The sequence below is a fragment of the Zea mays genome, chromosome 1 (genome assembly GCF_902167145.1).
Source record: "Zea mays cultivar B73 chromosome 1, Zm-B73-REFERENCE-NAM-5.0, whole genome shotgun sequence".
Lineage (NCBI taxonomy): Eukaryota > Viridiplantae > Streptophyta > Magnoliopsida > Poales > Poaceae > Zea > Zea mays.
Window position 1 is genome coordinate 191,837,009 of NC_050096.1, and position 71,937 is coordinate 191,908,945.

Here is a 71,937-nt window from a genome sequence, read left to right on the forward strand (position 1 = left end):
TCTTCATATATCTGAGGCTGGTAAATTTTGGGAGTCCACAAATCTGCATAAGTTTTACAGATATATTAATTCTCTATGCAGAATGACCCTCATTCCCAAAGGGGGTAATCAGATGAACATCCTGGGAGAGAGAGCAAAGTCTTGCTCTCATTTATGAAGCCCAATAGCTCGGAAAGCATCAACGTTTTTGACATGATTTGGCAAGAAGTTATTCATGCTGCCTGCTTCCCTCTTAAGGGATGTCTCCACGCCCCCTTCATCATGAAAATGATTGAAGTGGTGACTCAATTTCGCTATGAGAAAGGCACAAGACATCTATCTTACACCCCTTCTGGATTGATCCAAACAATCCAGCAGGGCGTCTGAGGAAAGCACCCTCCAGCTCTCATGGACCTGCTGCTGCCGGACCCTCGCATCCATCTCCTGGTCGCGGATCTCCCACACCACGTGGTCGTGGTCATGGGATGGGTGCTCGTCTGGCCCATGGCATTGCAACATTCTTTTCCATGTGCAGAAATATATCTTCAGATGTACATGAGCTGGCTCGGCGGCAGCGGGAGACTGACGACAATCTTCGTCGTCAAGCTTCCTCTATGGGTATGCCATTTGCTCCCCGTTCGCCTGATGTGCCTCTCCATCCTCCTCCACCGGAAATCAATGAGTGGCACCAGCAGGCATATGGGGTGCCTTTCATGTCTCCAGAAGATGAAGAATACTTTGATGATCGTGAGCAATTTGCCCCGCCTCCCCACCAGGGGGATCCGGGTCAATCCTCTTCTCATCCTCCACCCCAGGATCCTTCAGGAAGCTATCCTCCCCCAGCTCAGTCTGGGGAAGAACACTTTGCAACTCACCTGGCGCATCAATTCTTTGGTCCGCATCATCCTCCTCAGTGGTGATTTATGGCTTGGTGGCTCTCTCCTTTTTTTGGTTCTTGTTGCCAAAAAGGGGGAGAAGGATTCTCATCTTGGCAGCACCTTTAATTTATGTAATGAACACCTGGTTTGTAATAATTATTATTCATCTGACTTGTGATGCATGTGGTGATGGCTTAGAGCCACGAACTTTTTAATGATGTGATGTGATGATCTTATTGTAATAGCAAGTAGTAACATTTCATATCTTATGCTATGCAATGATGGACTTGTTTGTGTAATACTATTCTTTTTATCATCACATCCTATATAGTTGTGTTGCATCCCTCAGTTTTTGTGTATTGTGTTGGTTGTTCACTCTCTCTAAATATGTTGCAAATTGACGTATCAAGTCAATATGAATGTCACAAAACTCATGCACATATTTAGGGGGAGCTGCACATACACAAGTACTTATATATCGCCAGTGTTCTTATTTTTTTTAATTTTTATCTCTACTCTAGTTTGTTTTGGCATCAATCACCAAAAAGGGGGAGATTGTAAGTGCAATCAACCCTAATTGAGGGTTTTCGTGATTAAATGACAAAACAAACAGAGATTCTAACAAGTTTGCTCCTAGCATGTACACAGTTATTCTACAGACAGGAGAAGCACAGATCTTATGAGTATAAAAATGAAAAGCACAGCGGATTTAAATTCTACATCATACGGCGTGCTCCAAGTGCTTGGAAACAACGGCAGTGTTCATTTGATAATTCTTGAGTTATAAGAATCATCGTTCAGTTAAGAGGGATCCACAATGGTTAAGTAAGTTGTGCAATGAGCTAAGTTCAAAATCCTTCAAATCATCTTAGAGAACACTTTTCTAGATCATGAATGCCTTTGTGAAAAACCACTTTTACTTCCCACAAGAGTTCCACCTTTGTTCACTTCAAAATGTTCAAAACTTGCTCTTCAGCCTTTGAAACCGGTTCAACCGGACCTGAAACTGGTTCAACCGGTTTCTGGATTGTTTCTCTGCCACCCCTGCTCTGACCTGTCTGACAGTCAGAGCTGTCAGGAAAATCGTTGCAGATATTTTTGTGAAACCGGTTCAACCGGAATTTTTCCCAGCTCAACCGGTTTTGGATCCGGTCGAGTCTCCGGCTGAGTAGATCAGTGAACCGAGATCTTCCTGGTGGAAACCGGTTCAACCGGTTTTTGGCACTTTTCTCCCAACGGCTGTCAGCTTTTGGGGGATCCTTTAAATACCCCCCACACTCTATCTCTTCATTACTTCTGCTCTCTCCATGATTTTTCTGCTAACCAAACCCAAAACAAAGGCATTCAATTCACATCTCACACCCGAAATCACATCTCCTTCAATCGCTTGAAGGATCCTTGGTGTGAGGTGAAGTTGATCTAACGCGCTGTCAATTTCATCTTGATTCTACCATTCTCTTTGTTCTTGAGCTCATTGAAAACTTAACCTTGTGCGGATTTGTTACTCTTGGAGCCTTGTGTTCCTTGACGGTTAGAGGTTGCTTGGGAGTCTCCAAATTTGTGGACGACCCCAAGAAGTTTGTATTACCCGCTCTTTGAACAAATTTGAGAAGAGATTGCCTTGACCTTTGTGGTCATCTTGTGGAGGATTAGGGTTGGAAAAGACCCGGCCCTTTGTGGGCTCCTCAACGAGGAGTAGGACACCTTTGTGGTGGTTGCCGAACCTCGGGATAAATCGTGTGTTCTTGTGCTTTCTTGTTAAGTGTCTTAAATTGTTGGTTGGTTCATATTCATCTATTTGAGTGGATTTTCTGTAGGGCAAGTCATTAGCAATATCTTTCACTACTTCGTAATATTTGTTTAACTGATTATTTAATCTAAGTTGAGCAGGTTCAAACTTGTTCAGTTGTGAACAAAATCAACTGAACCGGTTTGCACCAGTGCAACTTTAATTTGACCTATCTCGAAGTTTTTATTGAAAAATTTCAGGTGTAGCCTATTCACCCCCCCCCCCTCTAGGCTACTTTCAGGACCTAGCCCCACGGCAAGTACCAAACCAATAAGGGCTCCGCAACGCTCCCCCAGCTGGGAAGGACCCTTCAAGGTGACGGGAATACGCCGACCCAGGGGTGACCATCTTGCTATGACTGAAGGAGTACCTCTTCCTAACCACTGAAGCATCTCTGTAAGTTCTATCTATAGAAGCAAATTTGAGGGGTCGAATTTTTCTCCCTTTTGTAACTAAGTAACGCATATGTGTACGCCAACCCGGTGAGGTCCGCCCTCATAAGCCCGGACTGTTGGACTGCACCCATGCACGACAGGTTATAATGAAAAGATTTACCCCCTCAGATGTGCCTCTATGATAGTTTACCCTACTGCTCCATGATCTTACCTTGCAGTTTTCCAGATATTATTTTATCTAACCCACCCAAACAGTTCCCTTTCCATCAGACATAATGACATCCAAATTGAACAGCCAGGCTTGTAGTTTAGGACCTCTCTACGAAAGCAGGAGGGCCCGACAGCCTAGGGGCCGGTTCTAAAGAACGGGAGCCTGTTTCATGGGGTGGTCCGGAGCCTGTGTGGCCGCTTAGCCTGGTTCCGTACTCGAAAGCATGCACACTCCACCACTCCGTGACGGGTACCCTAGTATTTGGAGCTATAAGTCCTGTGGGTCCGACAACCTGGGGTCCGGAACTAGAGAATGGACACTTGTCTCCTGGGGTGGTCCGGAGCCCGTGTAGCCGCTCAGCCTGGTTCCGTACCGTGGGCCTGCACGCTCCGCCACTCTGCGACGAGTGTCCTAGTACCTAGAACCGCCATCCAGGGGGTCCGAACGCACAACTTGGCCTCCCAGACTAGACCCTGTAGGTCCCGAGCATGTATCAAAGGATGGCTAGTGTCATATGGTGGGTCCTGTGGGTGTACTACTAATGCTCCCTAGCCGAAGCTGTGTGCAGGCCCAGGTCCCAGTCGAGGCTACCTCCTGGGGGCCATTACCAAATCTTTCTTAGGTATGCTGGTCTGCAGCCTCGACAAATCGAGCCTACATCCCAGGGGGCCAGGTACCAAGGAGGAATCGGTTACACCACACACAACAGTGGCAAGTAGTACACAGATAAGTGATAATACTGCTTGATAAATAGTACTCAAAAGTACCTTACAAAAAGCAAAAGTATTACATCCGCTTTCAAGCAGAGCCCTAGCTCCATTTCTATTCTGCAGGAATGGACTACTCCACACCAGTGGGGCCACGTGGGTAGCTATCTCCGAGCGGCTCGCCAGCGGAGGCGACCACCTCTGCACCAACGGCAGCAACCACCTCTGCACCGATGGCTCACCAGCGGCGACGACTACCTCAGCTCCGAGCGGCTCGCCAGCAGAGGCGACCACCTCTGCAACGGGCAGCCTCACCAGCGGCGATGACCACCTCTGCGCCGGGCAGCCTCCCCAGCAGTGGCGACCACCTCAGCGTGCGCGCCATGACAAAGAGGTCCTCGCCTCCGTCCCCCTATGGGGGCAAGGACAAGACCATCCAAGCCATGGAGCTGGGAACACGGCGGAAGGCGGTGCTTGCGGTCTGGCCGGGACCGCGTAGCCGAAGTTCGCCTCCTTCGCAAGGCTGGTGATCATCCTTTTCCTCTAAATGCCGGAGGAAGAGGCGGTGAAAGGGAATTAGGCTTACACCTAGTTTCTAAATGATTTTGGTGGTTGAATTGCCCAACACAAATAATTGGACTAACTAGTTTGCTCTAGTGTATAAGTTATACAGGTGTCAAAGGTTCACACTTAGCCAATAAAAAGACCAAGTATGGGGTTCAACAAAAAGAGCAAGGGATAACCGAAGGCACCTCTGGTCTGGCGCACCGGACTGTCCGGTGCACCACCGGACAGTGTCCGGTGCACCAGAGGACTCCAAGTCAAACTCATCACCTTCGGGAAAATCCAGAGGCGCTCCGCTATAATTCACCGGACTGTCCGGTGTACACCGGACAGTGTCCGGTGCCCCAGGAAAGAACGGCTCTGGAACTCGCCAGCCTCGGGAAATTGCTCTGCTATAATTCACCGGACTGTCCGGTGAACCAGCAGAGCAACGGCTACTTCGTGCCAACGGTGCACCATACGACAGTCAGCCACCACCAAACGTCTAGTTTGGTGGTTGGGGCTATAAATACCCCCAACCACCCCACATTCAAGTGATCCAAGTTTTCCCACTTCAACTACTTACAAGAGCTCTAGCATTCAATTCTAAGACACACCCAAGTGATCAAATCCTCTCCAAACTCCACACAACGTCCTAGTGATTAGTGAGAGAGATTTGCTTGTGTTCTTTTGAGCTCTTGCGCTTGGATTGCCTTCTTCTTTCTTTGATTCCTCATTGCGATCAAACTCACTTGTAATTGAGGCAAGAGACACCAATCTTGTGGTGGTCCTTGTGGGAACTTTGTGTTCCAAGCATTTGAGAAGAGACAGCTCACTCGGTCCGAGGGACCGTTTGAGAGAGGGAAGGGTTGAAAGAGACACGGTCTTTGTGACCACCTCAACGGGGAGTAGGTTTGCGAGAACCGAACCTCGGTAAAACAAATCCGTGTGTCACACTCCTTATTTGCTTGCGATTTGTTTTCCACCCTCTCTCGCGTACTCAATTATATTTCTAACGCTAACCCAGCTTGTAGTTGTGATTATTTTTTAGAATTTCAGTTTCGCCCTATTCACCCCCCCCCCTCTAGGCGACTTTCAATTGGTATCAGAACCCGGTGCTTCATTAGAGCCTAACCGCTCGAAGTGTTGTCGGGAGATCACGCCAAGAAGAAGATGGAGATCGGCGAAAAGCCCACTACAAGCAACGAGAAAGCCCTATCGGGAGAGTCCCGCAACAAGGAGAAGAGGAAGGAAAATAAGAAGGAGAAGAAGACTTCTTCTCACAAGTCGCATCGGAGTGGCGACAAAATAAAGAAGATGAGGAAGGTGGTCTACTACGAGACCGACACTTCATCACCTTCTACCTCCGGCTCCGATGCGCCCTCCATAACTTCTAAGCGCCATGAGCGCAAGAAGTTTAGTAAGATTCCCTTACATTATCCTCGCACTTCTAGACATACTCCATTACTTTCCGTTCCATTAGGCAAACCGCCAACCTTTGACGGTGAAGATTATGCTAGGTGGAGTGATTTAATGAAATTTCATCTAACCTCACTCCACAAAAGTATATGGAATGTTGTTGAGTTTGGAGCATAGGTACCATCCGTAGGGTATGAGGATTATGATGAGGACGAAGTGGCCCAAATCGAGCACTTCAACTCCCAAGCCACAACCATACTCCTCGCCTCTCTAAGTAGGGAGGAGTACAACAAGGTGCAAGGACTAAAAAGCGCAAGGAAGTTTGGGACGTGCTCAAGACCACGCACGAAGGTGATGAACTCACCAAAATCACCAAGCGGGAAACGATCGAGGGGGAGCTCGGTCGCTTCCGTCTTCGCCAAGGGGAGGAGCCACAAGATATGTACAGCCGGCTCAAGACCTTGGTGAATCAAGTGCGCAACCTCGGGAGCAAGAAATGGGATGACCACGAGGTGGTTAAGGTTATTTTAAGAGCACTTATATTCCTTAACCCTACTCAAGTACAATTAATTCGTGATAATCCAAGATATACACTAACGACTCCCGAGGAAGTAATCGGAAATTTTGTGAGCTTTGAATTTATGATCAAGGGCTCATGGAAGATCAACGAGCTTGATGGTCCCTCCACGTCCGAAGCTCAACTAGTTGCATTCAAGGCAACAGAGGAGAAGGAGGAATCTACACCAAGTAGACAACCAATCGACGCCTCCAAGATCGACAATGAGGAAATGGCGCTTGTCATCAAAAGCTTTCGCCAAATCCTCAAACAAAGGAGGGGGAAATATTACAAGCCCCGCTCCAAGAAGGTTTGCTACAAATGTGGTAAGCCCGGTCACTTTATAGCTAAATGTCCTATTTCTAGTGACAGTGACAGGGGTGACGACAAGGAGGGGAGAAGAAAGGAGAAGAAGAGGTACTACAAGAAGAAGGGCGGCGATGCCCATGTTTGTCGTGAGTGGGACTACGACGAAAGCTCTAGCGACTCCTCCTCCGACGAGGACGCCGCCAACATCGCCGTCACCAAGGGACTTCTCTTCCCCAACGTCGGCCACAAGTGCCTCATGGCAAAGGACGGCAAAAAGAAGAAGGTTAAATCTAAATCCTCCACTAGATATGAATCCTCTAGTGATGAAAATGCTAGTGATGAGGAAGATAACTTGCGCACTCTTTTTGCCAACCTCAACATGCAACAAAAGGAGAAACTTAATGAATTGATTAGTGCCATTCATGAAAAGGATGATCTCTTGGACACCCAAGAGGACTTCCTTATTAAAGAGAATAAGAAGCATGTTAAGGTCAAAAATGCTTACGCTCTAGAAGTAGAAAAATATGAAAAACTTTCTAGTGAGCTAAGCTCTTGCCATGAAACTATTGACAACCTTAGAAATGAAAATGCTAATTTGTTAGCTAAGGTTGATTCAAATGCTTGTAATATTTCAATTCCCAATCTTAGAAATAATAATGATGATTTACTTGCTAAGATTGAAGAATTAAACATATCTCTTGCTAGCCTTAGGATTGAGAATGAAAAATTGCTTGCTAAGGCTAAAAAATTTGATGTTTGCAATGCTACTATTTCCGACCTTAGAACTAAGAATGATATATTACATGCTAAGGTTGTAGAATTAAAATCTTGCAAACCCTCTACATCTACCGTTGAGCACACTTCTATTTGTACTAGATGTAGAGATATTGATGTTAATGCTATTCATGATCACATGGCTTTAATTAAACAACAAAATGATCATATAGCAAAACTAGATGCTAAAATTGCCGAGCATAACTTAGAAAACGAAAAATTTAAATTTGCCAGAAGTATGCTCTATAGTGGGAGACGCCCTGGCATTAAGGATGGCATTGGCTTCCAACAGGGAGGCAATGTCAAAATTAATGCCCCTCCTAAGAAGTTATCTAATTTTGTTAAGGGCAAGGCTCCCATGCCTCAGGATAACGAGGGTTACATTTTGTACCCTGCCGGCTACCCTGCGAGCAAAATTAGGAGAATTCATTCTAGGAAGTCTCACTCTGGCCCTAACCATGCTTTCATGTATAAGGGTGAGACATCTAGCTCTAGGTAACCAACCCGTGCTAAGTTGCCTAAGAAGAAAACTCCTAGTGCATCAAATGAACATAGTTTTTCATTTAAAACCTTTGATGCATCATATGTTTTGACTAACAAATCCGGCAAGGTAGTTGCCAAATATGTCGGGGGCAAGCACAAGGGGTCAAAGACTTGTGTTTGGGTACCCAAAGTTCTTGTTTCTAATGCCAAAGGACCCAAAACCATTTGGGTACCTAAAGTCAAGAACTAAACTTGTTTTGTAGGTTTATGCATCCGGGGGTTCAAGTTGGATTATCGACAGCGGGTGCACAAACCACATGACAGGGGAGAAGAAGATGTTCTCCTCCTACGAGAAAAACCAAGATCTCCAACGAGCTATCACATTCGGGGATGGAAATCAAGGTTTGGTCAAAGGATTGGGTAAAATTGCTATATCTCCTGACCATTCTATTTCCAATTTTTTTCTTGTAGATTCTTTATATTACAATTTGCTTTCCGTGTCTCAATTATGCAAAATGGGCTACAACTGTCTATTTACTGATGTAGGTGTCACTGTCTTTAGAAGAAGTGATGATTCAGTAGCATTTAAGGGAGTGTTAGAGGGTCAGCTATACTTGGTAGATTTTGATAGAGCTGAACTCGACACTTGCTTAATTGCTAAGACTAACATGGGCTGGCTCTGGCATCGCCGACTAGCACATGTTGGGATGAAGAATCTTCATAAGCTTCTAAAGGGAGAGCACATTTTAGGATTAACCAATGTTCATTTTGAGAAAGATAGGGTTTGTAGCGCATGCCAAGCAGGAAAGCAAGTTGGTGCCCATCATCCACACAAGAACATCATGACGACCGACAGGCCACTGGAGCTCCTACACATGGATCTATTCGGCCCGATCGCTTACATAAGCATCGGTGGGAGTAAGTACTGTCTAGTTATTGTGGATGATTATTCTCGCTTCACTTGGGTGTTCTTTTTGCAGGAAAAATCTCACACCCAAGAGACCTTAAAGGGATTCTTGAGACGGGCTCAAAATGAGTTCGGCTTGAGGATTAAGAAAATTAGAAGCGACAATGGGACGGAGTTCAAGAACTCTCAAATTGAAGGCTTCCTTGAGGAGGAGGGCATCAAGCATGAGTTCTCTTCTCCCTACACCCACAACAAAATGGTGTAGTGGAGAGGAAGAATAGAACTCTATTGGACATGGCAAGAACCATGCTTGATGAGTACAAGACTTCGGATCGGTTTTGGGCCGAGGCGGTCAACACTGCCTGCTACGCCATCAACCGGCTATATCTACACCGAATCCTCAAGAAGACATCTTATGAACTCCTAACCGGTAAAAAGCCCAACATTTCATATTTTAGAGTCTTTGGTAGCAAATGCTTTATACTTATTAAAAGAGGTAGAAAATCTAAATTTGCTCCTAAGACTGTAGAAGGCTTTTTACTAGGATATGATTCAAACACAAGGGCATATAGAGTCTTTAACAAGTCCTCTGGACAAGTTGAAGTTTCTTGTGACGTTGTGTTTGATGAGACTAACGGCTCTCAAGTAGAGCAAGTTGATCTTGATGAGATAGGTGATGAAGAGGCTCCGTGCATCGCGCTAAGGAGCATGTCCATTGGGGATGTGTGTCCTAAGGAATCAGAAAAGCCTCCAAATGCACAAGATCAACCATCCTCCTCCACGCTAGCATCTCCACCAACTCAAAATGAGGATGAGACTCAAGTTGATAAAGAAGAAGATCAAACAAATGAGCCACCTCAAGATGACGGCAATGATCAAGGGGGAGATGCAAATGATCAAGACAAGGAGGATGAAGGACAAAGACCGCCACACCCAAGAGTCCACCAAGCAATCCAACGAGATCACCCCGTCAACAATATCCTCGGCGACATTCATAAGGGGGTAACCACTAGATCTCGTGTTGCACATTTTTGTGAGCATTACTCTTTTGTTTCCTCTATTGAGCCATACAGGATAGAGGAAGCACTTCAGGATTCGGATTGGGTGGTGGCGATGCAAGAGGAGCTCAACAACTTCACTAGGAATGAGGTATGGCATTTAGTTCCACGTCCTAATCAAAATGTTGTAGGAACCAAGTGGGTCTTCCGCAACAAGCAAGATGAGCATGGTGTGGTGACAAGGAACAAAGCCCGACTTGTGGGCAAGGGATATTCCCAAGTCGAAGGTTTGGATTTCGGTGAAACCTATGCACCCGTAGCTAGGCTTGAGTCAATTCGAATATTATTGGCCTATGCTACTTACCATGGCTTCAAGCTTTATCAAATGGACGTGAAGAGTGCCTTCCTCAATGGACCAATCAAGGAAGAGGTCTATGTTGAGCAACCTCCTGGATTTGAAGATAGTGAGTACCCTAACCATGTTTATAAGCTCTCTAAGGCGCTTTATGGGCTCAAGCAAGCCCCAAGAGCATGGTATGAATACCTTAGGGATTTCCTTATCACTAATGGATTCAAAGTCGGAAAGGCCGATCCTACTTTATTCACTAAAACTCTTGAAAATGACTTGTTTGTATGCCAAATTTATGTTGATGATATTATATTTGGGTCTACTAACGAGTCTACATGTGAAGAATTTAGTAGGATCATGACACAAAAATTCGAGATGTCTATGATGGGGGAGTTGAAGTATTTCTTAGGATTTCAAGTAAAGCAACTCCAAGAGGGCACCTTCCTAAGCCAAACGAAGTATACTCAAGATATTCTAAGCAAGTTTGGAATGAAGGATGCCAAACCCATCAAAACACCCATGGGAACCAATGGGCATCTCGACCTCGACGAAGGAGGTAAATCCGTCGATCAAAAGGTATATCGGTCGATGATAGGTTCTTTACTCTACTTATGTGCATCTCGACCGGATATTATGCTTTCCGTATGCATGTGTGCAAGATTCCAAGCCGACCCTAAGGAAGCTCACCTTACGGCCGTAAAACGAATCTTGAGATATTTGGTTTATACTCCTAAGTTTGGGCTTTGGTATCCTAGGGGATCCACTTTTGATTTGATTGGTTATTCGGATGCCGATTGGGGGGGTGTAAAATCAATAGAAAGAGCACATCGGGGACTTGCCAGTTCTTGGGAAGATCCTTGGTGTCTTGGGCTTCAAAGAAGCAAAATTCCGTTGCTCTTTCTACCGCCGAAGTCGAGTACATTGCCGCACGACATTGTTGCGCGCAACTACTTTGGATGAGGCAAATCCTTAGGGACTATGGTTACAAATTAACCAAAGTTCCTCTTCTATGTGATAATGAGAGTGCAATTCGCATGGCGGATAATCTCGTTGAGCATAGCCGCACTAAACACATAGCCATCCGGTATCACTTTTTAAGGGATCACCAACAAAAGGGAGATATCGAGATTTCTTACATTAATACTAAAGATCAATTAGCCGATATCTTTACCAAGCCACTTGATGAACAAACTTTTAACAAACTTAGGCATGAGCTAAATATTCTTGATTCTAGGAACTTCTTTTGTTGATTTGCACACATAGCTCATTCATATACCTTTGATCATGTCTCTTTCATATGCTATGACTAATGTATCTTCAAGTCTATTTCAAATCAAGTCATAGATCTATTGAAAGGGAATTGGAGTCTTCGGCGTAGACAAAGGCTTCCACTCTGTAACTCATCCTTCGTCGTCGCTCCGAGCAACTCTCCATCTTTGAGGGAGATATCACTCTTCTACTTTGGTATAATCTTCACTCATTTCTTTATGACCAAAGGGGAAGAAAGTAATTCTAAGGGCTCTAATGACTCCGTTTTTGGCGATTCATGCCAAAGGGGGAGAAAGTATTAGCCCAAAGCAAAAGGACCGCACCACCACCTAATTTTAAAAAGAGTTTTTTTCAATTGGTATGATTCTCAATTGGTAAATTTCAAATTAGTATCTTATTGTGTTCAAAAGGGGGAGAAAAGTAGTATTTCAAAATTGATATATCAAAACCCTCTTGAACACTAAGAGGAGGATTTCATTTAGGGGGAGTTTTGTTTAGTCAAAGGAAAAGCATTTGAAACAGGGGGAGAAAAATTCAAATCTTGAAAATGCTTCACAAAATCTTATTCATTTACCTTTGACTATTTGCAAAAGGACTTTGAAAAGGATTTACAAAAGAAATTGCAAAAACAAAGCATGTGGTGCAAGCGTGGTCCAAAATTGAAGAAACAATCCATGCATATCTTATAAGTATTTATATTGGCTCAATTCCAAGCAACCTTTGCACTTACATTATGCAAGCTAGTTCAATTATGCACTTCTATATTTGCTTTGGTTTGTGTTGGCATCAATCACCAAAAAGGGGGAGATTGAAAGGGAATTAGGCTTACACCTAGTTCCTAAATGATTTTGGTGGTTGAATTACCCAACACAAATAATTGGACTAACTAGTTTGCTCTAGTGTATAAGTTATACAGGTGTCAAAGGTTCACACTTAGCCAATAAAAAGACCAAGTATGGGGTTCAACAAAAAGAGCAAGGGATAACCGAAGGCACCTCTGGTCTGGCGCACCGGACTGTCCGGTGTGCCACCGGACAGTGTCCGGTGCACCAGAGGACTCCAAGTCAAACTCATCACCTTCGGGAAAATCCAGAGGCGCTCCGCTATAATTCACCGGACTGTCCGGTGTACACCGGACTGTCCGGTGTACACCGGACAGTGTCCGGTGCCCCAGGAAAGAACGACTCTGGAACTCGCCAGCCTCGGGAAATTGCTCCGCTATAATTCAACGGACTGTCCGGTGTACACCGGACTGTCCGGTGAACCAGCAGAGCAACGGCTACTTCGCGCCAACGGTGCACCATACGACAGTCAACCACCACCAAACGGCTAGTTTGGTGGTTGGGGCTATAAATACCCCCAACCACCCCACATTCAAGTGATCCAAGTTTTCCCACTTCAACTACTTACAAGAGCTCTAGAATTCAATTCTAAGACACACCCAAGTGATCAAATCCTCTCCAAACTCCACACAACGTCCTAGTGATTAGTGAGAGAGATTTGCTTGTGTTCTTTTGAGCTCTTACGCTTGGATTGCCTTCTTCTTTCTTTGATTCCTCATTGCGATCAAACTCACTTGTAATTGAGGCAAGAGACACCAATCTTATGGTGGTCCTTGTGGGAACTTTGTGTTCCAAGCATTTGAGAAGAGACAGCTCACTCGGTCCGAGGGACCGTTTGAGAGAGGGAAAGGGTTGAAAGAGACTCGGTCTTTGTGACCACCTCAACGGGGAGTAGGTTTGCGAGAACCGAACCTCGGTAAAACAAATCCGTGTGTCACACTCCTTATTCGCTTGTGATTTGTTTTCCACCCTCTCTCGCGTACTCAATTATATTTCTAACGCTAACCCGGCTTGTAGTTGTGATTATTTTTGAGAATTTCAGTTTCGCCCTATTCACCCCCCCTCTAGGCGACTTTCAGGTAGGGGTGAAAATGGGACGGATACGGACGGATACTAGGTCATCTCATATCCTACCCTAATACAATTTTTTCGGATACAGGATCGGATACGGATAGTTAAAATCCGGGACGGGTTCGAGTAATAATTAGGGATACAGGACGGGTTCGAGTAATAATTAGGGCGGGTAAGAAACGGATATCGGATATTACCCGGATAGATAACGGATATTAGTCGGATAGTTCGTCCTGATGATATTAGGTTCCCAATCATCCAACAGACAAATAAAATAAGAAATACACAATCATGTATATGATAGCTCAAATATAGAAAAAATATTGACAAAATGGACACATACAATTCAAAGTTACTAATCACAAGTTCATTATGTACTTACAGTGATTTCACGTACAATTCACGCAATAAGTGGAAGTGAAGTGGAAGAAATGTTGTATTATTATTTCAGAAGCAAATCACATAAAAAGATTTATTATTTAAGAAACAAATCACATAAAAAATTATTGTTTATGAAGCAAATCACATAGTATATCGCACACGTTCTAATCAGTTGACCATCCTACAAAGTTCAAAATCCAAATAGATTATTATTTAAAAACAAATCACATAAAAAGGGAAATAATATAAAAACAAAAAAGTAAAAGGTACGCTATGTTTGTTGTGTCTTGTGTTTGAGTCAAATGGCCCAACTAGCTTCTAACCGGTTGGCTCTGATGGCCCACGGGTTTCAGCGCAACCTACTCTCTCCTCTGCAGCCACTTTTAATCCCACCTTGCCTAGTCGATTTCGTTGGGGATGACTTGGCTCTATAAAGGGAACACGAGACCTCAAAGCAAGACTGTATGTGTGTGCGACCTCCATGTCGTATTTTAAAAAAATATAAATAAAATTTGATCGGATATTTATCGAATCATGTTCGGATTCGGATGTATTCGAAAAATGTATCGGATATTTGGTATCCGATGTCGGATAATATTTGTTCAAATTACACCCCTGCGCACGCAGGAACTGAACCGGGTACCCGCTAACCGGGTACCTGTATCCTACCCGTACTTCTCGGGTATTTGCCGGGTAGTGGTCATCCTGTATCCTACCCGTATCCGATGTATATCCGGGTAGTATCCGTATCCGACCCGTATACAAAATTACCCGTATCCGGTACCTGAAAAACTGGGTATTTTAAGTACCCGTATCCGGTATCCGCCGGGTAATCTCGTCCCGTTTTCACCCCTACTTTCAGGCGGGCACCAGCCTATGTGGGAGGCAAAGCCGCGGCTCAGCTCGCTCCCCACCACCGCAATCCCCACCACCGCAAGGTTGATGAACATCCTTGAAGCCAAGCACCAGTGGAAGAGCGCCGCTCCCACAAGGCCGCGCACCTCCAGCAGAGGGAAGACAAGACCGGTAGCACCGGCCCGCTAGGGAAAACAAAAGGCACGAACTCTCTAGCGGCAAGCTCATAGGAGTGGATGACGCCGGCGCAAATCTTTCCACCAAGCGTCGGCGCATCCCATCCAAGCAGGCGGTATACCATTTCGAGCACTCACTCAGTCTGGGCGTGCTCGGGATGAAGTCACAAGGCCATGGTAAACTATGGCGACACAAAGCAGAAACCTTGAAGACAAAGGGCGCAGAGAGCTCGAAGGCGAAAGGGCACCGCGAGTGGGAGAGAAGCAAGACATGGCTGCTACTCGAGGGATGAACCCCTTTTTAAAGGCAGATTTCCCCACTCGCGCCCCAAAGCGTCACGGGCAAAGTCTCCCCCGATGCGCACTAGGGTTCCCATCCTATGACACGGGGGCCAGGCCCCACATGTCATACAAGCTGGCCCGAAGCGCGAAGAAGGCAAACTGCCGCACAAGGAGCGTACAACCGCCCCGCGGTTATGTGCCCCTTCATCTTCGCCGCAACCAGCGGTCAGGAAGGCGAACCGCCGCACAAGGAGCGTGCAACCGCCCCGCGGTTATACGCCCCTTCATCTTCGCCGCAACCAGCGGTCAAGAAGGCGAACCGCCGCGCAAGGAGCGTATAACCGCCCCGCGGTTGTATGCCCCCTCGGCTTCGCTGCAGCCAGCGGTCCGACATGGGGGCCTAGGCCCACATGTCATGCACTCGGCGCGCCGGATACTAGGTGCGGAAAGGTCGCACCGCCGCTCGCGCCAATACCGCGTCCCCTCGGGGCCGTCGCAGAAGATTGAGAAGATAAATTTTCAAAAACCAATACAGCGACTCGAGGCACCCCGCGCATGGCCCAACAAAGGTATTAAGTGCGAAGGTCACGTGTCAGTCAGCCGCGGAGACAGGCGTGACCATGGGCGGACCGACAGTAATTGCATCAACGGGCACGCAGGGGCAGCGAGCCAATCGCCAATCAGACTTTGGCCCCACCTGCAGGCTCATATCCTCCCCTGAGGCAGGCCCGGGGGCCACTGTCGGTACCCTGAATCAGGGGTACCCCCTACTACAGTATGAAGACGTGGTGCTCGTACGGCGTCCCCTGGCCGCACGGTAAACAGCACCCGACCCCGCCACATGGGAAGTTCAAGGGGCACCACGTGACGAGAAAAGATGATGCACCCCACGATGTGTCATTTGGACCGGACCTCCACGAAGGAGCACCGGACCCCTATACGCACAACCCGGACCCCCGATTACGGCTCGGGACTCCCAAGAAGGCACGCCGGGTCCCTCAGATGGGCCCTAGATCCCTCTGAGTAAGGTCCGGGCCACAATGAGGTACCAGGATAGGAGAGACCCTGGCATAAGCAAGGGTCCGGTGCTGACACGTGTCCAGGCCTTATCCGGTGCGCTCACCGCTCAGGCGGAGACCCGCTGCTACCACGTGGCTTGTAACCTGTGACATAAGCCAGCAGGCGGAGCCTGACGTAAGGCCTCTAAAGTCGTGCGACCTCTGCATTTATTGCGGAGAGGACGCGCCGCCTGCCCATCTTGCTGACAGGTGATGTGCCCCCTCAGCATTTAATGTGTCCTGTCCACTCCGCTGGCAGGCGGCGCCAGGGCCATCCTGCAGACGGCACACCTATCCAGTCCACTATCAAACAGCGCGCCCGTGCCGCACGACGCACTGTGCTCATCATCCCTTATGCGAGAAGCTTCCCCTGCACGCCGATACTACGCAGATCTCGGATGTCAGGGCACAAGAAGATTGCTCCAGCAGCGAACAAGTACTACATCTGATATGTTCCTGAGCCCACATGTCGGGGCTCAGTACCTTTGTGCATACCCCCCTTAGCTATAAAAGGGGAGGCATGCAACGTTACAAGACAGGTTTTAGACACGGACTAGGACCCAACTCAGACTTTCAAGCTTCCACAGCAATCTAACACACAGTGAGTAGGGTATTACGCTCCGGCGGCCCGAACCACTCTAAACTCTCGCGTGTTCATGTGCTCGGTGATCGCTTAAGCCAGACAAACAAAACGCTTAAGCCCCTTCCTCATCTTAGGATTAAGTGCGGGTGCAATCCGCCAACCGGCCGGAGAATTCCCTCTCCGACAGTTTTTTTCTTGAAATGATAGCTAAATTCACCTTTACAAAATGATCGGGCTAGTCTCTTATAGTTGCTCTTCAAACCTGATGGCTATATTTTAGGGGTGAACACTTATCAACCTTTTATCTCACCATCTCTTACGTGTCTATATGTTATATTTTTATCTACTATAGACGGAGAAAAAACATTAACGTTTGGCAATATATTTTATAACGTGTCATCAGCACTTATTGGATTACTGACACCGAATCAGCATATCGGCCTGCAACATGTATCTTGGCATGCAAATTTGCAATTCATTCTACTGGACCGAATCTGTGATGGGTTCCCCAAAAAGCTCAGCCCAAGGCCTACTCTGGTCCGAGCCTAATTTGGGTTCGAGCCAACCACGTGGGCCGGATAATCTGTTTGCTTCCTTCCGCGTTGCAGCCCACATTTATTTATTTCCTTCTTTTTTTTGCTGCTAGCTCATCAGCGTTCTCTATCGGTCATCGCTCCACACTCCACTCGACCTCGCATCACATCATCGCACCGCATTGGATTTGGTTTGGTTTTGGTTGGAGGTAGTTCGTTTTGGCGGGTAGCGTAGCGTTGCAGTGACAGGCGAGCCGCGAGCGTACAGCCATTGGAGTTTTAGAGAAGCAGCACAGAGGAGGGGAGACCGGAGATGGTGCCCTGCGCCCAGCAGCCGCAGCTGCCCACAGCTCCTCCTTTCCACACTTTCCGTCAAGCGGGCAGGAGGGTTATTCCGCTTCCTCGTTTACATCGCCGCAGCCGCCGTACCATCGCCACCATGGCCTCCGCCTCCGGCTCCCCCAACCCAGTCGTGGTACGGTGCTGACTCCCTTCCCTTCCCATAATATTAGGTTCGTCTTCCTCTTTCTCTGTCTCAGTTTCAGTCTCAGGCCCTCAGCTCCTCCTGCTCGTCTCCTGTTTGCCATGTGCTGCTGCAGCTAGGGTGCGGCGGCATCTCCGTCGACTACCTGGCCGCGGTGGCATCCTTCCCCAACCCCGACGATAAGATCCGCAGCCTCGCCCTCAAGGTGCAGGGGGGCGGCAACACTGGCAACGCGCTCACTGCAGCTGCACGCCTCGGCCTCCGTCCCAGGATCATTTCCAAGGTCCATTCTTGATCTCCACCCCCCCCCCCCCCTTTGACTAGACACAGGTAGTCAACGCATAACCTTGCTCTAATGCATACAAGAATCCATCCATCCCGTCTGGATCAGGTAGCCAACGATGCTCAAGGAAGAAGCATCCTCAGCGAACTCCAAACTGATGGCGTGGACACATCCTACATCCTGGTGCGAATCACTATCCCTCAACGATTCAGTGACAGTCACTCCGGTGCTAAAATCGTTGTCCTCAAGAATGCTGCATCCATCCATTTTTTTTCTCAGGTCGCAGAGAACGGGAACTCACCCTTCACCTACATAATAGTTGATGAACAGACGTGAGTTTACTTGCCACGCTCACTCTCATGTGAACGTCCTCTAGTTTTTATCCTGGAACTGGGATGGTCCTTTATTTAGCCCAATTATCTTACTGAATTATTATATTCAAACATCCCCTTTTGACTTCCAGGAAAACTCGTACATGTATACACACTCCTGGTTCTCCTCCCATGGTGCCAGAAGAGCTCACAAAGGCAAACTTGTCGTCCGCTTTAGATGGCGTGGACATCGTCTACTTCGATGTACGATTGCATGACATTGCTTTGCTTGTTGCTGAAGAGGTAATTGCTTTCAGGCACAATCATCTAAAGTGCACAAGAACAAAACAAAACAAAACAAAGTATTGTCCCGCGCAGTTTTGTTTGCAAATAGCTTATAAATCATAGACTAGGCTCTGAATAGGAAATTTGTTTTAATTTTGTCCATGTTGTCAGCCTACACCTTCTGTTGCATTAAAGCCACACATTAGCATTTCTATGGTTAATTTTCTCCTTTTTGCACTGTCACTGAGACTGACCTTTGTTTATGGAACAATCCAGTGCAGGCAAGTCAAAGAAAAATCCCTATTTTGATTGATGCCGAAAGAAAGAGGGAGGGACTGGACGAGCTTCTCAACTTTGCATCTTACGTTGTATGCTCTGCAAAGTTTCCTCAGGTAGGCTGTTGGATTGCAAAAGAGCAAAACGGCATAACTGCATAGTCCTACCCAAGACACACCCAGTTTACTGTTCTCAAGTTTTACTATAAAAACGTTGCCTTTTATCAACTTCTCCTTGTAGCAATATAAACCTCTTACATTTCTTATGACTGAGGCAAAAACAAATTCTTATATACTTCTCATAGTGTAAGGCCCGCAATCATATTATTTATGATGCAAACTTGTGCTGGCTTTGCTTTACCGTAATCTAGCTTAGAGTTGGATTAGCATAATCAAATCAGGCGCTTAGCAACAGAATTTCCTTGTGCTGGATATTTTGCTTAGCAAGTAGCAACAGAATTTCCTTGTGCTGGATATTTTAGGCTTTTAGAACACTAAAGGCTTTGTCCTTCTGCATATGTTTTGCACTTTCAGTTCTGTGGTTCTTGTTGATTAGTGATATATTCTTTCCAACTGATCTAAATTTGTAGGCTTGGACAGGAGCCTCATCAATACCTGTTGCTTTAGTATCCATGCTTTCAAGGTTACCAAACATCAAATTTGTTATTGTAACTCTGGGGGAGAAAGGTTGCTTGATGCTTGAGAGAAGCAGTACAGGTTAGTCTTCCGTTGCTCTGTGTGTTAATGTTAGCTAAGTATTTGAGATAAGACATGGATATAGGGGATTATGTATTCAGTCGACAAAGGATCCAGTGATATATTTCTTTCTTTCTTTTTTTTTGGAAAAAAACACGTTGCAGATGCTTCTGAGGCAGGGGAAATAGATGCAGAGGCTTTATTCGAATCACTAGAGAAGAGCATTGATCAGAGTTCTACTATACCAAAATGTGTTGCTTCCAAGGTATGATGCCTTATAATGCACATGGGCTGGGTGTATTTTTTTCCACACATAGGTATATTCCTCTATCAACTTGAACTATATGTACAGATATAATCGCACTGTAGGAGCTGCAATACACGTTTTTTTTTGTTTGAAAATTAAAATTGAAATATGGAGCAGCACACACATCAAAATCTCTGCTTCTAGACTAACACATTTTTTTGGAGTATAGCAGCGGCAATATGTATGATATTCATGGCTCATGCTCGCAATTTTGAATATTATTTTTCTAACCCATTTCTTTAAGCTTCTGTTTGTTTTCAGTCAAACTTGAGAATAAGCGCGGATGGAGTAAGCTCGATAAGTGGCAGGTTACTTCTAGGTACGGCCGAAGTTATACCACCTGGTGAACTCGTAGATACAACTGGCGCTGGAGATGCATTCATTGGAGCAGTTCTATATGGTCAGTGTGCAATGTTTCCTTTTCCACGCCACATATTGCTGCAAAAACTGGTTCTTCCATTTATTAGTGCTTCTATTTTGTTGGTGAAGCTAGTCAACTTCCTTTTTTTCTGAAATCAGTTGTGGCAAGCTAAGCAATTACTTTCCTGTGTTATATCGATAATGGTCCGTACCTAAGTTGTTGAAGTTCCTCTTACATAACGCTCTTTACATTATCATAGTAACCAGTGCAGAACATTACGATACCGAAAACAAACACATCGCATCACCTGCTTGTATCCTACTGTTGTTTCTTTGTGGTGATGTGGTCTCAACCAGGAGTACTTTGTTTAGTTGCAAATGTGATTCCTGAGTCAGTTTTGAGATCTTTACTACTTGGCCATAAATTTTGTTCTTTTGGACTAGGTTTATGCACCAGCATGCCACCGGAGAGGATGCTACCTTTTGCTGCACGAGTGGTAAGGCACCTTTCATAAATGTACTCTGTTGCAACTTGCAAAATACTTAGAGGAAGATGCCACGTGTAATTGCACATCAGAATGCATGGGTTGCTCGCCTTGTTCTCTTATAGATGGAAGTGTTTGTGTGCAATACGCAGGCTGGTTGTGGTTGCAGAGGTCTGGGGGCTCGAACCAGCCTTCCCCATCGCGCAGACCCACGCCTGGCTGGCTATTGATCCGAATTCAGAAGGGCTGCATCCTCCATGACCACCTGCCTGCACCCCGTCCAATGGTTGTGAATATTCCAGTCCCGATCAGATCAAATAAGTCATCAACTATTAGCAGCACATGAAGACTATCATTGTGATAGCTATTATTTTGCGATGATTATGCAACTATATGGTTCCAACTTGCTAGCTCCAGGCATACCAGGCCTGTGCACCTTTTACGGGTGTAGAAAGTTATACAAATTCCGATTGTCACGAGGTGTGGTGTGCCCTAATCAAAGCTAAAGGTGAAATTATCAAAACGATACAAAATCGATTGTAAAGAGGTCTTGAAGTTTAAGACCCATTAAATTTTCTATCAATAAATGTAGTCTAATGTATCTATCATTCACACAAATCTTCTTTTGCGACCCATGTCGAGACTCTATGCTTTTATGTTGTGTGTCTATCTAATATAATTATAAAGCTCACTATCTAAAAATCTAATACAATAAAGTATTCCCAAATTAGAATTCGTTGTAGTCTTTTAGTGGATTTATACAATAATTCATGTATTTTATACAATAATTGATTTATACAATAATTGATGTATTTTGTATATGCTTTTATGTTCGCTAATTTGGTTTAGCGCCTATTTTTGGATCCCAGTTGCTAAAATCAGCACTATGTCTAGATGCCAATTAGAAGGTGACATTTAAGCCACATACAGCCCACGGGCCACGGGGACCGAGCAATGGGCGCATGAATGGGCTAGCACACCATCCGGCCCATGTAGCCACGTCGTTCTGTGGGCAGCTCATATAAAATGCAACCCCAGTATCCGGTAGGGTTTTCCTCTCGCGCCGCCGCGGAACACAACACCGCACCACACTACCCAGCGGAATCCGCCCACCCGCACCCGGAGCAGAGGAGATATGTCGCAGGGGAAGGGAGGAGCGTCGAGGAAGGAGGAGGTGGTCACCAGGGAGTACACCATCAACCTCCACAAGCGCCTCCACGGCTGGTACTTCTCCCTCTGGCCACCTTGCTGCGGGGGCTGCACACTGTTCTCGCTGCGAGATCTGGCTCGCTTGCGAGATTCTTCGTCTCGCTGCTGATAGTATTTAGGCGCGGTAGCGGATGGTTTTTTCTATTCGATACTACTCGTAGACGAGATCTGGCTCAACTAGTGTATGTTCTGTGTGATCAGTTATATACTATTCGTACTCTGCTTAGGAGCACGAGGAGATGAAACAGTACGATGACCTTGCCTGCTTGTGGTTTGTAGTATTTGTAGCGGCACTGGTTTGGTATTTTCCTCATTTCATTTGCTAATTAGTTTGTCGAAAGGTAAATGTAATAGGCATCTAGCTCCGCCCTTTATTACCATTTGGAATTGCAAAATTTGCTGCCAGTTAGGAATTGATGAACCTATATTGAGAAGGCAGATATAGCCTGTATATGCTCAATTAACATTCTTATCAGGTAAAATTCTAGTGACTGTTAGAGTTTGCTTTTAACAAACCATGCAAGGCTTAGAAACCTCATGAATCATGACTAATGAGATAGTGTGCATTTCATTGATTTTGGCTTTGTCTATGTATGAGTATACTCAAATTGTTAAGCATGACTAGAAGGTTGGCTGCTTTGATCCAATGTGTTTTTTTCAGTTGCTGAATGCTTATCCAAGTGTCTTCTGTTATCTGCATGACCTCTCGTTCCTGCTTGACATTGTACTGTTACTGTAATTGAAGGTTACTGAATGCCGCGATCCCACTTCTTACCAACATTTTCTCATGTCTGGCAGCACATTCAAGAAGAAGGCACCCAACGCCATCAAGGAGATCAGGAAGTTTGCGCAGAAGGCCATGGGCACCACGGACATTAGGATTGATGTGAAGCTCAACAAGCACATCTGGAGCAGCGGGATCAGGAGCGTGCCGCGGAGGGTTCGTGTGAGGATCGCCCGCAAGAGGAACGACGAGGAGGATGCCAAGGAGGAGCTCTACTCCCTTGTCACCGTCGCGGAGATCCCCGCCGAGGGCTTGAAAGGGCTGGGGACCAAGGTCGTTGACGATACCGATTAAGCTGTCGCGTTATCTACATCTTTAGAGAGTTCCTAGTTTGTATTTGCAACAGCAAAACCTTTTGTATTCACAAAGTTGTCTATTTCCGCAACAGAATTGCATGGCTAGTTTTCTTTTCATTGCTGCTGCATCCTTTTCTTCATTATCGCCCCCTGGGAAGTCGCTGCTCATGGGACAAGTTTGGAAATCTCCATGTGTGGTGTTTACGTTATCAAGTTGTGTTCCTTGGATAACTTGTCAGTATGGTTTTAGCAACTTCGCCCTGTGATGGCTTGGAATCCCCCATTTCAATGGCAGGGTGAATTCTCTCTTTAGTGTTAGGGCTAATTTGTTAACCTATTTTTCCAAAGGATTTCTATTTTTTCAAGGGAAATTAGTTCATTTTCACTTGGGAAATGGAAATCCTTTGGAAAATGGGGGCCAGACTAGCCCTTAGCTGGAACATATATCCGACAGGCTTCGCTAAATTGTTTAGGTGTGCTGTGAGGACCTTTTGTTCACTAGTACAGTAGTACTCTATTGTGATGGGAATCCTAATTGATCAGCCATCACTCTCCTGGTGGCAGCTGGCTGCAAATGTTGTGGGGTTTTGGTTGGGGGGAGAAGACACCTTCAGCGAACTTGATCAGGGCACATCAAGCTGCATTGAACTTGATAGATGGGCGCAATCCAGAGTAGCCTTAGCAGATGGGGTGCCACCGTCGGTGCAAAGCAGCATTAGCAGCTGGGGAGTCACCGTCGGCGGCCGCCATCCGACTGCGACTGGTTTCCGTTGGCCCATCACCATACACACACATACACTGATATGTTAAGAATAGTGGCGACAGCTCAAAGGTAAGCGTCTCAAGTGCCCATCAGATTGGTAGGTGAAGAGAATGTCATATCATTATAGAATTTTAACTCAATACTGTATCTGTATCTTTGCCGACACCCTCTTTTGCTGCTATATACTACAAAAGAGCTAAGATACATAGGATCGTGGGAATGTACAGTACAAGGAAGTGTTGCATTTTTACTGTAGAGATTGCTGAAGACCCCACACAAATAGGCCTTCTTGTGCTCTCATTTGGGTGGCAGTAGAAGAGATTTTAGGTTTTACAGGCTCGTCATCATCCATCACCGTTGCTCCAGCCCCCATACTTCTCTTAGGAGCGTGTATCTTGTATTCTCCATGGAAACTCCTCTCCCAGCACTGAAGTGTGCCAAACCGTTCGACGGAGAAGGTGGGGCGCTCCTGTCGATTAGGGATGCGAGGGGAGAATCCAGGTCGTCAAGGTCGTCGTCACTGGTGTACCCTCTCCTCTGCACCATTGAGGCTTTCCTGTCCAGCTTCGCGCCACCTCCTATGTCTGCCGCTCTCTCTGCCGCGTCCAACGTTGAAGGTGTGCGGTACACTATAGGGGCAGCGGTGCACGGAAACACACTGGTCACGTCTTTGTTGGCGTGACGCTCCAGCAAGCTCTGCATAGCATATGTATATCAGTGCATTTGAGTGACATTGTCAGCAAGATGTAGTGTGCAAGGCTGGAGTAGAGAGAACGAGTGGAACAAACCTCGGAATTCAGCTCTTCTAAGACCGTGCTTGGAACCGGATCAGGGCAAAACTCATCTGGGGTGAAGTTGCACAGGATCCTAGTCACTAACTGAAGGCCAATTGAGGGACAAACCTAAGAAAGACATCAGAATGTTTAACTGCGACAGAAATTGATGGTTACGTAACAAGAGGAAGCAGTGTGGTAGTTTGTCAGCTGCTATGCACAAACACTGACCTCTTTCCTGATAGATTTTTCAAGGAGCATGTCCTTTGGGAGCATCAGGAGATCACTTAGCTCATTGAGAAGTTGAAACGATTTCGTTTCAGCTGCGGCTCTTCTTTCGTCTTCAACATCTCCTATGTCCTCAGAATCATCATGATCTATGCCAAGCTTATCTGTCAGCCATCTGGACCAGTTTCCAATCTGCAGTCATTTTATTTCATATAAATTCATTGTTTGGGGTGAGGTGTAATAGCAAGACCCAACTGTATTTGTATCTAATTTTGTTCCTTAGCAAGCTACATCCTAACAAACAGCCACATAACAATTACAACAGAAAAAAGGAACAGGTAGTAATGCATAAAAAACGAGTAAATTAGGCACGTACAGAGTTCTTCAGCTGCGCGCCTGACCCAAAGCTTAGATCACCAGCTGGAATTGGTAGGACTTTTGGGTCAACAATTGGGTCAGATATAGGGTCTGTTGGTATCTCACTTGCTGATTCACGTAGGATGGCATTGAACATGGCAACATCCAAACGGGCTACACACTGCTCCATCACCTAATAATGAAGAACTCGCAAAGTTCAGAAATATACTTGCAGTAACAAAAAGAACTGCTTATTCTTTGAAACTAAGGATGTTAAAAAATACCAGTTTTGCTAATACTGGTAAACAGCCACACTCATGTCTGCCAGCACTGAGGGGGCACATTCTGCTGAATGCGTCCTGAAACGCAGCCTTCCACAGGTTAACAGAAAAGGTGCCCTGCTGCTGATCACCCAAAGCAGGACCTAGCACTCTACCAGCCTTTGGAGTTGATGATCCTTCTGCCCGTTTTTGCATGTGAGGAGTTAGTGCCTGGAAGAGAAACATCCATAAGAAAACTGACAACATGAAGAATCAGAACATATTCAGACAACAAGTAGCCATAAGACCGCAAGACAGATCCTGTGCCGAAGACTCCCAGAGTCTGAGAAAGGGATCAAACTGAGGCAAGCCTCCCCCGCAAATGTGAAGAGGCTGCTTTGAAACGCATGACCTTGTGACTCAGTGAGACAGCTCTCACCACTACATCAGGTCTGCCCTTCTAAGTAGGCCATAAGAGACATTGACTTTCTTTTAAAAAAAGAAAAACACCAGGCTAGGACAGGGTGTTCCCAGCTTCATTGAAGTGTCAGTCAGAATTTGTCTAAGACAGACATTTACCTGCCACCATACTGTCTCAACAATGCGAGAAAATATCCAAGACTCAATCTTCTCTAATGCAGCCAAAAGTGTACTTGTTTCCTGCCAATCATCTGGCATCAGCCTCGCAGCAAAGTTGGCTTGCGTGCCATTGTAGTTGTTTCTCCACAGCATTGTCATAGATTTCCCACCAAGTTTTTTGGCACCACCATTCATGCTCATATTCGTCATGGATGGAGTAAATTGATGTGAGATGCCAAAAGTTTGTACAATTATCTCCCTGAGGACAACTGTGTTGGACAGCCAGAATGTCAGCCTATAACAATAGTAGTTTGTTAGTTCGAGGGGGTTTTTTGAGTAATGTTATGATGGAGCTAAAAATTTCAGATTAAATGCAGCTAAGTTATACCTCGAAGCATCATTGCTACTGGACTTTGCAACAAGAACAAGACCAGAAGCAATGCTTTTTGCTACCGAAGCTCTCTTATCTTCAGACCAAGACTTGGATGCATGGATATATAACCTAGACAGACGCCGAGCTGGGGTGTGCAACTTATGTGCTGAACTTCCATGCTCGGGCACTACAGAGTACAGGGAAACTTCAAGAGCAGCAACTTCACGAAGTTCTTGTTCCAACTTGTCGATTTTCAGCACTAATTCCTCATTGCCTTGATCTACAACTGATTTTCCATGATCAACTACCTTGTCTTCAATATCAGGAATTTCATCATCAGTACCAGTACTCTGATCACAGCGTGGAGCTTCATCTAACACATTGATCTCCTTGGCCTCCTCAGTGCCTCTATCATCAACAGTTCCAGCATCACTGATTATATCGTCTGTTTCCTCAGACAATTCTGATGGAGGGCGGGAAGGAATTCTTGTAATATCTGGTTTTCTAACGTCAACAGCCTTAGCAGCACTAACTGTTTTCTTTTGTTTCTGAGGCTTGTTCTGTACATTGTTTAATCCTTTATGTTGCAGCTTGTTTTGAGCTTGACGGCTGGCGCTGCTTTTGGTCGTTCGGGGGCTATTATCTTTTGACTCCTTTTTACCGAGCCTCTTTGGAACCCGAGACTCACCTTGTGATGAAAAGGAGTCTCTAGCAGGTACATAATCTGATCCAGTCCCCCTCTTCTCATCTCTCCCCTCCCCGTTATCTCTTGCGCCCATTTCGGGATACTTCAAATTGTTAGAAACTTGATGCCTGGAGAAATAATAAGCACAGATGGTTAAGTTGTTCTAGCAACTTCTGCAAAAATGATCAGGCTTCCAAAAGCAAGCATGTTAAAATAAATACAACACTGATGACACTCGGATCAGGATTCAGAAGAAACAGGAGGCCCAGAAAAGTGCTCATGCTAAAAGGAGAAACCTTCATTAAATAAAAATGTGACCAACTTCCAACCCAATCAGTTAAGAAGATTGGCGATGGGCACACTAAAAAGTAAAGAAGTGAAATGCACACATTAAAAGTGTGGTTATTAATCGTGAAGGTAACCTATCTGAACTCAGATCAAGCTTGCTCTCGCTTCCATTAGAACCTTTAGGGCCCTGTATGGATCCAACCCAGCTAAACTTTAGCCAGCTAATTTGGCCAGCTGAACTCTATGATGTGAATTCCAAACAGGACCTAACTCTGTGATGTGAAATTGAAATCAAAGTGCCGACTGCCAATGGACAGGACCGGTAAAGAGTTTTATTGGGATCCCATCTATTTTAGGTAGTTGATCAAGGTTAAGCTGCACTTTGGTGATCCAAACAGCCCTACTAAATTTGGTGGTAGTTAATGAATGGCAAGATCGTTGAACTCAAAAGCTTATCTCAGACATGACAACTCAAAAGCTTACCTTGAACACGAGTACCAATCAGAATCGGTACAAGACGGTTACCTAGAGAGAACTATAAAACGACTAAATTACCACATAAATAGGGAAACGCACCACCGAACTGCACTCTACTCAAGGTAAAGACAGTAGCAGCATCATGGAAAGGTTGCCAAACATGCATCAGGAGCCACTCGCGAACCAAAAACCTTTTCCCCACTCCATGACACAAATCAAGAAACGGTAACAGCTGCCGGAAATGGCCAATCACAAAACCCAGAGCGGGGGTAGGCTGGCCGCCTGGCCCAGGGCCTCCCTCCCGTAGTGGCCAGGAACAGGCAATTCAATACTCCGAGCACACGAACAGCTTAAAAGGGGGAGAACATTCCTTCATAAATGCGGACCAATCCAACCAAACCGCCGCCACGAAACTCTAATAATAAATCCGCAACCACCTCGCCGGTCGTGCGGGAGCGGATCCGGAGAAGGGAATAGCAGGGCAACGAATCCGGAAGCAGTAACCAAGCACCGACGCACCTGGCCTGCCCATGACAACGGCTAGGCGCCGGGATTCAGAAATGCGGATCGCGGACTAGCTAGCGCCCGCCAGGCGTGATCCTGTCCCCACGCGCCTGCCCGATTCCCTCACGAAATCTCATGAATGGGGGGAACAAAATTAAAACTTGGTAGACAAGCAGAACAATGCTGCCGTCACGGAGCATACAAAGGCCCCAAACTCAGGTGGAGCGGCGGAGGTCCCGGCCCGGCAGACAGAACCGCTCCCCGGAATCGAGAGCCGAAGCCAGAGAAAGCTTAGAAACAAGTTCAAATCCAGCGGGCGTTAGTAATCCGCGGCCTAGCAGAGAGAGAGAGAGAGAGAGAGAGAGAGAGAGAGAGAGAGAGAGAGAGAGAGAGAGATCCGGCGGAAGCTTCCGTTCCGCGGCGCAGGGCTCCAGGCTCCTCCACACATAACATAACACGAGATAGAGAGAGAGAAGGCAAGGGAGTGGCGAGAAGCGAAGAGCAGCGGCTCACCGTCTCCGCGTGGGCCGGCTTCAGTCACCAGCAGCAGACCACACCGAGTCGCCAACCGCAGCGCGATCCAATGCGGGAGCGAGCAGCAGGGCGGCGGCGCGGGAGGCGACGACGACGCCCGCGACCGGCCGGCGTGCTCCGGGTCGCGGCCTGCCTTTGGCTGGGGGTCTGCAACGCCCCGTGCGGCGTGCGGAGGGGAGGGAGATCGTGGTGGGCGAGCGGGCGAGTGGTTGCTCTCCTCTGCGCTCTGCTTAAATCCAACCGACGTCAGGAAGGCGAGTGTGCGTCTACTGCTGTCTGGGTGTATGTGTGTGCGCGCTTTTCTTTTCTTCTTTTTGGGCTCGGGAATTGGCCGGATCCGGTCACCGCGTGGTGAGGTGCACGCCGGCAAGTGGGCCTTCCTGTTTGTTTGTTTTTTTGTTTGACCCTTTTGATTGGCATTGTCCGAAATTCATTTCTATATATGCATTCTTTTTAGTTTGGGAACGTATCATATGCTTATAGAGCTCTTGTGCTCATATGAGCACTTTAAATCTTGTACCTTCATTTCTTATCAAGTGTGAATAAACATTTCTTAGTTTCTTCTGTGTGCCACCCTTGTTGTGCCGCGTTGACTGTCTCTTCTGTGTGCCACTGCTGCCCTCACCTCCTAGATGAGAAATAAATGCATCAGATTTAAAGTGTTCATATGAGTACAAGAGCTCTATGAACACAGGATGCGTTCCCTTTTGGTTTGTAACGGTAATTTGTACCTGACAATAGAAACTACAAAGCAAAACCCGACCCATAAAACCCATCGCAAAACCATCCTCTCTCCACGTTCGAGGGGTGGTAATAGATTAAATGTTACTTCACCATTTGTTTGAGTCTTTAATTAATTTTAGTTAAAAAACAAATAGAAATATAGTCCGTTTGTAATCAGATCTGATTTTTATTATATAAAAATCTACAGCTCATTACCCCTCCGTCTTACTGGACGTACGGTATTTTTTTAAAAAAACCAATCTAGATACGATGACTACGTGATAATCAATAAAACCACAAAGGAACAAAGAAGCCGTCCTTCGTCAATATCAGCGGCCTCCTTTAATTTGTCACCACCTCTGCTCTGATCCCCCTCCTCTTTTAAATGTTCCATTGAGGCTTTATTCCCGCTTCCAGTCGGGGGAGGGACAAGCACTTTCTTCGTGGATCCTTCCTCCAAAGTCCAAACACACATCGCCATGCACCAGCTGGTCTGGATGTAGATCACGGACCCCTTTTAACCTTTTTTGTTCACGCGAGTAAAAAAAAAAAAATTGTAATGTTCGGTTGATGCACAGCCAGTCATAGCACAAGCGGCAGCAGAAGACATTCGTTCCCTCCAATCACTCGGCATGGCGTCTCCGGCCTCCACATGCCAATTGGCATGGCCCCTGTCTCCCTCCCTAGGTGTATATATGATAGCACACTACTGTTATCATCACTCAACTCAATCCATGGCTCCATGCTATGCATGCTCTACCCTCGTCCTCGTGCACCAAATGTGCGTGCTCCATCGGCAGTCACCCCCTCCTCTATCAAGAACCTGGAGAGATCGCCAGCCCCAATCATGTCGCCGAAAGATGCAAGGCCATATTCTCACTTGTGCGGTGCTGCTGCCGTGCAGATTGGGAGAGAGAAAAAAAACAAGAAAACAAGACGGAATAAAAAAGCGACCCGTCCCCTTTTCTTCTCCAAGCATCTTTTGTTTTATTTATATATATATTAATATGTATACACATTACAGAGAGAGAGAGAGAGAGGGGGTGACCTGACTCCGATGCGACGCGACCAAAGTGGCAAAGTGCCCAGCCGGATGCGACCGGCAGAAGCTGTCGGTGGCGGTACAAGCCACCGGCCAGCTCCGGTAGCCGGGGGCCACCGGCAGTGCTGCTCAGAATCGACCGTGATGTATGACAGGCCCGCCATTTCTGTGTGCTTCGTGTGCCATGCCAACAAACCCCACACCACGGTAGATCGTCGTCGTCTGCACTCTGCTACGCCTAGGGGTGGGCATTTTAAAATCGAAACCCGAACCTGAACCGAACCCGAACCCGAATAGACCGAATTATCGGTCTATTCGGGTTTTCGGGTTCGGGTTCGGTTCCTATATGTGCTATATTTCGGGTTATGGGTTCGGGTTCGGTTCCTAAGCTTTAAAACCCGAATAGACCGAATAACCCGAAATATAAAAAACCTCTTAATATATGATGATATTATTATATGATTTATGAGTTTATTAGCTAAAAATTATGATATCATCTTAACAATAATATATATATCTCAGTATGATATTTTTTATAGTCACTTATTGTAATAATAGTACTTCCAATTAATTATAAATTGTATATATTTTAACAAAAGATAATAGTCTCTCTACTATTCGAGTCTATTCGGTGGACCGAATAGACCGAACCGAAATTGTGGGTCTATTCGGGTTCGGTTCCTAAAATTATTTTGGAAATTTCGGTTCTCATTTTTCATAACCCGAAATTTCAAAAACCCGAATAGACCGAACCGAATTACCCTAATAGACCGAATGCCCAGCCCTAGCTACGCCGCTGACGGCCGGTGGGAGGCCGCTTTCAGATCTCAATTATCCTAGTCGTCCGGGGCCAAAGACGACGATCGAGGCTTTTTGGATCGGAAGAGGGAGCACAGTTTAGACGCTTGGAACCATTCACAGCCACAGCAGCCTGCCGCTACTCAGTTCAGTTGCATAGGCCCGGCCGTGAGCAAGCGCAGGCATGGCGTCCGCTGCATGGATATGCACATGCACCTAGTACATTGCAACAGAAACTTCACGCCCAAACCACCCACCTCACCTCACCTCACCACACCATCCACCAGCAACGTACTGATGGTTCTACCTACCCTTCAGTTTCTAGTACATGTTACTTGGAGAGCACATGACCAGCCATCCAACGGGACGGGTACATGTCCATATATTAGATCCTTCACACAAACTGATTTTCAACCAAGCATGTTCACATCATCAGGCACAAACTAGCGCAATCCAAACTTCCACCTACATCCAGAGCCAAGGCCATAGTCGACAGAGAGTTGAAAACTTCATACCATCATCTAAATTTGATTATCCATTGTACAAACCTCTGGGTTTGGAGCAGATTACATCCTTAGAAATAAACATGGTTCCAGCACAGAAATAGATTGCATTCATTCTAATCACATGTAAGACGTAACACTGTAAAATTGGATTTCAGGTCTGCATTTTAACCGACCGCCAATGCCAGAACTTTTTTTTTCTCTGTCCGGGGCAAAATGAACTAGCAACACAGCTCATCGCTACAGTGCCTAGACTGAAGGAGGGGGATCGGTATAGATGTTCAAACGGGTCGCCCGGCCCGACCCGGCACGGGCCCGCTGCTGGCACGACCCGATAAGACAGGTCTGGGCACGGCACGGTTACTACCTCGTGCCGGGCCGGGCCAGCACGCCGTGCCGCCTCCTCGGCCCAGGTCCGGCACGATCGCTGCCAGATCGGGTCGTGCCGTACCATGAGCCCGGTGGGCTAGGTTGGGCCGGGCCACCCAATAGCCCGAAAACATATCAGATTTACAATATGTATTCCAGAGTCCAGATTCATATGTAAATCACAATTCAAGTATATATTCCAAAGGATCACATTAATACTTCAGCAAACAATGTGCAATGCTTCAGCAAACATATGTAAATCACAATTCAAGTATATTTTCTAAATTCAGTTTACACAATCCAGATTCATATACAATACAAGTCATCATACAACTAGAAGTCCACATCACAATTACAAGTCCATATTTCAAAGCATAACATTAATACTTCAGGAAAATAGATATTTAATTAGGTTTGGAGCTAATGTGCAATGTTGCCTCGTTAAAAACTTTTCTAGGTAAAAACTCACACCTCATGAGAAAACCTTAGAAAGGAAAAAAGAGTACAGCTAGCTCTAAATTAAAGTAATAGTGTTCATTACAGTCCACAGTACAGAATACAAATAAGTGTTCATTACAAACATTTCAAACAGAGGTTGCATCTTCAAGGATCATACTTTCATGTATAAGTTCCATTTCTTTGGTGTCCTTCTCCACATTGTGTTGCATATGTGAGTCCGCTAATTCCCAGTCCTTTATACATGATAAAATCTCCACCATATCACTTGTGAGTCGGCGACGACGCTCCTTAATCACTCTGCCAACAAGACTAAAAGTTGATTCAGAAGATATAGTTGAAGCAGGGACAGTCATAACATCTTTAGCAAGAAGAGAGAGAATAGTGAAAGGATCACGATGCCCAAGAGGGGGGTGAATTGGGCTTTTCTAAAAATCAACACCAATTAAAACCTAAGCAAGAGCTAAGCGAGAGCCCAACTTCACCCCAACTACTAGCACTAAGAATATAATACTAGAAATGCAACAATGCTAAGATAAAACTTCAAATACTTGCTAAACAAATACACAATGTAAAGTGCTTGAATTAAGTGCGGAATGTAAAGCAAGGTTTAGAAGACTCATCCAATTTTTCCCGAGGTATCGAAGAGTCGGCACTCTCCACTAGTCCTCGTTCGAGCACCCGCGCAAGGGTATCGCTCCCCCTTGGTCCTCGCAAGAACCAAGTGCTCACTACGAGATGATCCTTTGCCACTCCGGCGCGGTGGATCCCTCGAGACCGCTTACAAACTTGAGTCGGGTCACCAACAAGATCTTCACGGTGATCACCGAGCTCCCAACGCCACCAAGCCGTCTAGGTGATGCCGATCACCAAGAGTAACAAGTCGTAGACTTTCGCTTGACCAAGAGAAGCCTAATGCAAGTGGTGTGTGCTCTAGGTGGCTCTCGCTAGCGCTAATGAGGAACAAAACGCGGATTAAGATTCTCTAATCTCCTCACTAGGCTTTTGGTGCTTGCAATGCTTTAGCAATGTGCTGGAATAAATGTGGAGTGCAAGACATTGAATATGGTGGGTGGAAGGGGTATAAATAGCCCTCACCCACCAACTAGCCGTTACAGGCAACTTTCTACGCACTGGCGCACCGGACAGTCCGGTGCGCCACCGGTGCGCCAACGGTCGTTTCCAACGGCTAGTTCTGACAGCTAGCCGTTGGACTCATGGCACACCGGACAGTGAACAGTCACTGTCCGGTGCACACCGGACAGTCCGGTGCGATGTCCGGTGCGCCACTAAAATTCAACTCTGAAACCTGCACTCTCGGGTTTCTGCGGAAGGAAAGCCTCTGCCCCGGACCAGCCTGGCCCCACCTGGCAGAGGGTGCACCGGACAGTCCGGTGCCCCAGGGCCAGAAACACTAACTCTTGTTTTTCAGCTGATTTTCAAATCGGTTTTCGTTCTATCTTGTGAGTGAGTTCTAGAGTGACACCTAGCACTGTATATGAGTGTGATTGTGCACCAACACTACACTAGAACTCTCTTGGTCAAACTACTCATCGACAACCCCTCTTTATAGTACGGCTAAAAGAGAATAAAAGACCTAACTAAATCGCGAGTGTCCACATCTCCTTGACACTCGGACTCCGTAGACCTTCACCTTTTGTTTCGTCGTTTTAGCCGTCGCTTCGAGTTCTTATCTCCGGGATTATTTTCACCGTTGTAGTACTTCTACCTGTCATGCGACCTAACTTACCATCTGTCTCTGCAAAACACACGTTAGTCACATATAATATACATTGTCATTAATCACTAAAACTAACCAGGGGCCTAGATGCTTTCAATCTCCCCCTTTTTGGTGATTGATGACAACCCTACAAGTTTTGTGAGAGTAGTTTGTTTTGAAGTTTCTGTCAATAGAAAGAATGATTAGTTATACTCAGTAATTTTTGACAGAAAGAACGTGTACCATAATAATAAGAGTGAGCGCATACACATCATAAGATTCTTGTTCATATAAAAGTGAAGTAGGTAAGTTTATGTTCATGCCACCAACTCAATATGTTGAAGTCTTCATTGAACTGTGAGACAGTATCACTGTCAAGATATGAAGATAACTCTGAGACAGAGGCTGCAGTTGCAAAGGTAGCAGAAGAGGGATCAATATTACCTGATCCTGATCCTCCTATTACCTGATCAAAATCATCATCACCATAGATGTCATCCCAAGCCATTTTGTTTCTATCCTCATTAGCATTGGACAATTGGTGTTGTGCCCGCAAGCGCACATCACCAAACTTTGATTCATACAGCTGAAAAGTATTTGTTAACTGAGACCTTACCTTTTGTGGAACCCTAGAGTAATCTGTACCAGTTAGAGTAGACAAACGAAGAAGTATTTTATGAAAACCTCTCATTTTAGCCCTAGGATCTAGAATAAAAGCAAAGGCATACAACAAGGGTATTTTTCTCTAGTACTTTAGAAATTTATCTTTCATAGGAACTACAACTTGTCTTAATAGTTCATCATTTTCATAAGTGTTCAGGTGTCTAGCAATTTTTAAAATTTGATGCAGCATTAAAGGTGATGCAGCATTTTTAAAATTCATCTTTTCTACAGATAAATAGTCCTCTTTAGCCTTACCATTCCAGATGTCAGATGTAAGAGCAACAGATGAAACAGAGTTTTTAAAAGTTTCAATCAGTTTAACTACACGATCATTGTAAAGCTTGACCATGTCTCTAGCAGTGGTTTGTCTAGAAGACTTAACAAATTTAGGATTATGGGCATTACTAATGTACTCTTGAAATGCATCAGACTCTACAAACCATAGAGGTAGGTCCTCTTTAGCTATCAACCGACAGAGTTCAGTATGTGCAACAGAAGGAGAATACTCCCAATGTTTCAAGGAACCATCAGAATTATACTTAAGCACGGATTGAACTATACCAGCACGTTGTTGTTCTCTCTTAGCTAAGCAATTATGACGAAGCAAGTGACCAGTTCCAGAACTAGATTTACCACTTAAAGTAACCTTGCAGTACTTACAAATGACGCCATACCTTACCCTCTTACCATTGACGAGGTGAGTCAGTTCATCAAAGTCTTGCCAAACTTTAGATCTGGGAGGACGCTTACTAGAACTGGTGCCGGTCGCCGCGGTCGGTGTCGAGCTCGTGGAGCCTGTGCCTGTCTGACCACCGGCGGCGGCACCAGGGACATCATCATCGTTGTCGATGTTGATGGCAGCACTACCGCCAAACAGGGCTCGGGCATCCTCGGCTTTGTAATGATCTTCTAGCCGGTGCTCCTCCTCCACAGCGGCCGGATGAAGGTCATCGTCCATGCTGCCGTGCCGTAGACGGCTGGCTCCTCACCGGCGACTGAGGTCCCTCGACGGCTACGCGACACCGACACAAGCGATACCTACGAAATCAAGATCTAATACATAAGATTGGGGGTGGAGAATGGAGATTAGGGTTCGGAGGACGAGGAACACCTGCGTAGCCGGAGCACCTTAGTCGCCTTGAGAGCACCACCGCGAGGACGAGGAGGAACACCACTGCTATGAGGATGCTAGGAGCCCAGGATGGCCGGATGGGGATTACCCAATTAGGGTTCGGGATGTGAGGAAGGGAAGAGGATGAGCGAAGAGATGAGGAGGAGAAGATGAGGAGAGTATAGATGTCCAAACAAGCCGTCGTCGGTAGTCGTCACCAGTAGTCGTCGACGGGAGGGGCGGGATTTCGCTGGCCGCCACCGCCAGACGCCAGTCCGCCACGCCGCCACGGAGAGGATCAGAGGAGGCCAGGAGGGGATTAGGTTTAGGGTTTGTGCCGACTAGCGAGTGAGCGCGTGAGGGGGTCCGCGGGTCGCGGCTAGCGGGGCCGGCATTTTGTGGGCGCTGGGTGGCTGGCCAACGGGTCGACCTCGTGCCTAGCAGTTTTCCGTGCCGGGTCGGGCTGAGCACGACGTGCCGGCCTTGGAGCCCAAGCACGGCACGGCCGCCGTGTCGGGCCGGCCCGAGCACGGTTCGTAGCGGGCCGGGTCGGTACCGTGCTTCAATAGTGCCGGGCTTCGGGTAAACGGGCTACCCGGCCCATATGGACATCTATAGGGATCGGCAACAAACGGACCCAAACTATGGTACCTTGCTATTGCTAAGGTTGTTAGCATTGCATCTCAGTAACAAAATAAATTTACCTCATTAGGAAGAATGGATCCAAAAACCATCACATAACAATTTATAAGGAAAAGACGGGTTGGACCAAATACTAGGGGGGTTGCATGATACATCTAAGTTAAGTATAGCCATGAACAATTTGGGGGGTGGGGGGGGGGGGGGTTGCATTATACACCTAAGTTAAGTATAGCGCCATGAACAAAATTTCAGTGCAATAAGCAACAACACAGGTGCAAACAATTACAAGGTTTGTGAAGTGTAAGTTATCCAGCGAAACAGCAACAATGATACAGTGTTCAGTCTGATGTCCATCCATTTCTGGAATCTCATGACATGCATCTCAGTACAGACAGCCTTATTGAACCGCGCGACACAAGCAGGAAACCAGAAAGAAAAGAAAAGAAAAAACAATATCTCTAGAGTTGCGGGTGATCTGACCAGCGGATCACTCGGCGTCGGCATCGGCGTCACCGCCTCCGGAGACGGCGGCTAGCTCCTGCTGCTTGAGGCGTTCCAGCGCCTTCTCGTGCGCCCAGGTCTCGATCGTGAGGTCGGGCTTGGCGTTGAGGCCGACGCCGAGGATGACGACGGTGAGGAAGGAGGTGATGTAACAGGGCAGCTCCCAGTCCTCCCACTTCCGCGTCTCCCCCGGCGGCGGCGGCGGGCGGTTGAAGAGGTACCCCTTGGGCCTTTCCTCGTGCCCCGGCGTCGTCCATCGCCCCGCGCCATCGCCGCCGCCGCGCACGCGGGACGAGGAGCGGAGCCGCGCGCGCAGCATGCCCCCCGCGGCCGTCGAGATCGCCCGCATCGGTGCCGCCGGTGGAACGCGTCGGCGTCGCCTGCGAGATTGGGAGATGGAGGCTGTGCTGTGGGAACGGGAGACGGGGCAGGAGAGGAAAGGCTGGACTGGACTGGGCCGGGATGCACTTGGAGCTTCAAGATGTGGGCTGTCGAAGTGAATCGGGCTGTAGTAGGCTGATACGAAACGGGCTACCAATTGCGTTTTCAGACTTAGAGTTTTCATCAAAAACTAGCTGAATGCCCGTGCGTTGCAACGAGAATATATAATATCAGTATATTACGATAACTTATATACAAAATGTGTGTTATACTGTTATGAGAAAATATTTCATAATCAATTTATGATCCTAGCCATATATAAATTTGGTTATTTTAATCTAGTTATTTTACCACTACATTGCAACCATCAGTATCATGCAGACTTCGATATATGCCACGATTTGTATGGTCTCATCATTGGAGAGCACGTTCCACACATACCGGAAAAATTCTCTCGTACATCATTAGTCATCAGACACGCACCACCATATGCTCTTGCTTAAACAAAAAGGTAAGTGTGTATGTGTTTGCGAAGAGAATTAAAGGCAGGCCAACACAAAAGCTACCCTGACGGTGGCGAGGATGACGAACTGGTCACTGTTGTCGATCCTCCTCTGTGTCACCTCCGGCGCCAAGATGACGCCACAATCCTCGATATAGTAGTCATCGAACGCACGCGACATGACGAGTACCGTTGACTCTTGGTTGGGCTGCCAAACGAAGTGCACCCCGGGCTTATCAGCGAGGTAGTACCCCTGGCCGTTGCACCACCGGATGCGCTATTCCACTACATACATCATGTTCGAGGACACTCACACAACGTCGGCAACGTCCATCGTCCCAGCGCACAAGAATTCATGTCCGGTCAGTAGCGACTTACGTGGCAGGTTGGGCTTCAGGTGGACGATGAGCTGGACGGCGTGATGGCGTCGTCGTCGGATGCGGTGTCCAGAACAACCCGAGAGTCATCGACGTTGGCGACAACCATGAGGCCCCCCTGCTTAACGATGGACAACGCGGTGCAGCTGCTCTGGACCGCGTCCAAGCGACGGCTTCGTGGGAGCTTGTCGTACACAGCAGCGCATGCGACCACGTAAGACTGCTTTTAGAGGTCGAACTGATAGTCGCCAAGCTTCTTCTCGTCATCGATGAGCGATGACAACGCGAGTGCCTCCTGCTCATGGAGTTTGTTCGGGGTTTGAAGTAGGAAACATGGATTCATGCTTGGCGTTGGTTTATGAAAATGACTCACAAGTCTGATCCATGGAAAAAAATATTACGAAGAAAAAATGTCACACATGCAAAAAAGGGAATTTAAGTATAATGCATTATTTAAACAAAAGAAATAGCATGCAAACTCTTCTTTAAATAATATTACCTCCATCCAAAAATATAATTCAAGAATCTCGGTGATACTTATCTACTACTATGCATTGTGCAATGGTAGCAAGTGAGCTTGGAGAGAGATGTAGTAGATGTGTTTCCTGTCATAGATGTAGACATAAACACATATAGGTGGGTGCCCGTCCATTGCAACAGAAACATTTAATATCATGATAACTTATGAACAAATGTGTGTTATACTGTTATGTGAAAATGTTTTGTAATTAATTTGTGATCCTAGCTATACATAAATTTTGTTATTTCAATCTAACTATTTCATCATTACATTGCAACCAACAGTACCGTGCAGACTTCTATACATGATAGCTGAATGCCCGTGCGTTGCAACGGGAATATATAATACCAGTATACTACGATAACTTATATACAAAATATGTGTTATACCGTTATGAGAAAATGTTTCATAATCAATTTGTGATTCTAGCCATACATAAATTTTGTTATTTATAATCTATCTGTTTCATCACTACATTGCAACCATCAGTATCATGCAGACTTCGATATATGTCTCAATTTGCATGGTCTCATTATTGGAGAGCACGTTTCACACATACCGGAAGAAATTCCCTCGTACATCGTTAGTCATCGGACATGTACCACCATACGCTTTTGCTTAAACAAAAAGGTAAGTGTGTGTTTACAAGACTAATGGTCAAACATAGTATAACCATAAAGTTAGAATACTATATTAATATATTAAATAAATTAATCCAATAGACATAGATTAACCCAATTAACATAGGATAAATAAATATCTAATTATAAAAGTATGAAACATGATATAATCAATGTTGTTACTGCGTAGTAAATATTCATACGAGACTAACACAACTGGAACGGTTCAATTTGGAATTAAAATGGGGAAGTTACGAATTTCCAAAGTTTCTATGTATTTGATATAGGATTAATTAGGAAATCAATTTTATTGTTGTTTTCATGACAAAACAGAGGTATTATGTGATAAAAATAATATTATAGAATTATAGAAATTGGAATGAACTCATTTGGATTTAATATAAAATTTCCATGAATTAAATGGGTTTCTGCAATTATTTTTAAACTAAAAATCAATCTGCAATTATTTTTAAACTAAAAATCAATTTCTAAATTCCTTTTCCCTATTTTCTTTATTTCCTGGACTGCGTCCCAAATTCCAGAAAGATCAGGGGCTAAGCTATAAATGTTTTTCTAGACTCAGTGAGCATACAGAGTGGACGGCGGGTTAAACACAAAAAGACGTCTTAGTTGAAGTTGTACACAATTCAACATGAGTCATGTTGGCTAGAGGGTGGAAGGCTAGGTATTCTGCTCAATAGATCTAAGGTTCGATTCCTGAGTAGCCATGGTTTAATTTTTTTCTGCGCGTGAAACGAAGGAGGGCAGAACGGCAGAACGGCAGACTACTATTGCTTACTTAATAGATAGTAGAGACTAGTGTATAGCACGCGCCATGCGTGCGTGGCAAACCGTGTAGCAGCATCGTATGATGTGTTGTGACTATATTATATGGAAAATGGACCCCGATCATTTGGCTCAATAGGATTTGATGTTTGATGATCAACATAATATGTGGACTAATGTATTTGCTAGTGTTTGTATTTAGGGTTTAGGGTTAGAGTTTAGATAAATTACCAAGGAACAACGTAGAGGATTAATAGTTTTATTATTAGTTTATTTCTTGCAGTTGGATGGTAGTCTTTATGCATTATGGGGAGTTATTGTATTGTCATTTGGTCTAGATATTTTTGATTTGGTTTTGAGTATGTGTAGCAATAGCTTGATGATTTATGTTTTTAGATGCGAGTAAAATCCTTCTTGTAGAGTAAACTACTATAAACAATTCTGTTTGGTATGAAGTACACACCAACATCATAGCTTTTGTTTGAAAGCAAGTTGGATTAGGTTGGGGATCAAATCAATAAGAAACAAAGATATTGAAAATTTAAGGAAAGAGTAGAAGACATCGAGTTAAAATTATTTGTTACTCCTATAAAACATGTATGAAGCAAGAGTGGATTGTAATATGTGTTTTTTGTTGCAATTAGAGTATACAATTGTTTAAGTGTGAGAACATATGTAATCTAGATGTTAAAACATGTTTCATTTGAGATTTTCTTGCAACATGTGGTATTGAAATGTTTACATATATCAGTTATATAGTGATCCGCTGACATGAATAACTATATAGTTGTGTTGATAAATTATGAAACACAGGGAAAAAAGACGTTTATGAACCAAATCGATAAAAAGCGTTGGTGCATAGGGGAAGGCAGCATGTAGCAGGCGCACCACACGAATGAATTGTGGTTATAGGAAGTGGTGAAAGGGAAATAGGATTAACCTTTTCCCATAATTAATTTTGGTGGTTGAATGCCCAACACAAATATATGGACTAACTAGTTTGCTCTAGAATACATGTTCTATAGGTGCATAAAGGTTCAACATAAACCAATAAATATTCAAGTTAGGGATCAAATTCAAAGGAGCAAACGAAACCAGGTGTGCTGTGGTCTGGCGCACCGGACTGTCCGGTGTGCCAGCGGAGCAACGACTAACTCGCGCAACAGTCGACTGCAAAAGAGTGCTGACAGCGCTACAGTGAAGAACAGTGCGTGGCAGAGTCAGAGCGCAGAGTCAGAGGCGCACCGGACAGTTAACAGGACCTGTTCGGTGTGGCACCAGACTGTCCAGTGCCACAAGAAGATAACGGCGTCAACGGTCGACTGCTCCCGAACCCTAACGGTTGGGTGATGTGGTGGCGCACCGGACAACCTACAGTGCATGTCTGGTGGCGCACCGGACTGTCCGGTACGCCCATCGCCAGCAGCCTTCCCCAACGACCATTTGGTGGTTGAGGGCTATAAATACCCCCAACCACCACAACACCAAGCATCCAAGCATTCTGACCATTACATTCAATACAAGAGCAATAGACTCCACTTCAAGACACAATCAAAGCGATCGATCCACTTAAATTCCCCAAATCAACTCTAGTGCATTAGGACTTGTGAGAGGATCTTTTGTGTTCATTTATTGCTCTTGTTTGCTTGGCTTGGCCTTCTTTTTCTTTTTAATTCTTACTCTCAAGTGCTTTGTAAGCAAGGCAAGAGACACCAATTGTGTGGTGGTCCTTGCGGGGTCTAAGTGACCCATGAGATTAAGGAAGAAGGCTCACTCGGTCTAAGTGATCGTTTGAGAGAGGGAAAGGGTTGAAAGAGACTCGGTCTTTGTGACCACCTCAATAGGGACTAGGTTCTTTAGAACCGAACCTCGATAAAATAAATCACAGTGTTCACTCGCTTTATTTCTTGTTTGATTTGTTTTCCCCTCTCTCTTGGATTTGATTTTAATTCTAACGTTAACCCTTGCTTGTAGTGTGTGCTTAAGTTATAAATTTCAGGTTTTGTCTATTCACCCCTCTCTAGGCAACTTTCAATTGGTATCGGAGCCTGATGCTTCATTAGAGTCTAACAACTCGAAGTGATGTCGAGAGATCACGCCAAGAGAGAGATCGTGACCGTGGACAAGCCTGCAAGCCCGGGGAAAACCCTATCAAGGGAGTCTGGCCACAAGCATAAGGAGGAATCCTCTTCCTCCAACAAGACCCATCGGAGAGGCGACAAGAAGAAGAAAACGAAGAAAGTGGTCTACTACGAGACCGACTCATCGTCGCCCTCCACATCCGGCTCTGACTCATCATCCACTACTTCTAAGCGCCATGAGCGCAAGAAGTATAGTATGATGCCCCTTCGCTATCCTTGCATTTCAAAAGGCACTCCATTACTTTCTGTTCCCCTAGGCAAACCACCATATTTTGATGGTGAAGATTATTGTATGTGGAGTGATAAAATGAGACATCACCTAACCTCACTCCACAAAAGCATATGGGAGATTGTTGAGTTTGGAGCGCAGGTACCCAAGGTAGGGGACAAGGACTATGATTCAGACAAGGCTGACCAAATTAGACAATTTAACTCTCAAGCCACAACTATACTCCTCACCTACTTGTGTCGAGAGAAGTATAATAAGGTGCAAGGGTTAAAGACCACCAAAGAAATTTGGGACGTCCTTAAAACGGCACACGAAGGGGATGAGGTGACCAAGATCACCAAGCGTGAAACGATCGAGGGAGAACTCGGTCGATTCATCCTCAACCATGGTGAAGAGCCGCAAGCAATGTACAACCGGCTAAAGACCATGGTGAACCAAGTGCGCAACCTCGGGAGCACCATGTGGGATGACCATGAAATGGTCAAGGTTATTCTAAGATCCCTTATTTTTCACAATCCTACTCAAGTACAATTAATTCGTGGGGATCCTAGATATAAATTAATGTCTCCTGAGGAAGTGATAGGAAAGTTTGTGAGCTTTGAGCTAATGATCAAAGACTCTAAACACATCGTCAACTTAGAGCAAGGCGCCACCTCCACACCCGAGGTGCAACCCATTGCATTCAAGGCGACGGAAGAAGAAAAGAGGGAGTCTACACCAAGTAGACTTCCAATCGACGCCTCCAAGCTCGACAACGAGTAAATGACGCTCATCATCAAGAGCTTCCACCAAATCCTCAAGCAAAGGAGGGGGAAGGACTACAGACCCTGCTCCAAGAGGGTGTGTTACAAATGTGGTAAGCCCAATCATTTTATTGCTAAATTTCCAAATTCAAGTGATAGTGACAGGGGCGACGACAAGAAAGGGAAGAAAAGGAGAAGAAGAGATATTACAAGAAGAAGGGCGGCGATGTCCACGTGTGTCGATAATGGGACTCTGACAAGAGCTCCACCGACTCCTCCTCCGACGAGGACGCCGCCAACATCGCCGTCAACAAGGGCCTCCTCTTCCCCAATGTCGGCTACAAGTGTTTCATGGCTAAGGACGACAAAAAGAATAAGGTACAATCTAGAACCACCCCCAAGTATACTACATCTAGTGATGAGGGTAGTTCTAGTGATAGTGAAGATGATTTAATGTCTTTTTTTGCCAACCTTAACATGGAACAAAAGAAAAAATTAAATAAACTAATTGAGACCATTAATGAGAGGGATGATCTCTTGGAAAGCCAAGAGGACTTCCTTATTAAAGAAAATAAAGAAACATGTTAAAGTGAAAAATGCTCATGCTCAGGAAGTAGAAAAACGTGAAAACTTGACTAAGGAGCTTAGCATTTGTCATGATTCAATTATCAGTCTTAGAAATGAGAATGCTAGTCTAAATGCTAAGATTGATGAATTGAATATTTGTAATTTATCAATTTCTAGCCTTAGAACTGAAAATGCTAGCTTAGTTTCTAAGGTTAAAGAGTTAAATGTTTGCAATGATTCTATTTCCTATCTTAGAAATGAGAATGCCATATTACATGCTAAGATAGAAGAATTAAATGCATGCAAACCCTCTACATCTACCGTTGATCATGTTTCTATTTGTACTAGATGTAGAGATGTTAATGTAGAAGCTATGAATAATCACCTTGCCATGATTAAACAACAAAATGATCACATAGCTAAATTAACTGCTAAAATTAATGAGCTTGAACTTGAAAATGAATGATCACCTTGCTAGAAGCATGCTCTATAATGGGAGACGCCTTGGCATTAAGGATGGCATTGGTTTCCAACAGGGGAGCAATGTCGAGCTTAATGCCCCTAAGAAATTGTCTAACTTTGTTAAGGGCAAGGCTCCCATTGTTCAGGATAATGAAGGCGACATTTTATATCCTGCTAATTATCCTGAGCACAAAATTAGGAAGATTCATGCTAGAAAATCTCATTCTGTTTCTCACCATGCTTTTATGTATAAGAATGAGACATCTAGCTCTAGGCATACAACTCATGTTAAAATGCCTAAAAAGAAAATTCCTACTACATCAAATGATCGTAATGTTTCTTTTAAGACTTTTGATGCATCATATGTTTTAACTAGCAAATCAGGCAAAATAGTTGCCAAATATGTTGGGGGCAAACACAAGAGTCCTAAGACTTGTGTTTGGGTACCCAAGGTGCTTGTTTCTAACGTAAAAGGACCCAAGACTGTTTGGGTACCTAAGAACAAGGCCTAAATTGTTTTGCAGATTTATGCATCCGGGGGTTCAAGTTAGATAATCGATAGCGGATGCACAAACCACATGACCGGGGAGAAAAGAATGTTCTCCTCCTACGAGAAAAATGAAGATCCCCAACGAGCTATCACATTCGGGGATGGAAATAAAGGATCGGTCAAAGGTTTGGGTAAAATTGCTATATCACCTGACTATTCTATTTCCAATGTTTTTCTTGTAGATTCTTTAGATTACAACTTGCTTTCAGTTTTTCAATTATGCAAAATGGGCTACAACTGTCTATTTTCAGATGTAGGTGTTACTGTCTTTAGAAGGACTGATGATTCAATAGCATTTAAGGGAGTGTTAGAGGGTCAGCTATATTTAGTCGATTTTAATGATAATCAAGCTGAACTCGACACTTGCTTAATTGCTAAGACTAATATGGGTTGGCTCTGGCATCGCCGACTTGCCCATGTTGGAATGAAGAATCTTCACAAACTTCTAAACGAAGAGCACATTTTAGGACTAACAAATGTTCATTTTGAGAAAGACAGGATTTATAGCGCATGCCAAGCAGGAAAGCAAGTAGGCACTCATCATCCACACAAGAACATCATGACGACCGACAGGCCGCTTGAGCTACTCCACATGGATTTATTCAGCCCGATCGCTTACATAAGCATCAGCGGGAGTAAGTATTGTCTTGTAATTGTGGATGATTATTCTCGCTTCACTTGGGTATTCTTTTTGCAGAAAAAATCTCAGACCCAAGATACACTCAAAGGATTCTTGAGACGAGCTCAAATGAGTTCGGATTAAGGATAAAAAAGATAAGAAGCGATAATGGGACGGAGTTCAAGAACTCTCAAATTGAAGGATTTCTTGAGGATGAGGGCATCAAGCATGAGTTCTCTTCTCCCTACACACCTCAACAAAATGGTGTAGTGGAGAGGAAGAATAGAACTCTACTGGACATGGCAAGAACCATGCTTGATGAGTACAAGACTCCGGACCGGTTTTGGGCCGAGGCGATTAACACTGCTGCTACTCCATCAACCGGTTATATCTTCACCGAATACTCAAGAAGACATCATACGAACTCCTCACCGGTAAAAAGCCCAACGTTTCATATTTTAGAGTCTTTGGAAGAATATGTTTTATTCTTGTTAAAAGAGGAAGAAAATCTAAATTTGCTCCTAAGGCTGTAGAAGGCTTTTTACTTGGTTATGACTCAAACACAAGGGCATATAGAGTCTTCAACAAATCCACTGGATTAGTTGAGGTTTCTTGTGACATTGTGTTTGATGAAACTAATGGCTCCCAAGTGGAGCAAGTTGATCTTGATGAATTAGATGATGAAGAGGCTCCATGCGTCGCGCTAAGGAACATGTCCATTGGGGATGTGTGTCCTAAAGAATCCGAAGAGTCTCCACAAGCACAAGATCAACTATCATCTTCCAATCAAGCATCTCCACCAACCCAAGATGAGGATCAGGCTCAAAATGATGAAGATGAAGATCAAGGGGATGAGCCACCTCAAGAAGAGGTCAATGATCAAGGGGAAGATGAAAACAATGAAGACAAGGAAGATGAGCTAGAAATTCAGGGTCAAAGACCGCCACACCCAAGAGTCCACCAAGCAATTCAACGAGATCATCCCGTCAACTCCATCCTCGGTGACATTCATAAGGGGGTAACCACTAGATATCGAGTTGCTCATTTCTGTGAACATTACTCTTTTGTTTCCTCTATTGAGCCATATAGGGTAGAGGATGCATTAAGAGATTCGGATTGGGTAGTGGCAATGCAAGAGGAGCTCAACAACTTCATGAGGAATGAGGTATGGCATTTGGTTCCACGTCCTAATCAAAATGTTTTAGGTACCAAATGGGTATTCACAACAAGCAAGATGAGCATGGTGTGGTGATAAGAAACAAAGCCCGACTTGTAGCCAAAGGATATTCACAAGTCGAAGGTTTGAATTTTGGTGAAACTTATGCACCCGTAGCTAGGCTTGAGTCAATTCGCATTTTACTTGCCTATGCTACTTACCATGGCTTTAAGCTTTATCAAATGGATGTAAAAAGTGTCTTCCTTAATGGACCAATCAAGGAAGAGGTCTATGTTGAGCAACCTCCCGGCTTTGAAGATAGTGAGTACCCTAGTCTTGTCTACAAACTCTCAAAGGCGCTTTATGGGCTCAAGCAAGCCCCAAGAGCATGGTATGAATGCCTGCGAGATTTTCTTATCACTAATGGCTTCAAAGTCGGCAAGGCCGATCCCACTCTCTTTACTAAAAATGTTGAAAAAGACTTGTTTATATGCCAAATTTATGTTGATGATATCATATTTGGGTCTACTAACAAGTCTACTTGTGAAGAGTTTAGTAGGATCATGGTACAGAAATTCGAGATGTCTATGATATGGGAGTTGAGATATTTCTTAGGATTTCAAATCAAGCATTTCTAGGATGGCACCTTCATCAGCCAAACAAAGTACATTCAAGACATACTAAACAAGTTTGGAATGAAGGATGGCAAACCCATCAAGACACCCATGGGAACAAATGGGCATCTCGACCTCGACACGGGAGGTAAATCCGTAGATCAAAAGTGTATTTCTATACTAAATCGTAGATTGAAAGAGAAATGGAGTATTCGGCGGAGACAATGCTTCCACTCAACTCTAACGATATTATTTGCCCTTTGCCGGTATTCCACAAAATCTCAATGGTATGACCTTTCACTCATATTTATTTTATCATTTGGGAGGTAATGTTAGGCCCCAAAGGGGGAGAAAATGCAAGAGGGCTCCAACGTGCTCCGTTTTTGGTGATTAATGCCAAAGGGGGAGAAAATATTAAGCCCAAAGCAAAAGGACCGCATCACCACCATTTCAAAAATTTTCAAAAAGAAAGATTTAATTGATATTCGCAAATGTCTGTTTTTCATTTGGTATCTATGCTTATGAAAATAATATTTCAAAATTGGTATCTATTCAAAACCCTCTTGAAAGCTAAGGGGAGAATTTCATTCAGGGGGAGCTTTTGTTTAGTCAAAGGAAAAGCATTTGAAATAGGGGGAGAAACTTCAAATCTTGAAAATGCTTCTTACAATCTTATTCATATACCTTTGATTACTTGCAAAAGAATTTTGAAAAGATTTGAAAAAACAAAACAAGTGGTGCAAAAGTGGCCCAAAATGTCAAATAAAAGAAAGCAATCCATTCATATCTAGTAAAATTATCAATTGGTTTAAATTCCAAGTAACCTATGCACTTGACCTATGCAAACTAATTCATTTCTGCACTTTATATATTTGCTTTGGTTTGTGTTGACATCAATCACCAAAAAGGGGGAGATTGAAAGGGAAATAGGATTAACCTTTTCCCACAATTAATTTTGGTGGTTGAATGCCCAACACAAATATATGGACTAACTAGTTTGCTCTAGAATACATGTTCTACAGGTGCATAAAGGTTCAACACAAACCAATAAATATTCAAGTTAGGGATCAAATTCAAAGGAGCAAAAGAAACTAGGTGTGCTATGGTCTGGCACACCGAACTGTCTGGTGTGCCACTGGACAGTGTCCGGTGCACCAGGACCGTACAAAGTCCAAACAACCACTCTCGGGTTTCAGCAGGCGCACTCCGCTATAATTCACCGGACTGTCCGGTGTGCCACTGGACTATCTGGTGCACCAGCGGAGCAACGACTAACTCGCGCAATGGTCGACTACAAAAGAGCACTGACAGCGCTACAGTGAAGAACAGTGCGCGGCAGAGTCAGAGCGCAGAGTCAGAGGCGCACCGGATAGTGAACAGGACCTGTCCGGTATGGCACCGGACTGTCCGGTGCCACAAGAAGACAACGACGCCAACGGTCGATAGCTCCCGAACCCTAACGGTTGGGTGATGTTGTGGCGCACCGGACAGCCTACGGTGCCTGTCCGGTGGCGCACCGGACTGTCCGGTGCGCCCATCGCCAGCAGCCTTCCCCAACGACCATTTGGTGGGTGAGGGCTATAAATACCTCCAACCACCACAACACCAAGCATCCAAGCATTTTGAACATTGCATTCAATACAAGAGCAATAGACTCCACTTCAAGACACAATCAAAGCGATCGATCCACTCAAAGTCCCCAAATCAACTCTAGTGCATTAGGACTTGTGAGAGGATCTCTTGTGTTCATTTGTTGCTCTTGTTTGCTTGGCTTGGCCTTCTTTTTCTTTTCAATTCTTACTCTTAAGTGCTTTGTAAGCAAGGCAAGAGACACCAATTATGTGGTGGTCCTTGCGGGGTCTAAGTGACCCGTGAGATTAAGGAAGAAGGCTCACTCGATCTAAGTGGTCATTTAAGAGAGGGAAAGGGTTGAAAGAGACCCGGTCTTTGTGACCACCTCAACGGGGACTAGGTTCTTTAGAACCGAACTTCGGTAAAACAAATCACCGTGTTCACTCGCTTTATTTCTTGGTTGATTTGTTTTCCCCTCTCTCTCGGACTTGATTTTAATTCTAACGTTAACCCCCGCTTGTAGTGTGTGCTTAAGTTATAAATTTCTGGTTTCGCCTATTCACCCCCCTCTAGGCAACCTTCAAGTGGTATGGCACCGAACAATCTCATGTAAGGACACAATGGCGCAGAAATTGAGTACAAGACAAGGCAAGAGCCAATTACCTCTTCGGATAAACCCGAGATATGTGATATTGTAGCACGTATTGCAATCCAAAAACGAAGAGGATGGCTGGTGTAATAAACATTTGAAAACACAATGTTAATCCTCTTGTTCCTCTGTTGCATGTCATCAAGCAACGCAATACAATGCAAGACATTTTAAAGCAGAAGATATGAGAAGATTTACTTTCGCGTATGGAAACACCGCTGGTTCGTTGCCCATCCACGAGCTTTCTCTGCAGCAGAGGAGGATTAGAATTTGGATAACCAAAATCGATAACTTAGTAGGTAGGCTACTCTTTGTTTTTAGCTAACTGTCCTTTTGCTTTCCTCGGGGAATTGTATTAAGAATCGGCTAGAAGAAACAGAAGTGAAAGCAACTGCGCTCAATGTTGCCTGATAAAAAAATAAAAAATGTATGAGGTAGGCAACCCATATTTTCATCACACAAGGTCTTTTTCTATAGAAATCTAGGTTTACATGCATGCAACAACCATAATGAGCATCTCTATGAGGTCAATATGTGCAGTCAACGAATAATTTGATTTTCTCCTATTTTAGGTTCAGCTAAAAGCTTTTATATGCTACAACACATAATGAACATACATGGATGTAGTGCAGGACATCCTCATCTGTCACTTGCATGGTTGGGTGGGACTTGAGGCTGACAGTCGCTTTGCTGACCTAAAATCATAGAGCTAAAATCTCCAAAGGGTAATAAGATATCCAATGGAATCTCGCTTTTTTCGCAAAGCCACCTTTTTTAAAAGAATAAGGAAGGATGCTTTGTCTGTGACTCATGGGTGAAAGTCGCCTAGAGGGGGGGGGGGGTGAATAGGCGAAACCTGAAATTTACAAACTTAAACACACACTAAGGTCGAGGGTTAGCATTAGAATTAAATTCAAGTCCGAAAGAATATCTCTCTTGCTAGGATTTGCTCAAGGATTGCGGATGACGTATGGGATCCAACTCAATTTCACACTAGAAAGGAAATGTTAGAGAGGGGAAAACAAATCAAACAAGAATCATGGTGAGCGAACACGATGATTTGTTTTACCGAGGTTCGGTTCCAAACAACCTAGTCCCCGTTGAGGAGGTCACAAAGACCGGGTCTATTTCAACCATTTCCTTCTCTCAAACGATCATTTAGACCGATGAGCCTTTTCCTTAATCTCTCGGGTCACTTAGACCCCGCAAGGACCACCACACACTTAGGTGTCTCTTGCTTCGATTACAAGTCACTTGAGAAATAGAAGGGAAAAGAAAAAGACCAAGCCAAGCGACAAGAGCAACAAAGAACACAAGTGATCCTCTCATAAGCCCTAATGCACTAGAGTTGATTTTGGGGCTTTAAGTGGATTGATTGCTTTGATTGTGCCTAGGAGTGAAGTCTTTTGCTCTTGCAATAAGTGAGATGTTCAGAATACTTGGATGGATATGAATGAGGTGGTTAGGGGGTATTTATAGGCCCTAACCACTTCCATAGCCGTTGGTGAAGGCTGCTGGCGATGGGCGCACTGGACAGTTCGGTGCACCACCGGACAATCACTGTGCACTGTCCAGTGCGCGTCACGTCAGCGCAACCGTTAGGGTTCGGAGCTGGTCGACCGTTGGAGCCTTTGTCATCTTGTTGCACCGGACAGTCCGGTGCCACACCGGACAGTCCGGTGCCCTCTAACTGCTGACATGCACTGTTCACTGCGGCAGGTGACCGTTGGCACGCAGGGAGCCGTTGCTCCGCTAGCTCACCGAACAGTCTGATGAATTATAGTGGAGCGCGCCCTAGAATTCACGAGAGTGGCTGGTTTGGAGTTGTACGACCAGTGCACTAGACACTGTCCGGTGGCACACCGGACAGTCCAGTGCGCCATTTTTCAGCACACTCAAGTTCTTTGCTCCAATTGAATTGTGTCCCTAACTTGATTTCTTTCTTGGTTTATATTGAACCTTATGCACCTGTAATACATGAATTCTAGACAAAACTAGTTAGTCCATGTGTTTGTGTTGGTCGTCAACCACCAAAACTAATTATAGGAAATGGTTAACCCTATTTCCCTTTCAATCTCCCCCTTTTTGGTGATTGATGCCAACATAAACCAAAGCAAATATAAAGTGCAGAAATGTAACTAGTTTGAAATTGAGATGGATGTGCATAGGTTACTTGGAGTTAAACCAATTGAAAGTATCACTAAATATACTTGGATTTCTTTTTTCTTTTATTTAACATTTTGGACCACAATTGCACCACTAGTTTTCGTTTTTGCAAATCTTTTGGAAATCTATTTAAAAGCTTTTGCAAATAGTCAAAGGTATATGAATATAATTGCAAGAAGCATTTTTAGGATTTGAAATTCCTCCCCCTGTTTCAAATGCTTTTCCTTTGACTATATAAAAGCTCCCCCTAAAAGAAATTCTCCCCTTAGCTTTCAAGAGGGTTTTTGAAATAGTTACCAATTGAAAATTTTCTCTCTCACATATGAGTTGAAAGTTAGATACCAATTGAAAATTTACTAATTGAAATTCTTTCATACTTAATGTGAAGTTTTGAAGATACCAATTGAGAAATTCTCTTCACATACCAATTGAAAATTCATTTTGATCAAAAATCAATTGAAATACTTATTTTGAATTTTTTTGAAATGGTGGTGCGGTCCTTTTGCTTTAGGCTTAATACTTTCTCCCCCTATGGCATTAATCGCCAAAAATGGAGAACTTGAGAGCCCTTGTCCATTTTTCTCCCCTTATGGGGTCTAATACTTTCTCACAAATGGTAAAATGAAAACGAGTGAAGGGTTATACCATGAGAGTTGTAGGAGTAACGACAAGGGGTAAATGATACCGTCAGAGTTGGAGTGGAAGCCTTTGTTTTTGCCGAAAACTCCATTTCCCTTTCAATCTACGAATTAGTATAGAAATATACTTGAAAACACCTTAGTTGTAGTCTTGGCACAAGAAGAATAATAAATATGCATTTGTACCAAATGAAAGAGACATGATCAAAGGTATAAAAATGAGCTATGTGTGCAATGTTTCAATCAAAGTTCCGAGAATCAAGTATATTTAGCTCATTCCTAAGTTTGCTAAAGGCTTTCTCATCCAATGGCTTGGAAAAGATATTGGCTAATTGGTTGTGGGTGTTAACATAAGCAATTTCGATGTCCCCTTTTGTTGGTGATCTCTCAGAAAGTGATACCGGATGTCTATGTGCTTAGTGAGGCTGTGTTCAACGGGATTATCCGCCATGTGGATCGCACTATCATTATCACATAGGAGAGGGACTTTTCTCAATTTGTAGCCATAGTCCCTAAGGGTTTGCCTCATCTAAAGTAATTGTGCACAGTAATGGCCTGCAGCAATATACTCGGCTTCGGTGGTGGAAAGAGCTACTGAGTTTTGTTTCTTTGAAGCAAATGACACCAGGGATCTTCCCAGAAACTGACAAGTCCCTGATGTGCTCTTTATCAATTTTACATCCGGCATAATCGGCATCGGAATATCCAATTAGATCAAAAGTAGAGACCTTAGGGTACCAAAGCCCAAACTTAGGAGTGTAAACTAAATATCTCATGATTCTTTTCATGGCCCTAAGGTGAACTTCCTTAGGATTTGCCTGGAACCTTGCACACATGCATACATAAAGCATAATATCGGTCGAGATGCACATAAGTAAAGTAAAGATTCTATCATCGACCAGTATACCTTTTGATATACGGATTTACCTCCCGTGTCGAGGTCGAGATGCCTATTTATTCCCATGGGTGTCTTGATGGGTTTGTCATTCTTCATCCCAAACTTCTTAAGTATGTCTTGAATGTACTTGGTTTGGCTGATGAAGGTGCCCTCTTGGAGTTGCTTGATTTGAAATCCAAGAAAATACTTCAACTCCCCCATCATAGACATCTCGAATTTCTATATCATTAACCTACTGAACTCTTCACAAGATGACTTATTAGTAGACCCAAATATAGTATCATCAACATAAATTTGGCATGTAAACAAATCTTTTACAATTGTTTTAGTGAAGAGAGTAGGATTGGCTTTACCAACTTTGAAGCCATTAGTGATAAGAAAATCTCGCAGGCATTCATACCATGCTCTTGGGGCTTGCTTGAGCCCATAAAGCGCCTTTGAGAGTTTATACACATGATTAGGGTACTCACTATCTTCAAAGCTGAGAGGTTGCTCAACATAGACCTCTTCCTTGATAGGTCCATTGAGGAAGGCACTTTTCACTTCCATTTGATAGACCTTAAAGCCATGGTAAGTAGCATAGGCAAGTAATATACGAATTGACTCAGCCTAACTACGAGTGCATAAGTTTAATCAAAGTCCAAACCTTCGACTTGTGAATATCCCTTTGCCACAAGTCGGGCTTTGTTCCTTGTCAACACACCATGCTCATCTTGCTTGTTACGGAAAGCCCACTTGGTACCTACAACATTTTGATTAGGACGTGGAACTAAATGCCATACCTCATTCCTTGTGAAGTTGTTGAGCTCCTCTTGCATTGCCACCACCCATTCCGGATCTCTTAGTGCATCCTACACCCTGTATGGCTCAATAGAGGACACAAAAGAGTAATGTTCACAAAAATGTGCAACTCGAGATCTAGTGGTTACCCCCTTATGAATGTCACCAAGTATGGAGTTGACGTGGTGATCTCTTTGAATTGCTTGGTGGACTCTTGGGTGAGGCGGTCTTTGATCTCTAATTTCTTGCTCATCTTCCTTGTCTTTATTGTCTTCATCTCCTCCTTGATCAATGTCCTCCTCTTGAGGTGGCTCATCCTCTTGATCTTCATCTTCATCAATTTGAGCCTGGTCCTCGTCTTGAGTTGGTGGAGATGCTGGCATGGAAGATGATGGTTGATCTTGTGCTTGTGGAGGCTCTTCGGATTCCTTAGGACACACGTCACCAATGGACATGTTCCTTAGCGCTACGCTTAGAGCCTCTTCATCATCTAGTTCATCAAGATCAACTTCCTCCACTTGGGAGCCATTAGTCTCATCAAACACAATGTCACAAGAAACCTCAACTAATCCAAACCTTCGACTTGTGAATATCCTTTGGCTACAAGTCGAGCTTTGTTTCTTATCACCACACCATGCTCATCTTGCTTGTTGTGAATACCCATTTGGTACCTAAAACATTTTGATTAGGACGTGGAACCAAATGCCATACCTCATTCCTCGTGAAGTTGTTGAGCTCCTCTTGCATTGCCACCACCCAATTCGAATCTCTTAATGCATCCTCTACCCTATATGGCTCAATAGAGGAAACAAAAGAGTAATGTTCACAGAAATGAGCAACTCGAGATCTAGTGGTTACCCCCTTATGAATGTCACCGAGGATGGAGTTGACGGGATGATCTCGTTGAATTGCTTGGTGGACTCTTGGGTGTGGCGATCTTTGACCCTGAATTTCTTGCTCATCTTCCTTGTCTTCATTGTTTTCATCTTCCCCTTGATCATTGACCTCTTCTTGAGGTGGCTCATCCCCTTGATCTTCATCTTCATCATTTTGAGCCTGATCCTCATCTTGGGTTGGTGGAGATGCTTGATTGGAAGATGATAGTTGATCTTGTGCTTGTGGAGACTCTTCAGATTCCTTAGGACACACATCCCCAATGGACATGTTCCTTAGCGCGACGTATGGAGCCTCTTCATCATCTAATTCATCAAGATCAACTTGCTCCACTTGGGAGCCATTAGTTTCATCAAACACAATGTCACAAGAAACCTCAACTAATCCAGTGGATTTGTAGAAGACTCTATATGCCCTTGTGTTTGAGTCATACCCTAGTAAAAAGCCTTCTACAACCTTAGGAGCAAATTTAGAACTTCTACCCCTTTTAATAATAATAAAACATTTGCTTTCGAAGACTCTAAAATATGACACATTGGGCTTTTTACTAGTGAGGAGTTCATATGATGTCTTCTTGAGGATTCGATGAAGATATAACCGGTTGATGGAGTAGCAGGCGGTGTTAATCGCCTCGGCCCAAAACCAGTCTGGTGTCTTGTATTCATCAAGCATGGTTCTTGCCATGTCTAGTAGAGTTCTATTCTTCCTCTCCACTACACCATTTTGTTGAGGTGTGTAGGGAGAAGAGAACTCATGCTTGATGCCCTCCTCCTCAAGAAAGCCTTCTGAAAGTTGCCTAGAGGGGGGGGGGTGAATAGGCAAGTTAAAACTTTTTTCAACAAAAACTAGAAGCAAACTGGGTAAACCAGAATTGATCTTGAAATTCACCCAGTTAACTTTGGAAATGAGATGTTCTAAATGATGCACAGGGTTCAAAGTAGTAGATCTAAGAAGGACACTTCTCAAAATCCACACACCAAAAAGATATAAACAAATCTTTCACGGAATGGTGAGAGAACGAAGAACACAAACAAACACAATGAGCAAGAACACAAGAGACACAAGATTTATCCCGAGGTTCGGTCACACCACCAAGGTGCCCTACTTCCTCGTTGAGGCACCCACAAAGAGCCGGGTCTCTTTCAACCCTAATCCTCCCTTTGCCGACCATAAAGGTCAAGCCCACACAATAATCTTTGCTCAAACGAGCGGGTAATACAAACTTTCTTGTGGTCTTCCACAAAATTTGGAGACTCACAAGAGACACCTAGTCGTCTAGGAGCTAGAAGCTCCAAGAGTAATGAATCCACAAAGAACTCGATGTAGTACCAAAGCTCGAATGAAGAAAAGTAAGAGAGATTTGGAGATGAAGCACAAAAACCGCAGCTCTCAAACTCACTCAAAGATTTATCTCCAAAGATTTGAAATGGGAGAGGCAAGAGGTGTGTGAGAGAGAGTGGGAGGTGTTTCTCAGGTTGGGAATGAAGTTTTGTGCGTGCTCTCCTGTGGGGAGAGAGGTAGGAGTGAGTATATATAGGTGGGGCTCCAAAACTAGCCGTTTTTGACTTTTCTGCCCAAAAACCGGTTGAACCGGTCCCAAAACCGGTTTAACCGGTTTTCAAAAAGCTGCGCACAACTTTTTGGCTGACACAACAGACTGGCAGAAAAAAGTGAACAGTGCAAAAACCGGTTGAACCGGTTTTAGAACCGGTTGAACCGGTTTCCACCAGACAAAAACCGGTTGAGTGTCCGGTTGAGTGTCCGGCTGAACCAGTATTTTCAAAAAGGTGAACAGTGCAAAAACCGGTTGAACCTGTTTTAAAACCGGTTGAACCTGTTTTTTCCAAAGAGCAATTTTGGCCAAGATAGACTTTAAAAGGTTGTACTACATACTTTCACTAAGGATTAACAAGGGTAAAATGGAAGTTTTGGATCAAGGATTTTTGAGCTTTAGTACCAACACCAACCTTCTTTTTGGATCCCCCTTGATAGTACGACGATTCCTATACTCAAGTTAAATAAAATATAATTAAGTAAACTTCTTGAGTCATTGGTGTCTCAAGTGTGATTTCTCCATGGTGTTGCTTCATAAGGATCACAAACATCTTTGTCTCACCTTTTGAAGCAAACACAAATCGAGCCTGTGACTTGTGCCATTTCACCATATATGAGTTCAAATCATGGCTTCAAGTCACCTTACTGATGCATCAACATGTTGTAACTCTTCATAGCTGATTAGTTCATCGACTTAGTGCAAGTACTCTCTTCTTCACCTTAGCCATGGTACCTTGGTCTACAAGCCGTCGCTTGGCCTTCACCTTCGCTTAGTTCCTCGAAGCCCTTTCCTTGCTATCTTCACCCTATCAAGCCATTCTTGAGTCACATCCTATTGAGCATCTATTGAGAGAATCATTTCTTCAATACTGTGAACCTTGCTTGAATGTCATCTAGATATAACTGCTAAGACAATCAAGCTCTAGTTTGATTCTCATATATTCATATATGGACTAATAGTAATATGGTCAAGCCAATTCACGATTCCTCATATCTTATTCACTTTGGCTTGACCAATCCTCTTAATCACTTCAACCTCTATTATGATCATATTTATGCATAGTGATTTCTCAAGACTTGTCCATATATTCAAACCAATATAGAGACCATATTATATCCATTTGCATTGTCTCACTGGTTATTTGACCTTGTGTTGAACCTTGTTCACTGATCATTATACACTATTCAAGTATGTTCATCACACTGAATTCCCTGTTCAACACTTAGCAAACTTGTTAGACCTTTAAATGTGTTGTTATCCAAATCACCAAAACTCACAAAAGGGATCAATGCACTTTCAATCTCCCCCTTTTTGGTGATTGATGACAACACATTTAAAGCTTACATAAGATTTGATAAATAAGATTTGAATCCTATGATATAGTTTCCTTCCCCTAAATATGTGCATTTCAGAAAATACCAATTTTGTACTCAAATGCCAAAAGCACATATTTGGGTCAAAGTATGGAGACAACTTATATCATACTATTCGTGGGGTGCAGTGTGTCATAAAATAAACGTGATGCTCATGACATAGTATGCACTCATTAACTTTCTACATCTTATGTTTTTCATATGATTCCCCCTTTTTGTTAATTATTTCTCCCCTTTTCAAAAGTCTTCTAACACTTAGTTACATAAGACTAAAGGTAAGCTTTAATGCAAAATTTCTCCCCCTTTGTCATAAATCTCCAAAAAGGATACAAAGAATATAAAGGGTAGAAATTATGAGTAAGCATGATGTGAACACACTATCATGAAGAGGGTCCTTAGATGACACAAAGGTAATGGAGAAGTGTCATAAGTGATGTACCTTTGCGTTTTACCTTTTCAAAGGGGTGTTCCACACTTGTGTTGTATTTAGAGTTCATTTTGCAATCTCTTGTTGGCATAATTGTGACATAGGTTCAAGATATTAAATGAATATTGTCATACTAATTGAAAGATAAATCTTGATACCTGAAGTCTAGATGTCACCTAGTATTTTCTTATCATAACAAGAGGCAGCATGAAAATTGCACAAGTATGAATTATACAACTAGTGATTATGTACGAAAAATATCAATTGAAAACCACCAATTGATACAATTTGATAGATAATCAGATCACTAATTGCATATTACACTAAGTTCTCCTCAAGTTTTAGTGCACACATATATATGAATTCAATTGATACCTGTTGAGAGTACTTATTTGCAACTTAAAGTACCATTAGCATAAAAGGAGTATCAATTGAACATAATCATGCAACATAAGAAACATGTGCACTATTTAATCAATTAAGTTCTAGATAGGAGAATCTATAAGCTATGCTACTTCAGATATTTGTAATCCAAAAAGATGTGATACATATTTACCAATTTTAGATGACGTTGGAGTAGCATATACAAGAGAAACTCATTCTCTTATGAAATGTATAGAAGATACATTTATTGGAGCAAAGAATCTTTGATACCCATCAAAATTTGCAGTGGAAGCGATTGTCTTTGCTTGAAGATTCCTTTCTAATTTGAGACTACACACATAATAGACTTGAAAATGAAGTTAGTCTCAAAGATTCAAATTATAGACCATTCTCCCCCAAAATGTGTGCATACAAGTGATGAATACTTGTTTAGCTTATGCACTTGGACTTGTGAGGCCAGGGGATTAAGTTCTACAATTTGAACCTTGGTACAAATAAAGTATGAAAATATGAAATTGCACCAATTTAAGGAATTACTCATAATCAAAAGGTATACTAATAGACATGATATGCAATATTTTAAGCCAAGATTCAAGTGCAACCTTATGATGTGACTTAAGATATTGCATATACATGCATACACTAACTTGTAAGAGCCTAGATACACAAATGTAATACAATAGTTCATGGAGTGACACACCTTTATTCCATGCCATATGGTCTTCATTATAATCATGAATTTCTATCTTAGCTTTTGATAGGCTTGACATTTCAAAGAGAAACTTATCCTCTTTAAACGATCAAGAGAAACTCATTCTCTTCAAAGAACTACACAAATTCACTAAAAGAAAATGTTAGTCTTTAAGGACACAAGATATAGAATGAGCTCCCCCTAAATGTATGCATCAAGTACTTGAATTACTTGTAACATGCACTTGATTCAATTAAGATTCTTAGAGGAGTTCATCATATATCTTGGTCAATGCATAATATATTTGAAACAATTGAATTTATGCTAGAGAACACATATCGTTCCCCAATAGAACTAATCCATGGGGTGACATGTGGTAAATATTTGATCATTTCCTTGGAACCACTCATCCTCATTTGATGTTCTCCAAGGTGTGAGACTACAAAACATGAACTTGAAGAAATCATTAGCCTCACAAGATATAGGCTAAACTCTTCCTCAATTTGTGCATGCAAGAGTACACAAAGTACACTTATGCACATTAACAATACAAGGTTAAAGGAGATGTTTGCACTATATCTTGGTTTAACATAACATGCTTTACATAGATGATGAAAATTAAACCAATTAAAAGTTTAAGAACTAAAAGTATATCAATTGAAATCTTGGAGGGTAAAGCATGCTAATATGAACCTCAACCTCATAATGAAGGATATCATATAAATATGTCACTACATCTTCATTATTTGGTTGACAAAAAAAATATAACTCCCTTCTTGATTCACTGTGATCTCTTTTCTCTTTGTGATTTCATCCAACCAAGTGATCTTGAACTTCATTCATTTTTTTGTAGATTTTGAATCCATCTTGAAAGCTCTTGGAAGGACCTCGTTGTAACACTTTGAAAAGAGAGCATTAAAAACACAAGAGAGGGTTTCACAAATGATAATCCTTATATGTGGATGGAGAATGAATCATCATTCTTGAAACCCAAAAGGATAGATTAAATTACTTTAAATTAGTGCACACATATAGTTGATGTCAAAGTTATATGCACTATTGAACATTTTATATTGCAAGGAAATTAACCTATACTATGGTACATCCCACTAAGGATAGAATACTAAAACAACTGAAGGAGAGGAAGTTTTCATACCTTGGCCTCTTATCAACTTCATCTTACTTTAGTTGAATAGTATCCTTTAAGCTTGTGATTTATCCAATTTAAAACAAGCACCATCTCTTAACATAGATTTTCTATGGATAAACTCAACACAAGAGATGGCATTAGTAGTACAAGCACTAGTTTCTTATTTTGCAACCCTTTATATGTGGAAGGCAAGCGAGTTGCTAAAATAGAGAAACCTCATAATATGGACTAAATTTTCCTTGAGCCCTCATGCACAATATATTTTGAATGACATGGATAATATGCATGGTTATTCAATGAAGTCTAAAGGATGACTTAATCCATATTATGGTGAGTGTCTAATATAGAAGAATCAAATCCAAATTAACTAGATAGAGAATACGTCACATAATTTTGGATTGTTCATCATATGATAATATTCATTCAACTTCCAATTAGACCTTTATTTCATAATCAACAACTGATGTATATCCTCACGTGCTTCTTTTTCATTAGTGGCTACACAAGTCACAAAAAGATAAGATTTGAAAATAATATGCACTTGAGATTCAGTTGTTACCACCCTAGCTACTATCTCCAAATATGATTTATACATTCATTATCGAGCACCCAACTTGATCCATTTAAGAAGTGATCCTACAAAACAAGTTTAAGCTTCGTATTTTGGTACCCAATTTGAATTGGGTCCTTTGAGATTAGTAGTAAGAGCCTTGAGTACCCACACAATCCTTATTGTGGCCTTTCCCTTTGTGTAGGCACCCACATATACTCAACCATCTTACATGGTTTCAAGTCAATATTTAATCACATAGATGAAAACTAGAGTTAAGAATAGGAGTCTTTTCTCCTTTTTCTTAATACATCGTTGTGTTGCCTTCTTGATGATGAACCTAGCTTGACCTTAGGTGCACCTAGCTTATCAAGGTTAGTCACACAAGCATTCATATCATGAACACAAGTTATGCATGGAATTTACAACTTAGTGATCCAATTCAATGTGAAGCATATGGATATCGATTGAAGTATATTTCTAAGATATCGAAATATGGGTTTCCAAAATTTAGAGAGTATGGATCACTAATTGTACCTTTTACAGTTTAAAAATCATATCCATATTAGTGCATATGTATGTGATGAATATCAACAAAAAGATTCTTATGCACTTTTAGAATTAACGATAAGGGAATTTTAAACTGCATCAAGAGTAGCTATTTAGAAAACAAAGATTACAATCCATATGAATGAGATACAAATTTACCATTTTGGATTGTCTTAGTATAGCTTACTCAAGTGAAACTTATTCTCTATGACACAAGATATATAATGTTCTCCCACTAGATATGTGCATCAAGTATTTGAATGACTTGCCACATGCACTTTCAATTTAGTTAAGAGTCTCATGAGGAGTATATTACATATCATGGTCAAGGCATGACAAATTTGCAATGAATTAACTTATGCCTAAGAGTACTTACCACCATATAGAATGTACCATTTTTTATACCAATTTGACAGATCTTACTATCTGTGGTGGTGTCACCTTAGTATTCTTCTTTTCATCATTTATGGAGACTTCCTTCTTTGTTATCTCTTTTCCTTTTAAAACTAGTTGATAAAACACTTTGAAAAGAGGTATTAGTAGTACAAGGAAGTATTTAATGAATGATGATATCTATATATGAATGGCAAACAAATCATCATTTATGAGGCATAAAGGCATAAATTAAATTCCTTTTAAATTAATGCACATGGATGAGTGAATTAATAATATGCACCAATTTACAAATTTAAGCCAAAAGGAATTTAACCTTCATATTGACATTTCTTTCCATAAAATAGATTATTACCAATTGAAAGAATGCCACTTGGAAGGAACTACTATTGATCAACTACCAATTGAAGCAATTTGTTCCATACCTTTGCCTTGAGCATTCCTAATCTTTCTTTTAGGTGAAGATTAACCTTTAAAGCTTGTGATTTTATAAATTGAAAGAGCACAATCTCTACTTATGAATTTCCACGAAATATCTTAAAAGAGATTGTATTAGTAACACAAGCAATAGTTTCCTATTTAGCAACCTCTAGTATATGAATGACAGGAAGGTTACTAAAATAAGGAAACCTCATGTCATGAACTAAATTACCCTTACAAGCATCATGCATAACATCAATTGTAAAAAAGATGAAAGTAGTGTGATTATTTAATTAAGTTTTACATGGCAAGTTTAATTCATAGCATGGTGAGTGATTAATGTAGAAGACTCAAAACCAATTTAAACAAGAATGAATACTTCACATAGTATTGGTTCAATCTTCTTTGAATGTTGAATGGCACACTCCATTTGGGAAACACATTCTCATGTTGTGAAACTACATAAATCACTTAGATAAAAACATTAGTCTCACAACTCTAGTCATATAGAGAATTTCCCTTTTGGTAAGTGCTTTAAGAATTTGAATTTCTTACTTAGCACTATATTCATTTAAGAACATGGGATAATCCTCTTTATGTCTAGGTCATGGCAATAATACCATAATCAATTTGAAATATGCCACAAGACACATACAACCAATTTAAAGCATGTAGATTGTCACGATATAAACATATAAACTTGCAATCTACCATATAATTGGATCTTTTCCAAGGCAAGGTAAAATCTTTTAAGTTCATTCTCAAGTGCTTCATTTTTCCTATGTGGCTACAAAAGACACAAAGGAATATACCAATTAAAAGCAATGTGCACTTAAAAATTAATTGTTACCATCCTTTGGATATCACTTGGTTATAGGCCTTTTGCTTGATTCCCACAAAGGTTAATCCTTATTCCTACAACACAAGTTCTTGCTAGAGATGAATATGAAGTTAGTGATATAACAATTCAATTCATCTTTGGGTCAATCTTAAAGGATAGACAATGTAAGATTGATAGCTTGAGATAAGAATTGAGTTAAACCGCTCAAGCACCCCAAAGCTTCATATCATCTCTAGGTACCTGCAAAACTTATTAAGTACATTTTGGTACCCATTTTTGGATGGGTCCACCAAGGTTAGCTAATAAGTACTTAGGCACCCAAATGGCCTTTGTGCTAGTTTTAGGTGAACTAATTTCCTTTCTAGCACAAGTGTCATTTTTGGGTCTCCTAAGCGAGTATGAATGAATTGACATGGTAGGCTTAGGATACTTACTCATGGGACAATCCTTGCAAAGGTGTCCCTTTCTTCGGCAAGTGTAGCAAATATGATTTTTAATTTTGCAAGACTCCTTCTTGCCTTGCTTCTTGTTTGCTACATGGTTAGTGAGCCTCTTTCTTTCCAAATTTAAGCCACTATCTTTTATGTAGGGACATGACTTAATCTCATGTCCCTTCTCATGACATTGATAACACTTTCTAGTGCATCTTCTCTTATTTGAAAGAGTGGCTTGTTTGTTACCTTGTGTGGAGCATGTGGAGGCGTGGTTGAGGCACTTGTCATGAGCTTTGTCTTTCTTCTCTTGATGTTTGCTCATGCCTTTCTTGGAAAGCTTGATATTCTTTTGAAGGGGTTTTGTGCATGCTACGGTTGTCCCCTTCTCAAGCTTTTTCACCATATTATCACGGTTATCTTGAGAAGGTTGAGCATGACATTTTCCCTTCAATTGAGTCAAGCTCCTTTTTAGCCTCTCATTTTCTTCCTTGAGCTCATTGTTTTCTTTTGCATAGGAAACATTACTTGTTCCTGAAAATTCTAGCTCAATGGAAGATTGGCTTTCTTGAGAGCAACATTTGTTAGCACATGATAATATAGTTTCTATATGAGTACATGTGCATATGTGAGGTTGGTAGGATTTCAAATTAGTTAACACAACCTCATGAGCCATTTCTAACATGATATGTGAATCCATAAATTTATTATGAGAGCACACAAGCTTATCATGTTTTTCTTGCAAAGCTAGATTTTCAATATTTAGCTTTTCTACCGTGTTCTTGAGCATAGCATTTTTATTTTCTAATTGAGCAATATATGATGAATGATTAATAGCTTTAATTTGCTCAATTGAAATGTCTTCATACCTTTGGACCAAATCATCATGATAGCACTTTAGCTTCTCATTCTCTTTGGTCAACTTCTCCAAGTCTTTGATTTTTTCGATGAGGATATCTTCTTGCTTATGAAGCATTTCCTTTTGTTCTTCCGCTCTTTTCATGAGTTTGAGCAAGCTCATCCGGTTCTTCTTGCTTAGTTGAGCGAAAATTTTTTGAAGATCTTCCTCATCTTCACTATCACTTTCTTGCTCCTCCTCATCCTCACTTTCGCTTTCACTGTCACTCCCATTAGCAATAAAGCACATATGAGAAGTGGATTTGAAAGACGAACCTTGTGAAGAGGTGGATTCGTCATTTGGTCTCCATCGATTATTTTCTTCTTCAATTTTGTTCTTTGCCTCATCTTCCTTCATTTTGAGGAACATCCTTTCGGCGATTCTCATGGCAAGATCTATTGCCCTAGGATCAACATCTGCAACTAAAGATGAAGTCGAGGCAACCTCAACTTTTTCAAGCTTAGAAGCACTTTCGTTTCTTAGTCCCCCCGACATGATCTTTCCTCACGCGGTTAAGCATTAGAACGAGGATTAGGCTTTGATACCAATTGAAAGTTGCCTAGAGGGGGGGTGAATAGGCAAGTTAAAACTTTTTTCAACAAAAACTAGAAGCGAACTGGGTAAAACTGAATTGATCTTGAAATTCACCCAGTTAACTTTGGAAATGAGATGTTCTAAATGATCCATAGGGTTCAAAGTAGTAGATCTAAGAAGGACACTTCTCAAAATCCACACACCAAAAAGATATAAACAAATCTTTCACGGAATGGTGAGAGAACGAAGAACACAAACAAACACAATGAGCAAGAACACAAGAGACACAAGATTTATCCCGAGGTTTGGTCACACCACCAAGGTGCCCTACTTCCTCGTTGAGGCGCCCACAAAGAGCCGGGTCTCTTTCAACCCTAATCCTCCCTTTGCCGACCACAAATGTCAAGCCCACACAATAATCTTTGCTCAAACAAGCGGGTAATACAAACTTTCTTGTGGTCTTCCACAAAATTTGGAGACTCACAAGAGACACCTAGTCGTCTAGGAGCTAGAAGCTCCAAGAGTAATGAATCCACAAAGAACTCGATGTAGTACCAAAGCTCGAATGAAGAAGAGTAAGAGATATTTGGAGATGAAGCACAAAAACCGCAGCTCTCAAACTCACTCAAAGATTTCTCTCCAAAGATTTGAAATGGGAGAGGCAAGAGGTGTGTGAGAGAGAGTGAGAGGTGTTTCTCAGGTTGGGAATGAAGTTTTGTGCGTGCTCTCCTATGGGGAGAGAGGTAGGAGTGAGTATATATAGGTGGGGCTCCAAAACTAGCCGTTTTTGACTTTTCTGCCCAAAAACCGGTTGAACCGGTCCCAAAACCGGTTGAACCGGTTTTCAAAAAGCTGCACACAGCTTTTTGGCTGACACAACAGACTGGCAGAAAAAAGTGAACAGTGCAAAAACCGGTTGAACCGGTTTCCACCAGACAAAAACCGGTTGAGTGTCCGGTTGAGTGTCCGGCTGAACCAGTATTTTCAAAAAGGTGAACAGTGCAAAAACCGGTTGAACCTGTTTTAAAACCGGTTAAACCTGTTTTAAAACCGGTTGAACCTGTTTTTTCCAAAGAGCAATTTTGGCCAAGATAGACTTTAAAAGGTTGTACTACATACTTTCACTAAGGATTAACAAGGGTAAAATGGAAGTTTTGGATCAAGGATTTTTGAGCTTTAGTACCAACACCAACCTTCTTTTTGGATCCCCCTTGATAGTACGACGATTCCTATACTCAAGTTAAATAAAATATAATTAAGTAAACTCCTTGAGTCATTGGTGTCTCAAGTGTGATTTCTCCATGGTGTTGCTTCATAAGGATCACAAACATCTTTGTCTCACCTTTTGAAGCAAACACAAATCGAGCCTGTGACTTGTGCCATTTCACCATATATGAGTTCAAATCATGGCTTCAAGTCACCTTACTGATGCATCAACATGTTGTAACTCTTCATAGCTGATTAGTTCATCGACTTAGTGCAAGTACTCTCTTCTTCACCTTAGCCATGGTACCTTGGTCTACAAGCCGTCGCTTGGCGTTCACCTTCGCTTAGTTCCTCGAAGCCCTTTCCTTGCTATCTTTACCCTATCAAGCCATTCTTGAGTCAGATCCTATTGAGCATCCATTGAGAGAATCATATCTTCAATATTGTGAACCTTGCTTGAATGTCATCTAGATATAACTGCTAAGATCAATCAAGCTCTAGTTTGATTCTCATATATTCATATATGGACTAATAGTAATATGGTCAAGCCAATTCACGATTCCTCATATCTTATTCACTTTGGCTTGACCAATCCTCTTAATCACTTCAACCTCTATTATGATCATATTTATGCATAGTGATTTCTCAGGACTTGTCCATATATTCAAACCAATATAGAGACCATATTATATCCATTTGCATTGTCTCACTGGTTATTTGACCTTGTGTTGAACCTTGTTCACTGATCATTATACACTATTCAAGTATGTTCATCACACTGAATTCCCTGTTCAACACTTAGCAAACTTGTTAGACCTTTAAATGTGTTGTTATCCAAATCACCAAAACTCACAAAAGGGATCAATGCACTTTCACCTTCAATTTGTGAATTCTTGAACTCCGTCCCATTATCGCTTCTTATCTTTTTGATCCTTAATCCAAACTCATTTTGAGCCCGTCTTAAGAATCTCTTTAAAGTCTCTTGGGTTTGTGATTTTTCCTGCAGAAAGAACACCCAAGTGAAGTGAGAATAATCATCCACAATAACTAGACAGTACTTACTCCCGCCGATGCTTATGTAAGTGATCGGGTCAAATAGGTCCATGTGGAGTAGCTCAAGTGGCCTGGCAGTCATCATGATGTTCTTGTGTGGCTGATGAACTCCAGCTTGCTTTCCTGCTTGACATGCACTACAAATCTTGTCTTTCTCAAAATGAACATTGGTTAGTCCTAAAATGTGCTCTCCCTTTAAAAGCTTATGAAGATTCTTCATTCCAACATGGGCTAGTCGGCGATGCCAGAGCCAACCCCTGTTAGTCTTAGCAATTAAGCAAGTGTCTAGTTCAGCTTGATTATCATTAAAATCAAATAAGTATAGCTGACCATCTAGCACTTCCTTAAAAGCTATTGAATCATCACTTCTTCTAAAGACAGTTACACCTATATCAGTAAAAAGACAGTTGTAGCCCATTTTGCATAATTGAGAAACCGAAAGCAAATTGTAATCTAAAGAATCTACAAGAAAAACATTGGAAATAGAACGGTCAGGAGATATAGCTATTTTACCCAATCCTTTGACCAAACCTTGATTTCCATCCCCGAATGTGATAGCTCTTTGGGGATCATCATTTTTCTCATTGGAGGAGAACATCCTTTTCTCCCCTGTCATGTGGTCTGTGCACCCGCTATCGATTATCCAACTTGAATCACCGGATGCATAAACCTACAAAACAATTTTAGGCCTTGTTCTTAGGTACCCAAACGGTCTTGGGTCCTATCACATTAGAAACAAGTACCTTGGGTACCCAAACACAAGTCTTTGGGCTCTTGTGTTTGCCCCCAACATATTTTGCAACTATTTTGCCTGATTTGTTAGTTAAAACATATGAAGCATCAAAAGTCTTAAATGAGACATTATGTTCATTTGATGCAGCAGGAATTTTCTTTCTAGGCATTTTAACATGAGTGGTATGCCTAGAGCTAGAAGCCTCATTTTTGTACATAAATACATGGTGAGAAACAGAATGAGGTTTCCTAGCATGAATCTTCCTAATTTTATGTTCGGGATAGTTTGCAGGATATAAAATGTAACCCTCACTATCCTGAACCATGGGAGCCTTGCCCTTCACAAAGTTAGACAATCTCTTAGGGGTATTAAGCTTGACATTGGATTGACTCTCTTGTTGGAACCCAATGTCATCCTTAATGCCAGGGTGTCTCCCATTATAAAACATACTGCTAGCAAATTTAAACTTTTCATTTTCGAGGTCATGTTTGGCAATTTTAGCATTTAATGTAGCTATGTGATCATTTTGTTTTTTATCATGGCAAGGTGATCATCAATAGCTTCAACATTAACATCTCTACATCTAGTGCAAGTGGAAACATTCTCAACAGTAGATGTAGATGGTTTGCAAATATTTAATTCTTCTATCCTGGAATTTAATCTAGCATTCTCATCTCTAAGACAAATAATATAATCATTGCAACCATTCAAATTTTCAATCTTAGAAACTATTTTATCATTCTCAATTCTAAGTCTAGAAATTGAATCATGACATATGCTAAGATCCTTAGATAGGCTTTCATTTTTCTCTACTTCTAGAGCATAAGCAATTTTCAATTTAACAATTTTTTGTTCTCTTTAACGAGGAAGTCCTCTTGGCTTTCCAAGAGATCATCCTTCTCGTTAATGGTTTCTATTAATTTATTTAATTTTTTATTTTGTTCCATGTTAAGGTTGGAAAAAAGAGCAAGTAAATCATCTTCATTATCGCTAGAGCTACCCTCATCACTAGATGTTGTATATTTGGTGGTGGCTCTAGAGTGTACCGTCTTCTTCTTGCCGTCCTTAGCCATGAGACATTTGTGGCTGAAGTTGGGGAAGAGGAGGCCTTTGTTGACAGTGATGTTGGCGGCGTCCTCGTCAGAGGAGGAGTCGATGGAGCTCTCGTCGAAGTCCCATTCCCGGCATATGTGTGCATCGCCGCCCTTCTTCTTATAGTACCTCTTTTTCTCCTTCTTCCCTTTCTTGTCTTCGTCCCTGTCACTTTCACTAGAAATTGGACATTTAGCTATGAAATGACCAGACTTACCACAACGGTAACACACCCTCTTAGAGCGGGACTTGTAGTCTTTCCCCTCCTTTGTTTGAGGTTTTGGCGGAAGCTCTTGATGATGAGCGCCATCTCCACGTTGTCGAGCTTGGAGGCGTCGATTGGAAGCCTACTTGGTGTAGACTCCTTCTTTTCTTCCATCGCTTTGAATGCGATGGGTTGCACCTAGGGTGTAGAGGTGGCGCCTTGCTCCAAGTTGACAATGTGTTTGGAGTCTTTGATCATTAGTTCAAAGGTCACAAACTTGCCAATAACCTCCTCGGGAGACATTAGCTTGTATCTAGGATCCCCGCGTATTAAATATACTTGAGTAGGATTACAAAAAATAAGGGATCTTAGAATAACCTTGACCATTTCATGGTCATCCCATTTTGTGCTCCCGAGGTTGCGCACTTGGTTCACCATGGTCTTGATACGGATGTACATGGCTTGTGGCTCTTCTCCTTTGTTGAGGACGAATCGACTGAGTTCTCCCTTGATCGTTTCGCACTTGGTGATCTTGGTCACCTCGTCCCCTTCGTGCGCGGTTTTGAGTACGTCCCAAATTTCTTTGGCGCTCTTTAACCCTTGCACCTTATTATACTCCTCTCGACATAAAGAGGCGAGGAGTATAGAAGTTGCTTGGGAGTTAAAGTGTTGTATTTGGGTGACCTCATCCGAGTCATAGTCTTTGTCCCCCACCTTTGGTACCTGTGCTCCAAATTCGACAATATCCCAAATGCTTTCGTGGAGTGAGGTTAGATGGTGGCTCATTTTATCACTCCACATACAATAATCCTCACCATCAAAATATGGTGGTTTGCCTAGGGGTACGGAAAGTAATGGAGCGCGCTTTGAAATACGAGGGTAGCGTAGGGACATCTTACTATACTTCTTTCGCTCATGGCGCTTAGAAGTAGTGGACGATTCGGAGCTTGATGTGGAAGGTGATGAAGAGTCAGTCTCGTAGTAGACCACCTTCTTCATCTTCTTCTTGTCACCTCTCCGATACGACTTGATGGAGGAAGAGGATCCCTCCTTGTGTTTGTTGCCGGACTCCCTTGAGAGAGTCCTCCCCGAGCTTGTAGGCTTTTCGCCAATCATGATCTCCCTCTTGGCGTGATCTCTAGACATCACTTCGAGTTGGTTAGGCTCTTAATGAAGCACTGGTTCTGATACCAATTAAAAGTCGCCTAGAGGGGGGTGAATAGGCAAAACCTGAAATTTACAAACTTAAACACACACTAAGGTCGGGGGTTAGCGTTAGAATTAAATTCAAGTCCGAAAGAATATCTCTCTTGCTAGGAGTTGCTCAAGGATTGCGGATGGCGTATGGGAGCCAACTCAATTTCACACTAACAAGGAAATGTTAGAGAGGGGAAAACAAATCAAACAAGAATCAAGGCAAGCGAACACGATGATTTGTTTTTACCGAGGTTCGGTTCCAAAGAACCTAGTCCTTGTTGAGGAGGTCACAAAGACTGGGTCTATTTCAACCCTTCCCCTCTCTCAAACGGTCACTAAGACCGAGTGAGCCTTTTCCTTAATCTCTTGGGTCACTTAGACCTCGCAAGGACCACCACACACTTAGGTGTCTCTTACTTCGATTACAAGTCATTTGAGAAATAGAAGGGAAAATAAAAAGACCAAGCCAAGCGACAAGAGCAACAAAGAACACAAGTGATCCTCTCACAAGCCCTAATGCACTAGAGTTGATTTTGGGGCTTTGAGTGGATTAATTGCTTTGATTGTGTCTAGGAGTGAAGTCTTTTGCTCTTGCAATAAGTGAGATGTTCAGAATGCTTGGATGGATATGAATGAGGTGGTTGGGGTATTTATAGCCCCCAACCACTTCCATAGCCATTGGTGAAGGCTGCTGGCGATGGGCACCAGATAGTACGGTACGCCACTGGACAGTCACTGTGCACTGTTCGGTGCGTGCCACGTCAGCGCAACCGTTAGGGTTCAGAGCTGGTCGATCGTTGGAGCCTTTGTCGTCTTGCTGCACCGGACAGTCCGGTGCCACACCAGACAGTCTGGTGCCCTTTGACTTCTACGCTCCGACTTCTGACATGCACTGTTCACTACGGCAGGTGACCGTTGGT

General features: G+C 43.2%; 4 protein-coding genes across 5 annotated transcripts; 2 read left to right on the top strand and 2 right to left on the bottom strand.

The window, feature by feature from the left end:
• Positions 1–17,513: 17,513 nt before the first annotated feature.
• On the top strand, positions 17,514–21,433 carry LOC100273018 (uncharacterized). 2 transcript variants are annotated; one of them, XR_004855957.1, is made up of 11 exons: positions 17,514–17,822; positions 17,947–18,114; positions 18,223–18,297; positions 18,394–18,446; positions 18,578–18,728; positions 18,992–19,102; positions 19,576–19,702; positions 19,846–19,946; positions 20,233–20,388; positions 20,793–20,845; positions 20,986–21,312. XR_004855957.1 is itself a non-coding variant. In NM_001147468.1 (11 exons), exons 1-11 carry the CDS (start codon positions 17,787–17,789, stop codon positions 21,061–21,063), a joined length of 1,092 nt encoding a protein of 363 aa, NP_001140940.1. In that variant the 5' UTR covers positions 17,723–17,786; the 3' UTR covers positions 21,064–21,433. The 2 variants fall into 2 exon arrangements, 1 of the variants encoding a protein (NP_001140940.1); NM_001147468.1 differs by having other exon boundaries at positions 17,723–17,822; positions 20,250–20,388; positions 20,986–21,433.
• A 455-nt stretch (positions 21,434–21,888) lies between these two features.
• LOC100276690 (60S ribosomal protein L31-like) lies at positions 21,889–23,353 on the top strand. Its single transcript, NM_001291563.2, has 2 exons — positions 21,889–22,057; positions 22,841–23,353. The coding sequence occupies exons 1-2, from the start codon at positions 21,969–21,971 to the stop codon at positions 23,118–23,120; spliced, it is 369 nt and encodes a 122-aa protein (NP_001278492.1). The 5' UTR covers positions 21,889–21,968; the 3' UTR covers positions 23,121–23,353.
• A 626-nt stretch (positions 23,354–23,979) lies between these two features.
• Positions 23,980–29,132, bottom strand: LOC100382159 (uncharacterized). Its single transcript, NM_001366774.1, has 8 exons — positions 28,923–29,132; positions 26,471–27,268; positions 26,083–26,377; positions 25,528–25,734; positions 25,263–25,436; positions 24,890–25,078; positions 24,674–24,787; positions 23,980–24,581 (listed from the first exon to the last, which is right to left on the bottom strand). Exons 2-8 carry the CDS (start codon positions 27,232–27,234, stop codon positions 24,237–24,239), a joined length of 2,088 nt encoding a protein of 695 aa, NP_001353703.1. The 5' UTR covers positions 27,235–27,268; positions 28,923–29,132; the 3' UTR covers positions 23,980–24,236.
• Positions 29,133–37,263: 8,131 nt separating this feature from the next.
• Positions 37,264–37,881, bottom strand: LOC100275660 (complex I subunit). The gene has a single exon (NM_001149695.2). It carries the CDS (start codon positions 37,818–37,820, stop codon positions 37,458–37,460), a length of 363 nt encoding a protein of 120 aa, NP_001143167.1. The 5' UTR covers positions 37,821–37,881; the 3' UTR covers positions 37,264–37,457.
• Between the last annotated feature and the right edge of the window lie 34,056 nt (positions 37,882–71,937).

Coding starts and splice junctions, on each gene's coding strand:
- LOC100273018 (NM_001147468.1), top strand. CDS start 17,787: ATGGCCTCCGCCTCCGGCTCCCCCAACCCAGTCGTG. Junction 19,103..19,575: donor GCTCTGCAAAGTTTCCTCAG/GTAGGCTGTTGG, acceptor CTAAATTTGTAG/GCTTGGACAGGAGCCTCATC. Junction 19,947..20,249: donor CAAAATGTGTTGCTTCCAAG/GTATGATGCCTT, acceptor GTTTGTTTTCAG/TCAAACTTGAGAATAAGCGC.
- LOC100276690 (NM_001291563.2), top strand. CDS start 21,969: ATGTCGCAGGGGAAGGGAGGAGCGTCGAGGAAGGAGGAGGTGGTCACC. Junction 22,058..22,840: donor CACAAGCGCCTCCACGGCTG/GTACTTCTCCCT, acceptor CATGTCTGGCAG/CACATTCAAGAAGAAGGCAC.
- LOC100382159 (NM_001366774.1), bottom strand. CDS start 27,234: ATGGGCGCAAGAGATAACGGGGAGGGGAGAGATGAGAAGAGGGGGACT. Junction 26,378..26,470: donor AGTAGCAATGATGCTTCGAG/GTATAACTTAGC, acceptor CTATTGTTATAG/GCTGACATTCTGGCTGTCCA. Junction 25,437..25,527: donor TACCAGTATTAGCAAAACTG/GTATTTTTTAAC, acceptor CTTCATTATTAG/GTGATGGAGCAGTGTGTAGC.
- LOC100275660 (NM_001149695.2), bottom strand. CDS start 37,820: ATGCGGGCGATCTCGACGGCCGCGGGGGGCATGCTGCGCGCGCGGCTC.